This window comes from Caretta caretta, chromosome 4, assembly GCF_965140235.1.
Source record: "Caretta caretta isolate rCarCar2 chromosome 4, rCarCar1.hap1, whole genome shotgun sequence".
In the NCBI taxonomy this organism is placed as follows: domain Eukaryota; kingdom Metazoa; phylum Chordata; order Testudines; family Cheloniidae; genus Caretta; species Caretta caretta.
The window spans coordinates 109203012-109275100 of NC_134209.1; the positions used below are offsets into that span (position 1 = coordinate 109203012).

The 72089-nt window shown below is 41.8% G+C and overlaps 1 protein-coding gene and 1 long non-coding RNA gene across 5 annotated transcripts; both read right to left on the reverse strand.

The window, feature by feature from the left end:
- Positions 1-1010: 1010 nt before the first annotated feature.
- Positions 1011-34213, reverse strand: KLF3 (KLF transcription factor 3). 3 transcript variants are annotated; one of them, XM_075127973.1, is made up of 7 exons: positions 34051-34213; positions 28749-28802; positions 20107-20197; positions 12067-12562; positions 11294-11444; positions 7484-7644; positions 1011-5604 (listed from the first exon to the last, which is right to left on the reverse strand). In XM_075127973.1, the coding sequence occupies exons 3-7, from the start codon at positions 20161-20163 to the stop codon at positions 5423-5425; spliced, it is 1047 nt and encodes a 348-aa protein (XP_074984074.1). In that variant the 5' UTR covers positions 20164-20197; positions 28749-28802; positions 34051-34213; the 3' UTR covers positions 1011-5422. The 3 variants fall into 3 exon arrangements, with proteins under 3 accessions (XP_074984074.1, XP_048704548.1, XP_048704549.1); XM_048848591.2 differs by lacking the exon at positions 34051-34213 and adding an exon at positions 33648-34024; XM_048848592.2 differs by lacking the exons at positions 28749-28802; positions 34051-34213 and adding an exon at positions 33648-34024.
- Positions 34214-46277: 12064 nt separating this feature from the next.
- LOC142071931 (uncharacterized) lies at positions 46278-70862 on the reverse strand. Of its 2 annotated transcripts, XR_012668189.1 has the most exons (5): positions 70492-70862; positions 61499-61596; positions 61262-61382; positions 51654-51754; positions 46278-49172 (listed from the first exon to the last, which is right to left on the reverse strand). It is a non-coding gene; the product is annotated as an uncharacterized LOC142071931 (long non-coding RNA). The 2 variants fall into 2 exon arrangements; XR_012668188.1 differs by lacking the exon at positions 51654-51754.
- Positions 70863-72089: the final 1227 nt, after the last annotated feature.

Here is a 72089-nt window from a genome sequence, read left to right on the forward strand (position 1 = left end):
TGCAAACCATAGCCACTCAGAACTTCAAGCAAAGGGTAGGGATCCTACTCTTCAAGAGCACACATTGCCACCAGTTGAGTCCACAGCAAAATTTTTGGGGAAGAAAACAAATATAGGCCAGACCATGAAATGAGAGCAGGATTAGAATGGGAAAGGAACTCAGGGAGGAAAAGCTGGTTGCTTTTGCCATTTGGCATTGGGGCCACACAAAAAACCAGGGGCGGTTGTAAAGACAGAGTTGGCTTGAATGTTATAACTATGCCATATGAGAAAGGGATATCTGCTTTATGAGCTGTGCAAAATCTTTCATCAAGACTTGGTTGTGAAACTAGAATTTGGGGTTAATTGTTTTTACCAATTTATCTGAGCTTGGATTTCTCACAAACAGTTCAGAGCAATTATTGAGTCAGTGATTCAGTAACTGGAATTCATACATCCCAATGTCATATAGTCTTGTTTCTGTTCCGTGATTGGATGACCTATACCTTATAATAAACATCTGCCTCAAACATTATTTATTCATTCATTCAACTAATCTTGACTGTGAAATTGAAATTAACTTTTTGAAAATGTTAGTATAAAAAAGTTTGGTTGCTAGGGAACAGCAAATAATAAAGAGGTAAGAGTAGATAGAATCAAAATCCAGTGAACTGTTTGCACTACGTTTTTTTGTTTTGCTTTACCCTCTTTATTCAGATGTATCCATAAGAAATGTGGTGCATGGACTGTAGTGAATCTACCTTGACTCTCTATATAATTCATAGATCAGCATACTCTTTAATAGATATAAAAGTATTTTGCATTAAAATATGTGTGGTGCTTTAGATATTCCAGCAATCTGACTTCTGAATCCTAAAAAACCCTTCAGAAATGGGAAATTGAGCTTCTGGATTTTTTTGTTTTGCATTTTAACAAGTGCTGATTTTACATATTTTGAAAGATTCTTTTCTGAACTTCCTGGTTCATATGTAAGTATACTCTGTTGTATGGTATATAACTACATGATCACATTTAATATTCTGATGGTTTTATTAACAAGTATAATACATATTGTATACTGTATATAGTATGAGGACTGTACAGTACAAATTTATGTTCACAGTTTGACATGACAAAATGTCATTACTGAATTCCCATTGGACTACCAAAGTAGAAACAGTGAAAGTACATTAAACATTCACATCTTTAGTAAGAAAGATTACCAAAATGTTTCAGTATTTGCAAGTTATAGTAATGCATGCTAGAAACCTTTAATTACCCAGTCTTATTAGCTTATAAAATATATTACATTTTATTAAAAAAATTTCTGTATAGTTTATACAAGTATTAAAGTAAATGTAATATCCCTGCTACATTTGCAGGTAATGTTTTAAGAAATGCTAAGCAGAAAGATTATTTTGACCCTCTAACATTTAAAGTACATAAATAGCAGAAAAGTGCTAATATCTGTAAGACAATGAACATTTTTGTAACCCTCTTAATACATGTAAAATGTTTTTTGTTTTGTTTAAGAAACGATTTGCACTCATTTACAGTTTGCTAACCTTGACAGAGACAAAACACAGACAACATATTCAGACAAGCTTGTGGCGTTAGATCACTACAGAACTACAGTGTATATTTAAATAAAACCATATTACTGTCATACCTGTTTAACTCCGAAGGATTGTCTCGGAAATATGTAATCCATTTTAATGTTGAATGGTACATACAGGTACAATATCAGTATAATGGTATTCCAAGTTACATACTGTACAGTGCAATACTGCTAGTGCACAGGTTTTTCTTTTAAATACACAAAGCAAATCCTGCAGCAGAGTTGTGTGTGTGTCTTTAGACCCAGTCCTGCTTCCATTCAGGTCAACAAGAGGAGGAGTGAGCTCTCTAGACTGGAGCTGATACTTGTTTAGTATTTCCTTAGTTATATATTTTTTTTTGGATGCACTCCCCAAACTAAAGTTAGAGTTAATGCCCCATTTAAAATGCAGATTCACATTTTAAACTAAAAAGATAAAATTTACTTTGTAATCACTTTTCTGACTTCCCAGAAGATATGACGCCACATATATAAAGTGAAAAATCCTATAACAAAATATTTACATGAAACTATCTTATTTAGTTACCAGTAATTAAGATTCTATTTAATGTTTAAATTTAAACCTGCTGTCAATGTCCTATATCATAAAGCATATGGCCAAGGGCATTTTATAATTATATTGCATCTTAACAGTATTTCTCCCTACAACTCATTATAAATATCTTTAACAGAGGCAAACAGGTTAACAGCTGATTTAATAGCCTACATGTCAGGGATTTAATGCTCTGCTGGAGTAATTTCATTAACTTCAGTGGAGTTATGCCAGAAGACCACGCAGCCCCAGATTATAGTGAGCAAAAGATGCAAACACTTAAAACTGTTTTATGGAAGACCAAAAAAAAAAAAAAAAAAATTAGCAGCACAGGAAATTTAATGTCACAAAAAATACCAAATTTGATGTGAATAAATTAGTTAAAAATAGAAATGGAATTAGAATGTCTGACACCTGCCTTTCTTTATAGGATCCTATCTGCTTGTTTCCAGGTTTTAATTGAGTTGTTTTCATCCACAGCATGCCAAACACCTATCCTCCTGTGATATGTTTAAAAGTTCAAATTCAGGAATTGAGCCTGTGGCAGCTCATTGTGTGGAGCCCCTATTAAAGTCAATAGAGTTCTTCAGGTATGGAACAGCTAGCTGTAAATAACTACAGCTTAATTTTGATATCAATTTTGATTCTGTGATGTTACAGGCACTTGGAAAAAAAAATTGGTCTAGTCTACGCTAGTTCTCTTTCCAGGAAGTTTTTTCGTACGTGACAGAGCCACGTATCAACAGAAGGCTGAGAGAATTTACCTGGTAATTACATTTCTATCCAGTTACACAACTATAAATCTGGCATAGCTTCAATTCCAGGATTCCATAGATTCCAGGAAAGTTACTCCAGACTTACAGTGGTGCAGGAGAGCAGAATGTGGCTCAGATCCCTTACACCAGCATTCACACAAAACTTCCAAGTGCTGGGAGATATGGTATGAAAATTCTCATTCCTCACTGTATGTTTTGACTGTGTAACACCACAGCACTGCAAAAGGGTAAGAGATTCCTTAGATCAGAGGCTCTCAACTTCTTTCTTTCTGAGGCCCCACCAACACGCTATAAAAACTCCACAGCCCACCTGTGGCACAACAACTAGTTTTCTGCATATAAAAGCCAGGGCCTGCATTAGGGGGTAGCAAGCAGGGCAATTGCCTGGGACCTTTGGCTTCAGCCCTGGGTGGTGGGGCTCAAGGCCTCTGCCTTCAGCCCCATGTGGTGGGGCTTCAGCTTTCTGACTTGGGCCCCAGTGAGTCTAATGCCCTGCTTGGTGGAACCCCTGAAACCTGCTCACGGCCCCCCAGGGGGCCCCAGGCCCCTGGTTGAGAACTGCTGCCTTAGATAAATGGATGTCCAGTTCCATACTTTAGTATATGTTAATTTTAGAGCAGGGGAAATATTTCATATTTTACGTCAGAAGCACCCTTTGCACTTTTCTGTACAATAAGTGAAAATATCCCTAATTACTCTGACACTCAGCATTAAAGTTCAGATAGCTGTAAGGTATCATTTTATTCTTTACCCTCCCAAACATCTATACATTGGCCTATATTTATACTATTGGAGACGCGCACCTTCCTGCCAGTTTTGCTGACAGAGGGGAGCAGCTGTCGATGTCAGGTAAATGTGAACCACACTGCCAAGAGAGTAAACTGGCACAACTCTTGGATCTGCAGGATTTTCCAGGTGTCCACAGTGTTTAGGGTCATGAACACTTCCTGCGCCACCGGGTCTCAAATTCTTTCGCATAGAGGGCAGCATGCAGATATTTTCTTTTCCAGTGGGTTTTTCCACAAAGTGAAAATTTGACTGACATTCTCATATTGCAGGAACTACGCCTGATTTGCATAATGAACTGAACAAAAAACGTTGTGGTGCATAACAGTCTAGACAAATACATCTTGTTTCCATGCGGTGCCACAAAAGCAGCCAACTAATAAATGCAGGAACCTCCCTTTTAATGCAGTTAACATCTCCAAAGTTCTGGAACATATTTAGCACCAAACTTTAGGTTATTTATTTTATTTTGTTAACTGAAACTGGGAGTTGAACGTTTCTGACGCAATTTGTTAATACAACAAGCACATCCATGGGATCTCTTGGTCCACCTAGCATCAAGAAACCAACAGAGCCACAAATCAAATCACAGAGTCATTAAATGGCTTATCAAGCCTACTCTCGTCATTTGAGACATTTACACAACTCAATTTCTCACAGGAAGTGCTTCCTATTGGATGCCATTCAGCTTTTTGCCATCAAAAAAATCTTGTGAACTAAAATTTAAATACTGTAGTGTATCAAATTGGCACTCACTTCCACCAATGGTACAGTTTGGAGCATTCTGATATGACAGTTGCTGCTTTTGAGGTACGATGAAGTTTTTAAAAGAACAGGAAACACAGGGGAGTGATTATCAAGGGATACATCTTTACCCCTGAAATGAGGTATGGTAGGTCTCTATGAATGTCATTTCATGTCATGTCATAGGAGTACCGTGTGTGTTCCATCTATATGGCTGCACACAAAACAGAGATAGTGTCACACAGGAATCACACACTTAAGGAATCTACCAAAGCATCATGCAATAAACACAAGCTCACGTACTGCAGTATAATACAAAAGATAGGTGACGTTGGTTTAGAGGCACAATCATGTGTACACATCAATTTCTGCTGATGATTCTTCAAATAATATTATTAATTTAGCCCAAATCAGTTATCACTTAATTTTTCATGATGTAAAGAGAGTACTTTGCTTAGGTTAGCTATTACAGTGTCATTCACTGTCTTGGCAGAGGGGATTTCTACAGTGAGAAGTGTCTTTCTAAAAGTGTTGCTTTAAACACGCTGCTGTAACCAGCAATGTTGGAAAGTCCATTCATTGCACTGTTGAGCATAAAAGGAGAGTGTATCCTTTGCAGGGCTCATAAATAAAGTCTCTGGCAAGGACTGGATATTCAATAACATTTACTAGTTGATCAATATATGCTGGCTATATTATATGGCAAAACCAACAAAGTTGCTAGTTTACAAATTCCCTTATTCACAAAGGAATACATAACATATACTGTCTGCAGGAAGGGTTTGCTTAGCATCCCTCGGAAAAAAAAAATGTTCACATTCTTTAGGTCTGACCCGTGGCAAGGACATAGCAGGGTTAGATAACATCTATTACTGACCATATGGAAGCTTTTAATTGTGTAAGATCAGAGATTCAGACCAGCTGAATTCAAATTAAAATGCACATGTAAAAAAGAAAGTGTGATGGGAGTTGAGGGACAAGAGACATTCAGACTAGCATATGGCGTTTCCTGTGGAGAGCAAGATGGTCCGAGCGTGAGAAACTACGGTCACAGTCCGGGCACTGGAAAGGTTTGATTCCGGTATGTTTACGGAAATGTCGTGTTAGTTCATCAGAACGAGCAAACTTCCACGTGCATCCCTCCCAGGTGCACTTGTATGGCTTTTCACCTGGGAAAGGGAACAGAAAATGAGGGATTTAAAGTGGGGAAAAAAGGGTGGGGCTTCTCCAGGGTGTTTCTGAATGTTAACACACAAACATGTGAACTGCTTTATACCATATGATTCATCTTCTCTCTCCCAGCTAATTCTCTTCTACTCACCCAAACTGACCTATCTAGCTAGCATAGTTTGTGAAGTTCTTGGTTTGCTTATGAATTTCTAAATGTGCATGAAGTGACTAGGTCAAGAAGGGTTGTGTGTTACATCTTGTTTGTATTGCTCTGTCAACACATCCCTTCCTTTCTTACCCCTACATGTTTGTACAGAATCTAACACTACAGGGTCCCAATTTGGTTGCAGTCGCTATGAGTTACTGTAATGTAAATAATGATGTTGTCATAAGAGGTATAGTTAAAGGTGGATCCGCTTAACTAATTTCCTTTCTATGAGCCTGATTCTCATTTCCACTAAGCTCCATTACATTGCTGGGGAGTAAATGGCCATAGTGTAACTAGGAATCAGGCCTTGTATCTTCTCTGAACAGGTCTTACTGTCACAAGCTTCCAGTGTATGTCCAAACAATGTGTCAAGGCATGCCTGGAACATGATGATTGAGAATAGGTATGGGGACATCTTTATTTGAAAGGAGCTCTTAGAAAAGAGCATTCAGAAGGAACCTGACCAGTATTTAAGAGTGGCTGGATGCAATGCCTTAACCTTAACAGACACTTTACATTTGGCACCCAGTTCAGGCCTGTGTAAATGAGTGCTACTCCTATGGAATTCTCAAAGCCAAATGTAGCAGTGATGTAAGTTGTGAGGTAGTGCAGTGATTGGCATTTGGTGGGTGTGCAAATGAGTACCTTGCATGCCATGTGGGCAGAAGTGGGTATAGCAGAAAGAAAAGAAAAAAGCAACTGACATGAGCATATAAGAGATACTAGGAGGAGCTTACTTTGACTTACAACCTCCTGCTAGCTGCTTTTCCTGCTCCATCCCCCTTCTACTCCATTGCCTGTAAGGGCATATTTAAGCTTGGAGTGAGGGGGGTTATTCCCAGCTCAAGGAGATATACACTAGCTCTGACTGACCTAGAGTGCTAAGAACAGATTGTTGCCGGAGCAGCACAGCAGGCAGGAGGGGATGCCTAGAGTACGTACCCAACTGAGACCACAGGCAGGCACGCGGGGTGGCTACACTGCTCATGTCATTGTGGCTACACTCTGTTTGCAGTGTGCTAGTTCAATCAGAGCTAGTGTGAATATTTCTCCTTGAGCTTTCACACCCCTAGCTCCAATTGTAGACATACCCCACGTTACACACATTTTAACATAAGAACGGCCATGCCGGGTCAGACCAAAGGTCCATCTAGCCCAGTATCCTGTCTTCCGACAGTGGCCAATGCCAGGTGCCCCAGAGGGAATGAACAGATAATCATCAAGTGATCCATTCCCTGTCGCTCATTTTGCAAACCCAAATGAATGTCAAACCTGTCTAGCCTGCCTGACTTCACCATTTATACCTGACATGTAACCTACCATTACCACTGAATTTTAATCTTGGGTTTCCATAGCCAACCCGGACTAAAGGGAAGATTTTACCACTACACAATGGGACTTCCTGGGACATGTGACTAGGACTCAGTGAGCTGGCAGAAGGAGATACGGTTAGATTGATTTACCCCTTCTTTCTTTAAAATGTTGTCTTGGTGGTCTGTACTTTAAACAGAACTCAGATAAATTTATGTTAGCCCATATATTTCCTTTAGTTTGAAAAAGCCTGAAGCACCTGTTAGATATCTAGAGCTGGTCTTCTGCAGAAACCAGAAGTCTGGCCTGGACTGATCCAGACCAATATGGATGAAAGGAAAGTGTACCAAGACTCATACCTGTATGCGTTCTTCTGTGAGCTTTTAGGTGGGAGCTTTTAGTATAGACCTTATTGCAACCTTCATAATCACATCTGTGTATTCTGCGTTTCCTTTGTGTGTCTGGAGATTCCACAGGTAAAGGTCTCTTTCCTGGCTGAACTATAACTGAAGGGTGATTCCTATGAAAGTGAAGATATAGGTTATGACTGATGAAAAGTATTTGACAAAGTAAACCTCATTCAGTGATCCACAATAAAGCCCCTTTATTCACTACCACTCTGTCTCTTGGCAGTGTGAACTACATTACATGTACGTAAAAGAATTTAAGACGACTTAGCAAATTTCATAGATTTTTAGCAATAATATTTTGATTCTTTCCTCTTTTGAGTTTATTCACTTTGTGGCATGAGCAAAACCAAAGATATTCTTTTCAGCATGCTTGGATTTTAATTTATTTTTACTTATAAAGAAATGAAAGTCAGACTCTTGTTTCTCAGGCAAGTATGCTCAGGATTTCCAAACTCTCTCACTGAGTTTCCAGTTAACTTTCATTGCTTTTGTTTACATTTTTTATTCTTCCTTAGAAGACAGATAATTTGTTTTTAATTTAAAACAGCTTTTCCATATTATTAAAGACATCATATCTTTAGTCTTAAAGCAGAACTCAGAGTTTTTATTGTTCCAGCCACTCCTTTAGAGAGTAATTAAGAATTTCCTGTTTGGTGCTGGCAGAAGGGTGCGGCCTCCCTTTACGACTGACGTCAATTCCTAAAAGTAGAGTTTAGACTGCATGTCACACCCACAGGATGTCTGAAATTGGCACTCCACCTTCATAAACATGATTTTCTTGCCTTTAACCCCACAGGTACTATTCAGGTAAGACATATACATATTTATATATATATATATATACACACACACACACACACACACACAATTATGTGTATATTGAATAAACACACCTTTCTAAGGATATTATCAGCTGCATATATAAAATCACTGGGACAGTCATGAACCTGCCTTCTATGCCAATGTTAGAGGAAGGAAAAGAGCAAAATATATATTTTTAAACAGATAGGCCTTTTAAATCACACAGCTTCACTGGACATATTTTTCGACTGATTAATGAATACATATTACAGAGTCTTATATATTTTCTAGCTTTTAAGTGAAACTTAATATGCCACTTTCCACAGCTCACATTGGCCAGGAACAGCAAACCGCAGCCACTGGGAGCTGGGGGCGGCCGTGCCTGAGGACAGTCAGCGTAAACAAACTGTCTCGCGGCCCGCCAGCAGATTACCCTGATGGGCCACATGCGGCCCGCAGGTTGCTCACCACAGCTATGAGTCCTGAGTCACTTGGTGACTTCTTTGTGAGCCTAAGGTGCCATGAGTAACTCAAAAAAGCATATCCAGCGATGGAAAGATTTGTTGTTCAACATCATATTAATTGTAGTTAAAATATTATGATGGGCTCACCAGATAATGCTTTTATACAGTCCTACATGTTCTAGAAGAAATGTTCTATTATTGTTAGTTTTGTTTTGCAGTAGTCCTTTGACAGATGTTGTGGCAGACAGAAGAGAGTAAATTCTCTGCTTTATTCTCTGTATTTGGAGGCAATTCCTTAGACACCAGCTTCTTGAGAAGTAGGCATTGGTGTGCAAGCTGACATTGGTGGAAGAGGAGGTTGCCTGCATGCAGTTTGTGATGGCCTTTGTTCCAGACTGGTATAGGTGTGTAAATAAAGCAAGTTACACTTAGAGTACACGCAGACTCTCTTTTTCTTATTTCTCTTCCATTGGGAAGCCAACCTGCAATACTACAAAATTCTGCAAGTGATTTCCAGAGTGGGACACTGGTTTAAGAAATGAGACAATGGTATCGGAAGAAGGGCCAACATTATTAAATAACTGCTGAAATAAAAGATCATCTGTAATTCCATAAGGTCTTGTCTCTGCTTACACAAGCATATCTGAATTCATTTGAGCCTTGCGCATGTGGGTGTTTTTCTCAAACAGCTAACAATGTCTTCCAAAAATCATGTTATGACCGTTTATTTAAGCACGGCCTTGTCCCCACACCCACAGCCCACGTGATGAGGGTAGCATGAGTCAAACTTTGATTTCACACAAACAAGAAAACACAAAATTAAGGCTTCATATTACGTTTCATCCATGTCTGTGTATGGCAATAGTCTGAGAACAATACATGAACTTTGATTTAAAGGGAGAACTCGGATATTTCTTTAATTCCTACACAACAGATATTGACTTTGGGTTAAGATAGCTAGATTGTACAACCCACCAATGCTCATTGTAAGACGTCAATGGCTTTTATATATTTTACATACAACCCCCCTCCCCTTTCAATATTTAGATAGCAAATTCAAGCACTCAAGAGTTAGAAAATGCCAGATTTATGGTTGCTTGTGCCACCTTCATTCAGTCCCCTTATATGTACATCCCATGCACTGAAAAGGCAAGGGTCCTGTAGAAAAATAGCATGTTATTATATAAATATAATAATGCTCGTTCAGAAGCGGACCAAATTAAGGTTGCATGCGAAACTCAAAATCTGACTCTACCTTTCAAGTGCTTGATTTTGTGACTAAAATAATGTTAGTTTAGTGCAATATTTTGTATATGATGTCCTAGGGTTTTTTGAAAGGACAAAGTTAAAAACTATTATGTACAAATGACCTCCCTATCATGCATCAATAGTAGGATCTGAACCATGAGCCTTCAGCACTACAGCTCAGATTGCAACCATTACAGGACTAACAACACTACATGGCAGTAGGAGAAGGCTGACATGCCAGAGTGGAGGAAGGGCTGCTGGTGCCCTATGCTGGGTCCAGGGGGTGATCCAGGGGAGTCCAGCCCAGCTCATTCTCTCTGCTCCACCCTAGGCTACTAGATCCAGGGGTTTATTGCTTGGCTTTCTCTCCCTGCACCCCTGGGAGGTAGGGGACTCCTGTCCCATATGATGCTTCTGGTAGGGATGAGACTTTGGGGCCATGTGCCAGGCTGTCGAGGATGGAGGGATTATTGGCGGAAGCCCAGCCCAGCTCTCCCCAACTACTGCTATAACTGATCTGGCATTCCCAGGCATTCCCAGCATAGTGTCGTCTGCTTTGGCAGAAGCATGGGCCAGGCTCTCTAGAATGTTCAGTGACTGTGGCGGCTGCCAGAATTTCCCTGAGGAAATGGTGATTTTTAACACTACAACTGAGGTAGATCTGAATGGAGTTACATGGGACAAAAATGGTATTTCTGTAGCCTGAGGAGTTTCTCCCTGGAAATATCAAAGGCCTGCTACCACCAGGACGTGTTGCTGCCTCTCTAAGAAAAGGTCACAAAAATTCACCCCACCCCCAATGTAACATTTTTCCAGGTTACCACAATTTAATAGCTGTTTAAATATGGGCCTGATTCTGCGAGACTATTACAGGAAGAACTACTATTGACTGTACTGGAAGCTCCATTTGTAGTGGTTTGCAGGACTGGGCCTTATATCACTTTAGGAACACATTATACAATTATAGAAGATCTATGCAGTTCACATGTACATAGCATGCATACTAACCATTACACTGCTGAAAACAAAGTTGAGGCTGAAGGGAAGAGGAGGAAAAAACTAGGCACAAACTCCAATTCATTTACAGTCTGCAACCCTTATTTATGATATTTTACTACATGCTTCAAAGCACAGTAGCTTTCCCCTCAAAGAACTTTTGTTGCCCCCGTATATGGAACCCAATGTATAGCAGGCAGTATGCTTCATTGTTCAACTGAAGATAGATACTTTAGGACTAATTACTTACTCTTGCAACATTACTTGCTGAGGAGACAAGGAGGTCATCATTGGAGGAGACATTTGTTCAGGATAGAACTCGGTTCTTGGTGGTTCGATTCCTGGTTCTACTTTGATCGTTTTCTTTAATGTGGGCTTCTCATAAGATTCAATTACAGGCACTAGAGGAAAAAAAATCATATATATATATATATATATATATATATATATAAAAGAATCAAATATATAAAGAGTTATAAAGAGTTATGTGAGTTATTGATATCAATAGATTTATATGGGTATCAATAGAGCAGAATTTGATTGAGTAAAACTAGGGGAAAATATTCACACAGTAAAGTCTAGGTATTGTATGTTTTAGAAGAAAACAAAAGAATATTTGTCTCTCTTTTTCATTTCCCTTCAAAATATTCTGACTTACCCTAAAAAACTCAGGGATACACAGTTATTTTTCCAGATTTGACTAGCAAAAAAGGAGTAGTGGCATTAATTGTTTTGCTGGCCAGGGAAGAAAATGTGTCATGCCCCTTTTCCACAGCAACAGAGCAAAACAAAAAAACCAAACCACACCAAAGCAAACTAAAAAAACAAAACTCCTCCTCCCCTTATAGCCAGCTGAATGGAGTGGAGGAACACCTCCTCTCCTCCCCAAAATAAAAACAACCCCAAACCATTGAATGGCACAGCAGTACAGCAAGCCCCTGGAAGTTGGTGCCCAGGGCAACTGTGCTGCGTAAAAGAGCACTGGTCCCGCATAAAAGAGAAACGTAGCACAACAGCACCCACCTGGCATGCTACTTGGATTTTCCAACTCTTCTGCAAGAACAGTGGACACCATTATAGGTTGATGGAGATGTGGAGCATACATAAAAGGAACAGGCTGGACCACAAGTGGCTGTATAACTGGAAGTATTCCAGGGCTCCTAAGTCCAGGGCGTGAAAGAGCAGCCATTACTGGAGGGATTGTTAATGGCATGGAAAAAGGCTGAACTCCTGGGGGAGGTGGTGGGGTGAATTTTTTCATAGGCGGGCTGGGAGAGGACAAAGTTAATCCAGGTGAGGCTCTTCTATGTACAGTCTGAAATTTCAGAGGAGAAGGAGAACTTCCAGCTGAACATGGTGAGCTTCGTTTATTCACTGTAAGGTCAACTGGCTCCATTTGGATTCCATTAGCTAGTCCTTCTGGGGTTGGATAGAATTTATTGTGCAACATATTTGGGGTAGGATAAATGACACTATATTTGTTTGGCTTCATTTGGTCCATGTAATTGGACTGGTATGACTGTGAGAGGGAAAAAAAAAAAAAGAAGATGAGAATTGATACAGAAGCCATAACAGGGGAAAAAATAAAAATCTAGTGCTAAGTTACTAATGACTGATCAAGTGAAGGAAAACAAAAAAGATGCAGACATGACATTTTCATGTACTCCTTTCTCTGAGAGAATGTACAAGATTTCTCACAGGGGAAATTATTTAATTCCTGATTCACTAATCATTTGGAAGCAATACACAATACATGATGAAACAGAGAAAATAACCAGACAACTCAAGACATATTCAAAGTGCTTTACAAACATTTATTAAGCTTCATGTCCATCCTTCATGGTAGGCACATTAGGTACTATCCCCATTTAGAGATGGATAAACTCAGGCACTATGGAGACTAAGCAAGACAGTGGTGAAGCTGGAAATAGAACCCAGGCATCCTAAATCCCCCGACTGTTCTAATAACTGGAAAACACTGTGCCTCAATCTTCATTAAAACAGAAATCTAAACACAAACCCCCCCTCCCAAACCAAAACGTATGCAACTGAGCTCTGCAAACAGTATCACAGACAGTAAATATGAAAAAGCAAATTGGGAAATGAGTACATTCTAAACCATTTTTTCAGTGGTTTTTTTTGGAAGGGGGTTGGGGAGAATGCAGCTAACTTAGCTGTTTTAAACTTGGAAAACAGCTATCCGGAAGGGGGGGCCAAGTCTGATTATCTGAGGTGCGGAGTCAGAATTTCCTGTAAGTCAAGGAAAGCAAGTTGATGATGCTTATGCCCATTCAAGATTAGGCCCATAACTGACCCTTTCATACCTAAGCAATAACATTTTCCAGTAAAACACTGAGAATCACCATAGCATTGCATAATATGTATCACCACTGAGATACTCTACTGAACAGTTTCTCGTATTAAAAGTGTTTAAAACAATGTTATTTTTAATGAAGATAACTAGTTATATGAACTGATGAGATGTGCCAAAATATGAACTATACAAAGTGTAGACTATCCATTCTACTAATTTTTGATATCAGCAGTTTTATTAACTGAATTTCCACTTGTGGTTCTTGGATAAGTCAATCCTCACTCTGTAGCTATGCTGTTTCCTGACAGGAATAAAACACAGTTTAGATTTTTGGAAGCACATTGGACCAGAAAGGGTGTGTGCGGTAAATTTTTAAAAATGGTAAGGATAGAGATAATTTATGAGCATAAAGCTAATGGACTCCAGTATACAATCACTCCCACAGTATTTTTAAATGCATTTTGTTAGGGCTAAAAATTCTAGCTAGGTCTTGCCTTGCTCTTACATCTGTATTCTCCTCCTCCTCCCAGGTATATTTTAACTGTTATTCATTTGAAGCTTAGCCAAAAACATTACTGTAAAATGTTTTGGAGTTATTGCCTTTGTTTTGATTATTGCAAGAAACAATTCTATGACACTTTAGAAAATGGGAAGTTCTTCTGCAGCACTCCTAAGATTGTAGGTAGATACAGCAACAAAGCTGAGTAGCTTATTCTGTACTCTATGCATACACATAACTAGCATTAACTTTTTTAAAAAAGTTACATACACATAGGGAAATTAGAAGAGAACTGCCACCTATGTGGTTGATAACAACATTTTTCATTTCTAGAACTTACTTAAAATTATATAATGGATTAAATGTAAGAATCTTTGTAGCAATTATATTCAATTGATCTTAAAGGATTTTTTTCATATAAAATAGAACTTATGCTTATACCTATAGTAAATTAATAATTTAGCTAACATATTAGTATCTGTTTTTGATAATAAAGTTCACAGGAATTAATGTTTTAAATCTTAACTATTTTAGCATGTGTGCATCTCAGAGCAAGATATATACAGAACTCACAGAGCACTGTTAGATAAGGAAATAATTATATTTATTAGAATTCTGAGTGATCAAGGCCACAGACTACTGATGGAGTTTAATATTTAACAGTATTTAGCATCTGCTGAATCTGATTAAGGCGTGGATGTAGATAGAAATTCAAACACTTAATATGTAAGCTGTATTAAGTGCTTGTGTTAAAACTTATGTTATTGGCCTACAGTACAAAGTCCACTTGACTTCACTATGCTGTAGAAACATTTAGTGGTACAGCTAGACATCAGTGGAACCCTGGAAGAATTATCACAACATCACTATGTGTACATTAATTTTTTGAACTGCGTTCCAACATCAGTGAACAATAGTAGAATTCCTAGAATATTTTTCATTCAAGTAAAGTAATCTTATATTCAGCCAATATAAGGTCTTGAACCTACAGACATTTGTGTATGTGACTGCCTTCATACACAAGAGTAGGCCCATTGTGTCACAGTCTGCAAAAGTTTCTGCAGAACTGGGGCCTAACAAGTCTTTCTGTTTTTAAAACCATGCTGTATTGAGAAGGCCTAGGAGGATTGTAACAGAGTACTGGAAAGGCAAAATGAAGAAAGACTATCCAATTCAAATCTTAGTTTAGAGGAGAGAATTTTTTCAGTCAAGTAGGAATCTGCAGAAGAATGAAACACCTTTGGGCTATAACCTAGTTCATTAAAACATTTTTCTTTCTTTCAAGACTCCAGGTCAAATGAAACACATTGGAAAAATGCCAATCTATTAAAACAGTAGTGCAGAAAAATACTGCAGTGATTCTGAGCTGTTTGGGGAACTTCTTAGTATTAGTTTGGAAAAGTTAGAGCTTAAATTCAAAGTAATAAAGACTTCAAAAATTATCATGATGACAATTATATTTTTAAAACACTTGATTTGTTGGGGATTCAAACCTGCTCTTGAATTGCTTTGAATGAAAGGTTTTCATTGTTGTAACTAAACTGGCACAGATTTGACTTAAGTCAGCTATTCTTTTGTGCCAGACTGGAGAGGTTGTCTCATTTTTCTAAGCTTTCCTTCACTCTGAGATTTTACTTGCCATGTTCCTATTTGAACTGCAGAAAACGTTAGTGATAAAAAAAAGTAGGAGACAATGTTTTTCCTTACAGAATTTTTTCCTACTTAGTTTTGTAATCTTAAAAAGTAAAAGAAGAAATGCTAGGTATAGAAAACCTTAGAAGTCAATGCAGGTATAAAGAAAACAGAAAAAAGTTTAACAAACTTCTCAGTTCAGATTATACATATAAAAATCATCCAAAACGTAGTTGACCATTTTCTACATTATATTAAGCACATAAAAAACTGAAACAAAAGGGCAGGCTATGACATTACAGATCAATGTAAAGTAAGAGTATTCTGTTAATCAAACAGACTCAAATAGCATATCTGAGCAGTAAAGAAGAATCTCTTACTACAAGAACTCCCAACAGTAATCAAGAGAAGTGGTCTGTGATCTTGCTCCCCACTAGGAGTGACTACCTGGCCTTCCAGAACCTCCAGTCACAGCAGCCAGTGTCCCTGAAGCCTGCAGTTTCAGGGGGTGAAGAAAGGTCTCCCATAAGAGATCTTTTCCTACTGGTAGATCCCGTTCTTCTACGTAGGAACTCAGTTAACAGTGATGGTTTGTGTGAAAGATGTACCTAAAGATGGCTCCAAATCAGCAAACAACTTAATAACGTGGTGAGCCTTCCACTGAAGCCAATAGCACTACTCACATGCTCAGAGTTAAGCATGGGGTTAAGATCTGTACTGAACTGAGGGTTGTTAAAGAATCCCACCATTGTCCTGTGACTGCAGGGGTGGTAATGGGCCACTATACCCTGATTGGTCCCTTACACTATCTGCTAACTATTTATGCTAAAAAATGCGTTCCACCTTGCATTTAGCTGTGATACTAGGAGTACCTTTCTTAGACCTGAAGAAGAGCTCTGTGTGGCTGAAATCCTGTCTCTTTCACCAACAGAAGTTGGTCCAACAAAATATATTACCTCACCCACCTTGTCTCTCTAATGTCCTTGGACTGACACGGCTACAACAATACTGCATACCCATCAAACACACACCCCTTAACTTTACAGTGACAATATAAAAATGTTTTCTGTTTTGTAATGCTAAAAATAGAGGATCTCCTGCCAATATGCAAGGAACATTTTACAAGTAAGAGAATAACGCAAAATACCTCAGAATATAATTAACTCAAATTTAGAGTCAATTGTAGATTGCTGAAATACTACAGGATACTATATCACCACAGAAGATTAAATATTAATTGCTACATTTCATAAAAAAAGTTTGTGGTGAAACAACTCGACTACTTGACAGGCTTAGTTGTCCAGTTGAAGTCACATGAGAAGGGTGACCAGGATTTAACCTGAAATACTATATAATTTCCCCCAAAACATTTTTATTATTCATGCTTACAAGATGAGATTTATTTACAAGTGCACTAATTACAAAATACCTCAAGGTATCATGCAGCTAGGGCACTTTATCTTAAAAAGTTGCAAACCAAATAGTTTTGGAGACTGCTTTGGGACACAAAGGTTGTTCACTTCAATTCCAGAAGAAAGTAGGCACCGCAGAAAAAAAAGCAACTTGGCAAGTAAATTGTCACTGTCTTTGCCCAAGCATTTAACAAATGCTTGTAACAAATATTCACTTTATTTTAGGTGGAACTGAGATAACACTGTAACTAGATCTATTATATACCATCATTTAAATGTTTTCTTCATATAATAAAATGTGCACAATAATTCAATGCCACTGAGCGTATGGGCCAATAGTAGGATGACAAAATACTTTGGGTGCGTGCTTTAACCATCTGAGAAGTGTAGCTAATTCTTTAAACCACATACCTTGAAACAAGCTTTGGTGTTAAAACTTTGTAATTTGTTTCCTTCCCCCACCCCAAACTTGTCATAATGTCATAAGCTAGCGGTGTTTTTGACATAATTTTGCATATACAATACATGGTGCATTCTGACATATTTTAATCTGGTTTTGCTATTAAAATAACTGATGATTTTTAATAGTTTCATTTTGTTTGATTTCTTACAATGCTATCAAAGCAGCAGATACAACACATATAAGGCCTGATTTTAAAGGCTCTGAGCACTATTGGCTCCCAGTGAAGTTAATGGAATGCTCATCTCCTCTGAGAATATGGACAATAGCTCTTCCGCTACCAATCCCATGGGAGATGGTTAAGAAAGTTAGCTTGCTTAGGCCTGGTCTACACTTAAAAATTAGATCAACCTAGCTACAGGGCTAGGCCCTGAGTGCAGTAGTTAAACTTGACCTAACCCCTGTTGTAGATATAGCTAGGTCAATGAAAGAATTCTTCCATCAATCTAGCTACTGTCTCTTGGAGAGGTGGATGAACTACATAGATGGAAAACCCTCTTCTGTTGATGTAGGAAGCATCTATGCTACAGCAACACAGCTGGAGGATAGACAGTCCCTTAGCCACTATGCTACTTTTCTTGCCATGCTCTCTTCACATTGAGATCCCCACGCTCTTTAAAGGGGGCTACAAGCCAGCTGTCTGTTAAGGCCATGTCTACACTTCAGCATAGTTATGGAACTGTAGCTATGCTGCTGTAACCCTGCAGTGTAGATGCAGACTACAGAGATGGAAAGGGTTTTTCCGTCACTGAGCAATTGTTGCATTATTCCATCAACCTAGCTATGTCGACTCTGGAGGCTAGGTTAGCATAGTGATGGTACTCAGGGATATGGATTTTTAACATCCCCAAGCACTGCAGCTATGTTGACCTATATTTTAAGTGTAGGCCAGGCCTAAGTAGTTCCTGATGGCCTAGCTCCACGGGAGCTGCACTACCAGGGACAGCTGGGAAGACCAGGCTCTCAAGGGTTTGGGGGACTAAATTGCCAGTTTGCCCATAGAGGTAGACTCAAAAATTTCTACTCTCCTGAGGAGGAACTGAGGAATCTCTGAGAGGGGAACTTCACTGAATTTTCATTCCTCCTTTGTACCTTCTTATGAGAGAACCTACAATCAGGCCCAACATTATTTCCTTTTCCTAGCTACACTCATTTAATGCAGTAAGTAAAAGGACAACATGCATATTTAATAAAATAGCTCTATGATGGGTGGCCAGAATGGTGGCAGAAAGTAATCTGCAGGACAGTTTGAAGTCCCAGCACAGGGAAAGTACAATTTATCTTCAAATGGCACATGGAAGAGCAACATCCCACTCTTGGGCTGGATTACTTAACTAAAGAAACACTCAAAGGGTATGTCTACACTAGAAATGTATGTGGACCTATTAGATTGACTTACAGCCACTGTGGTGGTGCATGTCCACACCACCCTCATTGGGTCAGTGGTACGCGCCCTCACCAGGAGTGCTTCCACCAACCTAAGAAAGGCAGTTTGGGGAGCTGAGAACCCAGTCTCCCCTCTTCCCCCACCACCATCCCCACACCGGGAGCCAGGCAGCCATGTCAATTTCAGGCTCAGGCCACCAGGGCTTCTCCCCCTGGCTCCCAGCCAGGAGTGGGGTCCATTCTCCACCCCAACCCAGAAGCGGGTGGCAGATGGGCTCTATCTGCCTGGCAGGAACGCAGTGTCTACATAGACACTGCGTTGCCCTAATGACACCAACATAAGCCTTACATCTCTTGTGGAGGTGAAGTTATTATGTTGGTGTAGTAGGGTACTTGCATCGGCGGGAGGAAGGCTGTAGTGTTGACATGGACATAATTAGGGAAACATAAGCTTCCTTGACCTAACTGTGTAGTGTAGACCAGCCCATAGTATTTGTCTGTTGACTAACTCCCTATTCCTCACTGTTCGAACAGGCATTTCCCTGCCTCTGCTCAGAAGACTGCAATGTAAACAACACAGCAAAAAAGTAAATTGTGTTTCTAAAATTCAAGTAGTTTAAATAATCTAAAGGTATTTTAGGAACCAACATAAATAAATGTATTTAAAATTGGATTTAAATTGATAGTGTCCCTTTTACATTTTTTAATTGGTAAAGGCAGCAAACTTTTCGCTGAAAGCTGCTTTTCAAAGGCTTTCTACCAAATATTACAAACAACAATATCCATGACAACTTTGTTTCTAGGGCCTCAAACTGACCCTTAAGTCTTGTATAACCACTGTTGGCAGGAACAGCAACAGCCAAAACAGAGATGATCTAATTTTATAAGCTTCTCATTACCAGCTTTCACATAAAATACACAGTCCAAATTTTTCCCTTTGCAACTATTTTCCAAGTACACGGAAGCAGAGGCCTATGGCACCAGACTCACCCAAAACAGCCTAGCCGAACCTTAGTTCCTTGCCTAGGGCCCAGATGTCCCTGCAAGGTGTTTATTCTTTTCCCCTCCCTCCCTCTGCATAGCTCTCATGATAAGTCTCAAATATCGCCATGAAAAGTAAACATGGCATTGGCATCCTGACCAATGTAAGCAACACTAATGGCACTGTCTCCAGAAAGAGAAAATAATGCTACTAATGTGCAAATTTAGCTATTGCTGTTACTCAGGTATTCCATTTCACAGCAGTTCTCCGAGGAGGCCATGGCTCTGTGAAGTTCACAGGAGTTTTGCTACTGATTTCATTGGCAGCAGAAGCAATCCCTACATGGCAATCAGGGTGATAACATGTTTGAAGACTTACCACTGAAATAGGTTCCATGGCTTCTTGCTTGATAGGGACTGGGTCAAACATTAACATCTTTTCAGTGAAATCTTCTGATGTCTGTGTAGTCCTGCGTTACAGGGAGGGGAAAAAAACCCACCAAGTTAAATTGTAGGAATGGCTAGAATCAAGTTTCTGAAATTTTTTTTAACTCATTAGTCCATAAGATTAGATGTATTTGATTTAGTTCTTCCAAATCTAGAGATAAGCTTTATGTTTTCAAATATTCTATTACAATAAAACTGTTTTGTGGTAGCATATAAAAGTTACTTTGTAATTTCAGTAAAACCCTGTGATCAGAATATATTTAGACATAGTCCAGTGGATGATCGATCAAAAAGTATCAAACAGGGGTTGGGCTGAGGACTACGGCTGGGGGTGCAGGACTACGGCTGGGGGTGCAGGCTCTGGGGTGGGGCTAGAGATGAGGGGGCTCGAGGATGGGGCAGGGGGGTTCAGGTGTTGAAGGTGGTGTGGGCTCTGGGAGGGGACTCTAGGCTGGAGCAGGGGGTTGGGGTGCAGGGGGGGTATGGGGTCCCAGTGATGCTTACCACAGCTCCCGGGAAGCAGCCACCGGGTCCCTACAGCCCCTAGTCACATGGGTGGCCAGGGAGGCTCTGTGCACTGCCCTTACACCCACAGAGACTTCCCCAGCAGCTCCCATTAGTCGCGGTTCCCAGCCAATTGGAGCTGCGGAGCCGCCCCACAGGGCAGGGGCAGTGCGTGAAACCTCCATGGCCACCCATGTGTCTAAGGGCTGCAGGAACCTGGTGACCACTTCTTGGAGCCACGCCGAGCTAGGGCAGGCAGGGAGCCTACCTTAGCCATGGGCCCCTGTTGCACTGCCAACTGGACTTTTAACAGCCCGGTCGGCAGTGCCAACTGGAGCCGCCAGGGTCCCTTTTCAACTGGGGCGTTCCAGTCAAAAACCGGACACCTGGCAAACCTAGATTAATTTTTTGTTTAGCCGAAGAGACAGTGAACACGAACGGATCTGAATCGGATTCAGGAAGGATGGCAGCCCAATACTTGCTAGTCTCCAGTCAGTAAGCCTGATGACAATATTGGTAACACTCTGGTGCTTTGACACCTACTTCCACACAAGGAAGAAATTAAAAACAAAGCTAATTTGGAGAGGTACAATAGACAGACTCCCAATCAGACATCACAACTGATAATTCGACTATTTCACCAAAAGGAACTATGACAACTCAACCACTATTTTGAAACAACTGTACATTTCCAAAAGTTTCCTTATTAAAAACAAGATTTCAGAATTTAGATTGTGTTCTGTGTATCCCAGATTGCTTTAAAAAGGGAGCCATCTACTTTGTTAGCTTGTTCAAGCCTATTTTCAAGTCTATCTCATTTATAGTAACTTAACTATCGCAGGTAATAACCATATTTACACATTTACCAAGGATGACAATTGTGGAGGAAGGATGGGAAGATTTCAGGGAGGACCAGGAGCCTTTGGAGCAAGACAGAGAAATACTAGAGAGGATACACGGTAAAGCCAAATATTTTAGACACGTGAAGGAAGTTAATACTCAAAGATATTAAAAAGTTCCAGTTGACAAGTTTTTATAAAAAACATTTAATATCATTTTTGAGAATGCACATATCCTATATGAGAAGGCAGAGCAACTTCCAGAGTACAGCCTGGAGGACTGACAGAGTATTCCAGTTAACAAGGAGAGTATGGGATACAATTGGTCTGGGATGGTGAAGTTGTATGTCCTGTACAGTATATGCAGTTTTCAGAGTAGCAGCCGTGTTAGTCTGTATCCGCAAAAAGAAAAGGAGTACTTGTGGCACCTTAGAAACTAACAAATTTATCTGAGCATAAGCTTTAGTGAGCTACAGCTCACTTCATCGGATACATGCAGTGGAAAATACAGTGGGGCGATTTTATATACACAGAGAACATGAAACAATGGGTGTTACCATACACACTGTAACAAGAGTGATCAAGTAAGCTGAGCTATTACCAGCAGGAGAGAAACAAACAAATAAACAAAAAAAACAACCCTTTTGTAGTGATAATAGTATATGCAGTGTTGTAGCTGTATTGGTCCCACAATAAAAAAAAAAGAGAGGCAAGGTGGGTGAGGTAATATCTTTTATTGGACCAACTTCTGTTGGTGAGAGAGACAAGCTTTCAAGCTCTTCAAGAGCTCTGTGTAAGCTCAAAAGTGTCCCTCTCACCAACAGAAGGTGGTCCAATAAAAGATATTACCTCACTCACCTTGTCTCTGCACCGTATATATAAAGACTGATGTTAAGTACTAAACAAATTCAACTGCATCCAGTAGGTGGCACTAGAAATCTGTAACAAATAAAATGCTACTCTCCTCCATCAAGACAATTCCACTGGGTATAAGCTTACTAATATATTAAAAGGTTTAATTGTGTCTGGAATTTTTTTCTTATGAATCAAACAGTTTAAATGGGACACAAGAATATATATGCCCCAAATTAGACCAATTCCAACAGTTCTACATTAATGAGCAATCATGCAATAGTCAGCGTGTACGCATTGGAGAAAACAATCTGAGATACGTGAGAGAAAGAAAGAGAATGAATTGTTTCAAGCCTACCAGGGATTTATTTTATAAATCAAGGGCAAAGCTTAGCAATTTATGGAAAATACTACAACAGTATACTTTCTAAGTACTTGAAATGAACAAAGCTTGATTTCTAAAGAACAAACTAAAGCATCACTGAAAATAAACATGAATATAATCATCCTGATAAATGGGAAGGGCCTGATTAAACCAAGTTGAGAAAAAGAGAAACAGATACAGTAGTTCAAAGAAACTGCCAATTGTGTCTAAATTAGAAGTAATAGCTTTGAAAGATAGGAAATTTTATAATTTGGATGTGTCTATGTACATTTGTCAATAATGCCTGTGAGAAAGTTGAAAAAACAATTATGCAATGTTTCCTGCAACTTCAGGGAATTACTTAAATTAGATATTTTTCTGATTTTAAGCATTTCATATAATTTTCTGACAATTTACATTTTCCTAGTCACTTTCATGTGAAGAAACATTGTCTATACATGACTTCCCAAAGACACAGATATATGCATTTAACAATACATGAATGGATAAAGGATATCCCACAATGCAAAAACAACCGAAGCCTACACTGCATTCCAGTCTTTATATGTAAGAGAATTAGTAAATATTGACTTTCAGGTTTCCATTTTTTAATTTAAATGTGTTTTGGTGAAGTGACACCATCAACTTGTAATCTAGTCACTTGAAGGGGAAAAAAAGCTTAGTAGTCTCAGATAAATACACCTTCCCTTGCCCCCCAACCTGTTCCCTCTGCCATTTTTTGTAGTTTTGAAAATCACATTTTTCTATTTTTAAGGTTTGTTTTTTTCTCTACTGCTGCTATATGAGAGACCCACACAGAAAATCACAGAAAGTGACTAAGACCCATATCCTGTAAACACTTAGCATACGCCTAAATTTACATATGTAAAAGTTACATACATGTATTTGCAGAATTAGGGGCTAACTGACTGTACAAAGGTTACAATGAAAGTGACAATAGAAAGTGTCTTGCAGAGAGTAAAAGTAAAAAATTCTTTGTCTTTCATAGTCATCTAAAGTAGTAGTTAAAATTTTTACTTTTATTGCTGTATCATAGTATATAAGTTGAGTGTCCCTTTAATGTGTTATACTGTTCTTTTACTGTACTATTTCTACCTAAATAGTAAGAGAGGCTGATTTTGGACAGAGGGCAATACATTATGCATGATCTTTTGGTCCTGCAAGGCTGCGTTATATGTCTGTATTTTCAGCTGGTGTAATATGGTGTAGCTCCACTGGAATCAGTTTACTCCAGCTGAAGGTCTGACACTTATGAAATTGTCATTCTGGGATAAACTCTAAGGGTGAAAATAAACGCATGGAACAATGGTCTTTGTATTTAAAAGAACAATGCTTGAATGGAAGAAAGACACACTGGTTGCGAAGCCTGAATTTATTTCAAGTAAACAAAAAAATTGGATTTTGTTATTTATGATAATATTTTATAGTAAAGTTTTTGTAGTATACTTGTAAAAATCATACATATGTAGGTATATGAGATCTCACTATACTCCCCTGCTATTAAATGTTTGAGAAGCAGTGGGAGACTGCCTTATTTGTTTCAAACATAAGGTGTGAAGAATAGTAGGGATCTGCCTACACACTGATTTCATAACATACTTGTTTCACAGCCCACAGCTTGTTTAGTAAATAAGAATAATTTATAGAAAACTAAAGTATCCTCTCAAGTACCTGCGGCACCCTCCAGACAGCAAAGCAAGGAGAAAGCATAAAATTCACACAAACCATATTAAAAATAAATAAATAAATAAAAATCAGAAGAGTAGTCTTTATCTTTCTCAAATTAGATGAGCTATTTTGCATTGAAGTGCTTTTATGTGGGTAAAAGAATTTATGCTGTATGCAATCTGAAACTAAATAATTAACTGCAATGCAGTAGGCAAACATTCCACCCTCTCTCTCTCTCTTTGCTAACAAGCCACCCAGTTTTACTTTCCTGCCTCCTCCCATTCACTCCACCCTATGGATCTTTGCCAAGGCAGTCCAACTTGTCCAAACAGGACATGGCTTTTGATAAGATTCTGCTCACACCCTGTATTTCTAAAAGACAAGCCAAGCAATTCATTTTTGTATGTAAATAAGGACAGGTGCAAAGATAAAGTCCAAGCAAAGTCCCTCAACAATTTCACAGCTAAAGCCAAGCGAAAAGACAGCAGGTAAGAAAAAGACAACCCCCTGCCCTTTGCTAAAGGAAAACACTATGTTTAAATCCTATCCAATATTCAGTGCTCCATCTCTTCTGAAAGAAATTTTTATGATCAAAATAGTTAATTTTCTTGTCAACATCAGAGACTTCTCCGTTTTAACTTCTTGACATGTATGGTTTAATGCGAATAAGAGTACTTAACATGTGTTCCAGCAATAAGGATTTGCAATAAGGATTTACTCTGGATGAGATTCGCCCATGGGCATAGCAGCCACAGCATTATACCACTTGAACACAAGTGGAGGTGGAGGGCAGCCACAAAACACAGAGGGGCTCTGCATACCCACACACTGGTCCACAAGCACCATATAGCTTTCTGTGAGGGGAGGTGGTTTTGGGTTGGGGGCTGGTCTTAGCCACACAGATCCAGCAGTTACAAACCCCCAAGAGAGATGCACAAGGGCTTTGGCCCATGTTCTAGTTAAATATCTGGAATAGTGGTGATCAATGATCTGATCCGCACAATGGCTAGGGGTGGTGAGAACAGATTCTGCCCCTCCCATCCTCTGCACAGTACCCCGCACAAAGCTTGTTTTTTCAGTTTTTGTGTCAGGGGGCAACAGTAGATGCCATCCTATTGCTGTGTGAGGATCAATAATTGTTTAGAAACTGCTAAGTATTATTGGTATAATTACAAAGTAACTTAATGATTGCCACGAAATCAACACTGCATTAGTGCCCACCACTGCAGCTTTTGCAGTAATGTATCTACAAGGCAACTTGAATCAAGTGCCCACGGTTTTGCAGTCATGGCTCTTTAGAACCAATTCTCATGATCTGAAACTCTCTCTTCTTTCATGAATCTCACGCTAAACTTCCCCTCCAATATTAAGGAGAAGTGATAATATTGAAAGAACTATACTGATGATATCCAAAGGCCAGGGAAGCTTTCTGAGACCGAATGAGAAATAATCTTCAATGGAGCCTTAAAAGATAGCAGAAACTGGTTCTCCTCTGTTGAACTTACAGGATTTCTTGGAAGGGGTAAAGGAAATCCCCTCCACAGCTGGCACCAAGATTTCTTTGTACTCATAGTAGTAGTAGTTGCTCCTCAAGGCCTTGGATCAGCAAAATACACAAGAACGTACTCGGACATCCATGGGAAGTAAGCATGTGCTTTAAATGCTTTCCCTCATCAAGCTCCAAAATAGCACCAGCCACAGAAAATCTCAAATTTAGATTAGCCATTAGACTCAGTCAGAGAGAATAAGAGTGAGAAGAGTGAAAATCCAGGGTGTGTCTGCACTACAGAGGCTATACTGGCGTAGCTACATGTCCATAGCTATGCCTGTGTAAACCCGTAGCATAGATACAGCCTACACGGATGGAAGGGGTTTTTCAGCCAGTGTGGGAACATCATCCCCACCCCCAACGATGGTGGCTACATCAATGGAAGCATTCTTCCATCAACACAGCTGTGTCTACAATGGGGTTTAAGTCAGCATACCTATGTCGGTCATGGGTGTGGTTTTTTCACATCCCTGACTTATGTAGCTATGTCAACCAAACTTTTAAGTGGAGACTGAGATCCAGAGACAGCACTGCTGGGGAAAGGATTAAAGGAGTTTGGCCCACAAAGAGCCATGCTGGGGAAAGTTATAAGGAATTGGCTGTGCAACAAGAGAATTTCTGCTAATGGGTAGCGTTTTTTTAAAAAAAAATAAAAAACCCAGTGGATTTCTAATGGGAATTGGAATAACTCCTGAAACATGCTAGTACAGTACTGAGATACAGAAAATGCACAACACAACCTTCTCATTATTAGAAATCACTTTGTTTGATCTAGAACTACTTTAACATATTAATTTGTCAGAAGCTATGTAGCTAGGGTGACCAGACAGCAAGTGTGAAAAATCGGGACAGGAGGTGGAGGGTAATAGGAGCCGATTTAAGAAAAAGACCCAAAAATCAGGACTGTCCCTATAAAATTGGGACATCTGGTCACTCCACATGTAGCAGACTAGTCCGTATTTCACTGAAATATACAGCTATGCTGTTATGCACACTCCACAGCAGTATGGGTGAAAAACACATTTTCCCCATATTAAAAAAAAATCTTAGAAAACAGTTTCTAAGGGTATTCATAAAAGGTATTTGTTTTTTGAGTTTGAAGTTTCCACTGAGGAAAACAAACTTTGCATCCATACAACCTTATGCAATTCCTATTTTATATCTATTGGCCCTAAAGAAGAAAGATGCAGAAAAGATCTTTAGCCACCACCTTAGACAATACTGCATACAATACTCTCCCTTATCAGGGCAGACTGCTGTCTGGTTTCCTGTCTCAAGCTACTGCTTACAAGGAGAAATAGTTTAGTAAAGAGAACAGATCAGGCCTCTGAAAACAAGTGAAGTATGCAGAATGGTATGACAATCTTTCCCTTCCAAACTGAACCTTTTTTAAAAAATAAAAATAAAAAGTTAATTTTAAAGAGAATTTGAAAGGAAGACTAAAAGTAGCCTTTGTTCTATTCGGGAAGACTGGCTGGGAAAGAGAGAGACAGAAAGAGCGTGACAGACCTCAAAGCTTATTTTACATGCATAGAAATCAGGACCTGAAAATCAGGCTGAGTGTCTAAAAAAAAAAATAAAGTCAACATCAGGATACAAAATATCATCCTCTAATATTAAGGTACAAGTCTGCTCTGTTACTTTCTCAAACATATTCCAGACAGATTTTTACACCTTTGACCACATGGGGCAGAGCTAAAAATCTCTAACTATTAAGTGATGAAAAGTACATTAACAAATAATAGTTTATACTCTTAATTTCAATGAAGATTTGAAAATAGGAAAGAAATGTCCATGAGCGTGTGTGTGTGTGTATCTAGGGAAATGAAGAGAGAGAAAGTGGATGGTGGCAATGGAAGAATGATTAAATAAACTTGCAAAAAGAACAGGAGTACTTGTGGCACCTTAGAGACTAACAAATTTATTTGAGCATAAGCTTTCGTGAGCTACAGCTCACTTCATCGGACGCATGTGTTAATCTCTAAGGTGCCACAAGTACTCCTTTTCTTTTTGCGAATACAGACTAACACGGCTGCTACTCTGAAACCTAAATAAACTTGGACTCTAAGTGTGGAGGTTTTGTCAGTCTTTCGTGTACCAAAGTTTGTTAGCAACCTCTCCACCCCCCCCCCCATCTCTTTCCGTGATGGCTTACTTTAGTATTTTAAATCTGTTAGAGCTTTATCTTTCTATTTAGCTAACACACACTTATACTAGTTTCCCTTGGGACAGATCAACAATGGCTATTAAATCCCTAAAAGGAAACCTTGGCATTAGATAAAACGTTAAAAGTGAAGGGTTAAATCTGTTCCTAAACTAGCTCTGCCAAACTTCACGTTGTGGATTGGAAGCAACTAGCCTTGGAATGAAAACACAAAGCTTCAATACTGGCTGCATAGAAGAGTTTTATTTTTGAAAGGACCTCCTGCTAGCTATGTCAGTTAATTTAAAAAACTTGTTCTACAAAATGCAGAATTTTGTTGTAATATGAAGCTCAGTTTCAGATTTTATAGAAACTTGACTACAGAAAGTTGTGACTAGCAAAATTTACTATACTTACACACTGGTTCCCAGTACTAAACTACTAGTTCAACACCTTTTGCTGATCCAGGGAGAAAAGATGAAATATGACAGAGGCTCAAATCCTGTAGCAGCTAAATTACAATATTTATTCACTGTGCAATGACAACATACTGTACATAATTTTCTAATAGCAGTAAAAGAACAAAAGTAAAAATCCCTGAAATAGAGGAAATAAAATTAAAAATACAACTTACCAAAATTATTAGCTTATGTGTTCACCTGAAATACTTTTCTTACAATTTGTATTTCTGAAGAGACAAAAAGCAAAATAATGTAAGTATCCATATATAGTATATGTGCATTTCAGCGTGTTGCTACTTATAATTTAGATATAGTTAAAATTTAGTTATCCGTGTTCACTGCAAGTGTCTCTAAGGCCTATTATGCTTTTTGAAAAAAATATTGCAAGTGTGTTCAATATAAACTTCCCCCCTTTTAAAGTTTAACATCTAAAAGCCAGCAGCAGCAGAAGAAAAATTTGAAAAACAAATTAAATAAAAAGGACATATTTAAAGATGGAAACATTTCTGTGTGCGTGCAAGAAAACGTGTATTTTTTCAAACATAAGTGAGAGAGAAAGACAGTCCATCTCCTATTTTCATGTAATTTCTCATTCATTTAGGGCCTGATCCAAAGCCCTTTGAAGTCAATGGGAATCTTTCTATCAATTTCAATGAGCTTTGGCTCAGGTCCTTAGTTCTTCTACAGTCAGATGGAGAGTAACAGAAAGATTTCTTATGTCCTCTTTTTGAATTTCCTCTTGATGTTTCTCTCTGTCGGTCCACAGCAGACAAAAGAAAAAAAAATCTGATATCAAAGTAGAAAAAAAACCATGTACTTTACTCCTTCAAAAAGTGCTCAGAGTTTAGCAAAATATAGGACTGCCATACCCATTTAATCCAAAGAAAGTTGTTAGTGTCTCATTTTCCTGCATTAAATCTGGAAGAGTATGGATCCTTGAATTCAGGTAATAGTACGATATTTCCTCCCTTCAGGAAAATGGTACAATTCTAATCTTGATCAAAACTGGAACAGAAAATGATCACGGTGGTATCTTCAGAACAGATATGGAAAGAAGCCAATAGGTTTTCACAGAAATTAATATATAGGGCTGGATTCTCTTCTCACTTGCAGTGGTATTATACCACTGCAACTCCATTGAGTTTAATGGAATTATTCCAGACTTACATTGGCACAGGTGAGAGGAGAAATCAGACTCAATTTTTTGAGAGTCAAACATAGGTTTTTAGAAAAGGGAATGAAACTCATTATTCACCCATGTAAATATACTGGAGTAGAGGGTGTGTGTTAAAAGGTTAACTCAGACTTCTCATGCTGACATAACACAGGCATCTTAAGCAATCACGAGTGTGTAGAGACATGATAACTCACTGGGTGGGGACTGGGAGTTGCAGGGCAGTGACAAGGGGCCTGGACCGGGCTACTGGTCTACTAAAAAAACAGCCTGCAACAGGAAAGAGCACACATATGCCACTTGGAATGTATGACGCAAACCCCAGCCTTGAAACAAAGAACAGGAAACAGCTCTGCTGGCTGTGCTGGAGAGAAATCACAGAGAAACATTTAGACGGCCCTCTCTGACCCTATATTCATGAGCAGCTGGAGTTTTTTAAACAACAACAGTGGGTGGAGGTGTTTGTTCATTGGGTGTGAATATAAACACTGTCTTTATACAGGAGACCTGCCCTACAAACAAGCAAATATCTACACTTAACGGAGGAAGACATGTGATTTTAGACACCACAGGTCATGATAATTAACCTCAGCCTTCCCTTGGATTTCTTTTTGCCTCTAAACTGCTAATATTTAACTACAGGCTGAATTTTATATAACACCATACAGCTAACTCTTAGCCTAAAATTATCTTCTTCAAAGAGAAAAACTGAGTGATCGAGTCGTTACAAGAATTAATTTTTGAAGTACAGCCTATTTTAAAAATTAGCTATTTTCCCACTGCAAAAATTCAGGATGGTTTGACAGCTGAAGACTGACATAATTTAATGCATGCAGTGTTGCTGTATCTGTTGGTCCCAGGATATTAGAGAGACAAAATGTGTGAGGTACTATCTTTTATTGGACCAACTTCTGTTGGTGAGATAGACAAGCTTTCAAGTGTACACAGAGCTCTTCTTAGTGCACTGATGACAGAACTTAAATTTCAAGAGTTATTAAAGACTCACTCTACTAAAACACATACTAATAACAAACCACACTAATTTTCACTTTTCTGTACTTTGGCTTTGGTTACACTTATAGAATGAGATTTTAACTGTAGAACCAGTTAACCACAATTTTTTTTTTATTTTTGACAAATCACTAATACACATCACACTAAAACCATCAAGCTGTTTAAAGAAGAAAACATACTGAGAATGAGCTATGCAGGTGAGAAAGCATACCTCATCTACATGAAATGTATCAGAATAAGTTTATACTTGGTTTCATTCAAAACAACTACTTCACTATTCTTCCTTTTACAACATGCTTTGAACTAGTTCCGCACGGTGGGTCGGACAGCTGCTGTACCAGATATTATCAGACATGGGAATGTGTTACTGCAAGTTATGTGGATTAGCATCCTAGTAATGACAGCAACCACTGTACATTTCATTTTAGTAACTGCAGTTTCAGAAGTACATGAGATTACAACTAGTTACAGAAGAATCTACACAACAGTGTATGGTTGTACATTCTATAGTTATATTACCAGTTTCTTACTTTTTATACTTACTTTTCCAAATGTTAAGTATGAAGAAAATATCTAGGTACTTGCTTAGCCCCTCATCACTGTAGTATCTGAGCACTTTCAACTGACTTAATTCACTTTTACAACTTTACTTACCTGAACACTTTTGTTTTGTAGTGCTGTAGTCATGTTGGTCCCAGGATATTAGAGAGGCAAGGTGGGTAATATGGTTCTCACCCACCTTGTCTCACTTGTGGTTTTGACTGATACTATAACTGTTGTGTAGGTGTAGTGTATTTTCTTAATATTGAAGGGCACTCTCATAACTGTTATATCCTGACAACATTTCAGTTTCCTCATAAAAGGAAAGGACCATTTTATATCTTCTTTCTCCACCCACCTCCCAACTCCAGGCTTTACCTACTATTATACATTAACCACTGTAGGTAAAACATATTTACCTGCTTGGATAAAAGGAAAGTATGCCACTCAACTAAACTCTGCTGCAGACTCTTGTATTTGAAAATATTAGTGCTATCAAACTAAATCATACATTTTAAAGCACAAGGGATAAAGTTAGTTTGAAGTAAGTGTCCCCAGGGTCAGACAGGATTATCAAATCCAGATGTGGTTCCTCTCATAAAAGAAGTTCCTTATACAACAACCAAGAGAGCACATCTTAAAACTATTCTATGGAAAAAATACATGCGTGAGCAGCAACTGTATTCTTTGTTTTCAATACAGATTAAAGAACATTTATGGACATAAATTTCAATAAAACCAAAACCACAAAGTCCCTCATTCAAAGATGAGCCCTGTGAATTGTGACACTTCCTGAGTTTTCAAAGGGCCACTATATAGAGGCAGAGCACAAGCAAACAATGCAGGTACAGTAAAACTGAATCAGGATGGATAAAGAAATTGATTTCATCAAAGAATTTCTTAGTTAAAAAGAATGACAACTTGAACAATTCTAAACTGGTTATTACAGTACTGATTTTGTGCTACTTTTGTAGGATTTCAACATGGGGTCTTAAAGAACTTCTTTCTCTAGTCCATCCCCTTGCCTTCCCCTCCTCTTCACTCTCCCACCCGCTATAACACTTCTGTTTGAAATCTTACATCTGACAAAGATTGAAGATAAATATTCCTATTCCCATTTAAGTGTAGTAAAAACAACATTCATATAGGCAGGGAGTCAATTATGGATGTCAATCCCAATTCCCTATAAAAGTTACTTTATATTTTAAGTGTCAGAGCTATCATAAATATTAGAGATTTTAACTCTTTCCTAGAAAAGTGTTAAATAAGACTAGATATGTTAATTTTTTTTAAAAAACATTTGAGGACTAATTTTATCCCTGGTGTAACTCCACCACAATCAGTCGAGTTATACCAGGGTTAAATTTGGCCATTAAACTATTCCACAGTGCTGTGACCCTAACCATAATGTACTAGTGATAGCGTACTATTTAAAAAACCCAAACAAAAAACCCCAAACCTCTTCACTGTTTTTACTCCCAACAGAAGACAAACGTTTATAATCCAACAGAAGTGAATGAACCCATTACACTGTCCAACTCAATTTCGTACTTTAATAGCATTAGCAAGCTCTGCTGACATTTTAAATTGTAGACTTGTCTATTGTACTGCAGTCCCCCATCTGCCAAAAGATGCTCTGCGGGTGAAACAACTGCTACTGAGTAGTAGGAGCCCAAGAGAACTTCTCATATTGCCCCAGTCAAGAGCCGGAAAGAAAGGGACTCCCTTTCCTATTGAGACAATGGAGCAAACATACACGCCTTGGGATCAGCACCAGAGAGCCGAGCCAAGGCCACACCAGGTGTGTGATTTTTCTTACCCAATCTCTGTAAAAGCCAGTAAGACAGAGGAAAGCACACACACCAGAGCAGACCCCTCTATTTTGTCCCACCCTCTCTTGCAAGCTTTGCAGCAATCACAGAAGCTGGGGATGGAAACATCTGCAGAAAACAACCCTACTCGCCCCCCTGCACACACACACGTGACCTTCTGTCCCCTCTTCCCAGAAAGAGACAAAGTATCATCGGAGTTGGTAACCCCTCCTTCCGCCCTGTGCAGAAACGCATAATAAAGCACCACAGGAGTTGGAGATAGAAACATACGTTCTCCCCCGAACAACTTTCGCAGAAGTTAGGGCGCATCAGGCCGCCGGGACAGTCCGCGGGCGCAGCCCTGGCCCCCAGAGCAGCCCGCTCCCTCCGGAGCCTCAGCGGGCTCGCAGCTTTGCATGCCCCCAGGTCACCCCAACGCTGAATCCCCCCCCCGGACTTCTTCCAGCAGCTGGAAACTTTGGCACGTTGCAGTCAGACGCGAGGAATAACCCCACTCCGCTCCCCGCGCTCACCCTCAGCAAGCAGGGGGCCTCCGCCGCCGCCCGAAGCCCTGCGATGGGGGCTGTGAAACAGAGCAAAGCACCCGGCCCGCCTCCCGGCTCCCTGCGGCTGAGGCTGTGCGCTCCGCGGTGGCCGTGCGTCTCTGGGCGAGGGGAGGGCGCTCGCTCGCTCGGCTCGCCCGGGCTCCTGGCACTAGTCTCCGCTGTCACATGACGCCGGCGCCGCTCGCTCTGCCAGGCTCCCTTGGCCGGCGGGGTAAGGGGAGGGTCAGGGAGGGGAGCGCGGCCAGGGCGGCTCCCAGCCCGCTGGGTGGAGGCTGCGCTGGAGGGGCCGGGACGAGTCACCGGCTCGCACACACCCAGCCAGGCACGCACTGCCTCCCCCGCCCTGCCCCCCGGAGGCAGACAGACTCACAGACACTAATTATCCCCAGCACCACCGCGGAGCCGCCGCCCGACCGGCCCTTCCAGCTGCTCCTCCGCCTCTCCCTCGCTGCGTGTCAGGCAGAGGCGTGCGCCTGGCACCCGGCGCCAACTACACCCCCTGGCCGCCCGAGCAGCAAAGCTGCGGCAGCAGCCAAACAACCGCGCGGCGCAGCGCCCCCAGGGCAGCAGGAAGGGAGGCGCTCAGGGGCGGGCTGCCGCGGAGCTGGCTTCACAAACACGGGCTGGGCAAAGGGACCGGCACCCAGCCGCCCACGGACCCCGACTCTGCCGCCCTTTGCAAGGCGCCTGGCGCTGCGGCGGGGCACGGGACCGCTCGGCTGGGGCACGGGTGGCGGAGCTGCAGCCGGCGTGGGGCAGGGCGGGCAGGGCTCCTCTGGCCGGGCTGCTTGTGCTGCTGCCTGGGGGCGGACCCTTCCCTTAGCTGCCATTGGCTTGGGGACTCATATTCCATGTAACGTGGGTGCAGCCACAGGCCCTGTGTGGGGCTGTTTTTAGGACTGTTCCTCTGTGGCTCCGAGTTAGAGGACAGGGGCATCGCATGCATGAAACAGACACGAAGTGTAGACTCATTGCTATTAAATAAAAAGGGGAAACAAAACAGTTCCTTCAAATACCATTGGGGCTGAGTTCTGCTCTCTGATACACCAGTGTTATGTGCTCAACAACTGAGCCAACTTCTTATAAGTGTCTAACTTTAGGTACTTAATGGGTTTGGTCAAAGTGACCAGGTCAAGGCAACACAAGAAGTCCTGAATTATGCTCTTGGGCACACCAATGTAAATCTTAAAGTCAAAGGAGTGACTCTGGATTTAGACTGCTGTCAGCATATACTCTGACCCTTAAGTGGGAAACAGTGTAAGAAATAAAACTCACATCTCCTGACTTCTAGTACCCTCCTTTAACAACAAGACTGTTATTGTTATTTATTTAGGGCCAAGTTCTGAAACTCTTACGCCACAAACAGTCCCATTAAGGTCAGTGGAACAATGTGTGGCCTCACATGCTACCCAGCCTTAATAAGGGTGTCAGAATCTGGCCCTTAGTAACACTGGTGGGCTCAGCACAGTTCAGACGATAGAAGAGGATACTGTCCTTGCCCCAAGGAGATTACAATCAAATACAGTACAATCCAAAAGTGATATACAAGTTGAAGGTCCAAGGATATTCAAATTTTAGAGTAACATAAATAATGGGACAAATTTTGCTCTCTCACACACGCAACCACAGCGTGAAAGTGGTATTTGCCCCATGTCTTAAATTTATCTGCATTTACTTAGGACAGAAGTCTCAGTGGAATCTGCTGAGTGCTCAGGACTTTTGAAAATCAGGTCACTTGTTTAGATGCCCAAATATGGATTTTAGAGCCTAACTTTAGGAGCCCCTTTTCGAAAATATTGGACTAAAGTTCCCAGCTTCATGGTTTAGATTATGATTCTGCCATTGAGTTGACACATTATGGCTAGGAATTGTAACTCTTTCAGTATGGTGTGTGAAATCATGCATTCCCCTGAGACACCTATAATACCTAAAAATAAGACCAGGCAAGAGACAAATCCTGCCTTTACAAAGGCTCTGATGCTGCAGAAAGAGCTGTGTGGACAGATGAGCATTGGAGCATTCTGTGAATACAGTGGTTCTATGTGTAGTTTTCTTATTGCAAGATCGGGGCCTTATTTTGTAAGTCAATGAGAGTTGCTGGGTACTCAGTACTTTTGAAAATCAGACCATGTATTTCAGTACCTAAATAAGGACTTTAGGCATCTGTTTTTCAGAAGGTTGATTGTAATGTATTCCATTCCCTTTGATTTTTTATAATAATATTATAAAAGCAACACAAAGACCTAAAGGCAAAAAAGCCTAGTTGTTTAAGCAATCTACTGTTTGCTTTGTTTACAGACACATTACAATCTATGCTTTTTAAGTTCAAGGATATTTTAATGTATTCTTTGGCTCATCTTAGCACATTCTCTAGGCAAATATGATATTTTAAAAACTGAACTAGGCACCAGTCTGAAACCCTGAAGAATATTACACTGACACAACAATAAATTGAAATCTCTCCTGCTGAGTGATTATGATACATCATGTCACTATGCAGTATTGTTGAAATATTATCATGCAACTCTTAAAATGTGGAATTTTATGTTGTATAAAATATATAAAAAATAAACACACACTTATTGTGTCAGTACACACCAAATGGTCACAGTGCATCTCAGTGTAATGAAGAGGAGCTGCTGCAATGCTCCTACATGCTCAAGTATAAGGTAAGAGAAAAGTAATACTACTAATTATGTCCCAATTCTACCTTAATTTATTCAGCAAAATAGAACAGGAGTACTTGTTGCACCTTAGAGACTAACAAATTTATTTGAGCATAAGCTTTTGTAGGCTGCAGCCCACTTCATCAGATGCATAGAATGGAACATATAGTAAGAAGATATATATATATACAAACAGAGAACATGAAAAGATGGAAGTTGCCATACCAACTCTAAGAGGTTAATTAATTAAGATGAGCTATTATCAGCAGGAGAAAAAAAACTTTTGTAGTGATAATCAAGATGGCCAATTTCAGACAGTTGACAAGAAGGTATGAGGATACTTAACATGGGGAAATTTATTCGTCCCTAAGGTGCCACAAGTACTCCTGTTCTTTTTGCGAATATAGACTAACATGGCTGCTACTCTGAAACCTGTAATTTATTCAGGTGGAGTTACATTGGCTGCATCGGTAATTAAATGTGTGAAATCTAGAATAGAATTGACTCAATCACAGTGTAAATTGTTGGAAGTATCAAAACATCTAACATATATCCACTGGGTCCCTCTGCTGTCCTCCACCCTGATTCAAAGGGAGTTTTGCCTGTTATAGTCTGATTCTGTTCCACCAGTGTAACTCTGTTGACTTCAGTGGAACTACTCTGGATTTACAGCAACGCAAGTGAGAGGCAAATCAGAACTGTGAGTCATTTTTGGCTGAGTGAAGGATGGCCCTACACTCGACTCGATGACATTTATCTGTTTGTAATGCAGTAACTTTTGAATGCTGCAACCTATCAATTTCAAAATTTCACAGCGTGTTCTAGGCATCAATGGGCACAACCTTATGGATTTGGGTGAAAATGGAAAAACTGGAAAGGGGAAATGAAAGACATGCAAAGCCCTTGGCACCTGGTTAGCACACACATTAGCTTCAACCAGATCTGAATCTGTCTCTAGATCAAATAACTGGTCGATAGCAGTCATTAATACTCTCTATCTCTGTCCATCCTTCTAATAGAGTTTAAAATGTAGGGGAGAATGGAGGACCATACTGTGGGGGAGGGGAAATAGGTTCACACAAAGGAGAAAATGGGTGACACACAGAACCTCTGGCATAGGAGAGGAGAACATATGGGACTCTGACATAGGGGGAGGTGGAATGAGGGGCATCACTGGGTGGGAAGGTGCGAGAGTTGCAAGAAGTCACTGAAATAGAGAGGTGAGGAAGGGAGCTAGTGACAGAAGGGGTGCATAGAAGGATTCAAGGAGCTCCTGTGGTGCGCAATGAGCTCAGACTACAGCAGCAATGAAGTGGACCCCTAGTTAAAATGCTTAATGGGCCAGTCCAAATTCATGGTAGAGGACCTAATTCTCCCTGGTGAAATTTATCCCTGCGGAAGTCAGTTGAATTACAAGGATGAATTTGGCCCAAAGTACCTATAAAATTATGTGTATTAAAAGTAAGCTACTTTTTTAATTTTGCTTCTAAGACAAAATTAATTTAAATGAAAAGTCATAGAATCCAGAGCTGAGAACTCTGCTGCCACAAGCTTTAGAGGCTGCTATAATATTTTTAATCATTTCACTAATCTTTTGGTGCCCTGCCGCCTACTGGAATTCACAGCCCCAAGTTAGGTTACCAGGCTGCCTATATGAGGAATGGGGAGAGTTAGACATCTAAAAAAGGAATTCACAAAATGCTGAGGCAAGGGGTGAGGCCTCAGCCCTGTCCCTTAAAAGGATTTGGCTGTCTAACTTGGGGCTGGAAGGAAGCATCTGTCTCTACTGAGGATTCACAGCCATTGGAGATAAGCTCTCAAGCCAGGTTAGTTGTCTTTCACAAAAACCCAAGGAGAAGCCTGTGATAGCCTGGTGGTCAGAGCACTCAAGCAGGAAGTAGCAGACCCAGGTTCAAAATTCCGCTTCTACCTCATATAAAGCAGAGCCTGGCATGTAGGTCTTGCACCTCCCAGGTGACTGCCCTGTTTGACTCAGCCCTATTGTTCCACAATCATTTCTCACTCAGTTCTGGATGCTGGCTGGGGCTGGAATCAATTTGCTGCTTGCAGTGAAAGCCTCTTGTATGGCCTGTTGTAGAAGCTCTACAGTCAGGAAACACTTTATTAATAACAAATGAAAACTTCCCCTATTAAAAAGTCAAGCCCTGATCCTGCAAACGCACACGAGTAACTTTATGCATATGAGTGGTCCTGTTTAAGTCAACCTGCATAATTGTTTGCATAATTGGGCCCCTATTGTTTAGGTGGAGGAAGGGTGGGGGTGAGAAGAAGCAAGGTAGAGCTCCAGACTGTCTGTGTCTGTAGTGCAGGTGCAAGGGGGAGGAAACAATTACAGACATTTAGGTAGGAGCAGATTTCAACCAACACAACGTGGGGTTGTCACCATTGCAATTAGTCAGTATGGTGCTGGCTGGCTGCTCTTTGTCAGCCCAAGCCTTAAACCTGCTATCACCATCATTACTTTCCTAGCACTTTATTAATTAATTTATTATTATTTGTTATTTATCATTATTTTTATTATTATTATTATTATTTATTATAAGAAATCTAACTCACAGCAGCAGCAGAAATCAAAAATATATTGAAAAGGCTCAGGCCAGAGCTTAGCGTCTGTGTATGCCTGTGTCTGTGCGCTTTTGGGAGCCAACATGTTTCTGCTGCACTTGTAATTGGTACTGCCTGCTGGGCTTGAATTTCATTACTGAAGGTCCACAGGGACCATTGTTATTATTTATAACATAGATTTGATCCAGGGACACCTAAAATTTTCATATTCTAAAGTGCAGCACCAATCTCAATAGCAAATAGTAGAGATTCATGTGTAACTACTCTAGACACCAGAGTCCTGATTCTGATCTCAGTTACAGTGGTGTAAATCCAGAGTAATTCCATCTATATTGACATAACTAAGATCTCCATCCGGCCATGTGTTCTTTTGAGAGCCAGTGTGCAGCTGCTTGATTTCTTACTTCTGCTGGCTGGCCTTGAATTTCATTACTTGAGGTCCACAGCAACTACTTTAGATTTTGGTACACAGTGGTGCTGAAATTCCTACCCATTGGGCAAAATGAGGCACAGAAAGATGATGTGAGTTATATAAATAGGCATATGGACTCAGAGTTGGGAAATAGAGTCCTGTTGACTACAGATCCCTGATCTCTATCTACTATACCACTCCCAGAGAAGCTGACTGGAAGCAAAGTGGATAAGCAGTTCAGAAGAGGTGGAACACTCCTTTGAGCTCAGATTTTTTGTAGCATAGTTATGTAAACCAGTCTTCTGAAATCTTCTTTATGTTGCTGATGACTCCTACTGAATAAATGCTGGGTCCTTCTTTGTCCTGCTCCCTGAAATGAGCTACAAAAGTCCTGAATGAATGATACTGTGCTCATTGATGTGACATATGCTGCATTCAAAGAAACCTCACTATCTCTGCTGCTACCCTCACAAATTCTTCCTTCAAGATCCAGTTCTACCAACTATGGTCTAAATATCTTTCTGTGTTATGGTCCATTTAGACATAAAGGGCTAGAATCTCAGAAGTTGTAATTTGGCATAGCTACATTGACTTCAATGAAGCTATGCCAATTTACAACTGCTGAGGATCTGCTCCATCCCATAGAGGCTGCTTTGATTTTGCTCAGTCAAGCAGTTCAATGCTTGCAATGCTGAGTTCCTTCTTACAGGCAATGATATCCTGGATCTAGCTTCTGGTAATTAGCCTAAACTACTGTATTTGCAGTGCTAGCTGGTAGTTATTTGTCTTGACTTAGTGCTAAAATACTTAGGTTAGGCTCAAATCAAGATCTTTTTGTTTCTTTTTAAGATCTGCTTTGGGTTGATTTTTTTCCCATTTCCAGAGCTTTAGGCATTTTTATTGGCACATGGCTTCTGTTTATCATAATTTTCTTTTGAACTATATAGATGTGAGCACCACAGAAACCTTGGGCGTGGGGCATCCAAAAATTACAATCTGTTATATTTAGTATGTATCCTAGTACCAGGAGGGCATAGTGTGTTGGGGGCAGGGAAGGGATTTGGGTTTTCTGTTCTTGGGGGAGCATTTTTGGGTATAGTTTGGGTGACTTTTTTTTCTGTTCCTAGTCTGTATTTTTATTGGAGGAAATTACTTTTTGCACATAATTAATATTTTTATATATAGGGTGAGTTTACTTCTATGTATAGATTAGAAGGGGCCATCAGAAACTCAGTCAAATTCAGGCCTGACATAACTCTATTGATTTTAGTGGAATTTCCACATTGATGAATGACTCATAATGCCCAATATTCAAAAAGAGCATCTAAAGGCATTCAATTTGAAGTGACAACGTTGTGTGTATCCCAAAATCTGGATTTTCATGAAAATCTGTAAATACAATGTGAAAAGCTGCAGCTGTTGTAAGACCATAAGTTTGATTCTATTTCATTTTAATATCATTGAATATTTATTAAAAGTGAGCAAATTGCTCAGCTACTTTGTGAAGTCCTAAATAACAAATTTCATTTCAGACAGAATCAATTCTTCCATATCAGCAGGTGTTATGAACTCAGCATGATACAGGTCAATGTCTTCTTTCTGTTTGAAATAACCATGCAGAATCTGTTTAACTTCTGACTGGAATTAACCGTTGGTACATTCAAACCACCATCTCATTCCAGTTCCTCCTGTGTTTCGGTAACTAATTTTCAGGAGAGACTATGACATCTGAAAGCACATTGGCAAAATAATCTGATCCATAGCAGTACATTAAGAGCCCGTTTAAAGAGGGCGATAAATGTATCCGGTTCAAAACAGGCCTGGCCTTGGAAGGCTCCATTTCTAATTTTAAATTAGTATAGTTATCCAAGATGGAACATAAATAAAAACAAATCTGAACACGAAACTCATATTTACAGTCACCTTAACTTCACATAATAATCGAAACAGTAAAGTAATAACCACCGGTTCCTTTTATCTCTCCTACCATTATGTAGTATTGTATGCATTACCAAGAGTTATTCAGTTCTACATTTTCACCAGCAGGTATTGCCAGCAATTTTTATATCACTACAATGCTGAACTATAAATGGAGTAGTCAGGGTCTATTTTAAGAGACGTGTTTTAGCTAGATTCAAACACATCTGATTTTTTAAATTCTTACCAGAAAAGTTTTCTGAATAGGACTTATTGCCTTTAATTTTGTGAGGGTCTTACATGAAAGATTTTTATAAGTGATATAAAATCACAATTCAAATACCCATCTATTCCTAAACGCCTACCAGCCCTCTCCCCTGCAACTTACCCTGAACACAGTTTTGACCCTGAAAAGGAAGATCCAGAGACTCCGTGAAGTCTGCTAGGGACTTTGCTATAACTAGTGCTTTTATCAAAAACAACGAGGAGTCCTTGTGGCACCTTAGAGACTAACACATTTATTTGGGCATAAGCTTTCATGGGCTAAAACCCACTTCATCAGATGCATGCAGTGAAAAATACAGTAAGCAGTATATATATCACAGCACATGAAAAGATGGGAGTTGCCTTACCAAGTGGGGGATCAGTGCCAACGAGGCCAATTCAATTAAGGTGGAAGTGGCCTATTCTCAACAGTTGACAAGGTGTGAGTATCAGCAGAGGGAAAATTACTTTTTGTAGTGACCCATCCACTCCCAGTCTTTATTCAGGCCGAATTTGATGGTGTCTAGTTTGCAAATTAATTCCAGTTCTGCAGTTTCTCGTTGAAGTCTGTTTTTGAAGCTTTTTTTGTTGAAGAATTGCCACTTTGAAGTCTGTTATTGAGTGAAGTTCAGGGAGATTGAAGTGCTCTCCTACTGGTTTTTGAATGTTACAATTCTTGATGTCTGGTTTATGTCCATTAATTCTTTTGAGTAGAGACTGTCCAGTTTGGCCAATGTACATGGCAGAGGGGCATTGCTGGTACATGATGGCATACATCATATTGGTAGATGTGCAGGTGCACCATCAGAGCCCCTGATGGTGTGACTGATGTGGTTAGGTCCTTTGATGGTGTCCCTTGAATAGATATGTGGACAGAGTTGGCAACGGGGTTTGTTGCAGGGATTGGTTCCTGGGTTAGTGATTTTGTTGTGTGGTGTGTAGTTGCTGGTGAGTATTTGCTTCAGGTTGGGAGGCTGTCTGTAAGCAAGGACTGGCCTGTCTCCCAAGGTTTGTGGGAGTGTGGGATCGTCCTTCAGGATAGATTGTAGATCCTTGACAATGCGCCGGAGAGGTTTTAGTTGGGGGCGGTAGGTGACGGCTAGTGGCGTTCTGTTACTTTCTTTTTTGGGCCTGTCCTGTAGTAGGTGACTTCTGGGTACCCTTCTGGCTCTGTCAATCTGTTCCTTCACTTCACCAGGTGGGTACTGTAGTTTTAAGAATGCTTGATAGAGATCCTGTAGGTGTTTGTCTCTGTCTGAGGGATTGGAACAAATGCAGTTGTATCTTAGAGCTTGGTTGTAGACAATGGATTGTGTGATGTGGTCTGGATGAAAGCTGGAGGCATGTAGGTAGGAACAGTGGTCAGTAGGTTTCTGGTGCTTTTATGTGGACAGTTTTATGTGGACGGTTCTCAGATATTATAGTGATGGGCAGCAGTATAAAGCCCTAAAATAGATTAATATGTTATAAACATGCCTTTATGAGTATCTAGCTGTGCTGGGTACTTATAAGCCCTCCCTCCCCACCATTGCCATAATACTGTATATGAGAATCTCACAATCTTTATTGTATTTACCCTCACAATACCCCTGTGTGGTAGAGCTATTAGTTGCATTATATAGATGGGGAACTGAGGCACAGCGAGACTAACTGACTTGCCCAAGGTCACAGAAAGGTCTGTGGCACACCAGGGAACTGAATGAGCATCTGCCCAGTTCTATACTTGTCTACATCAGCAGCAGTGTCTGTGTAGGATACAAACACTACACATGAAGCTGCAAGCTGCAGTGAAAAGCAGGCTGCATCCATACTGTATAGCTCCTCGCAGCAGTGAAAGGATGTGGCGGTGGGTCTGACTCCCCCTGCCAGAGCCTTTCCCTGCTGCCAAAGTCTTTTGGGGACGCAAGGAAAGGCTCCACCAGTGGGGAGGCAGTGGGACATTACACTGCTAAAAATAGCAGTGTAGATGGGAGAGGCATTGCTTGGGCTTGTAAAGAGCTGTGTAAGAGAGCTCTAAAAGTTTGGCATGTCTTTACTTGCCTAAGCAGTGCCTCACCATAGCACTGCTATTACCTGTGCTAGGGGAGTGTGCATTGTATGTACCCTACACACCACAATAAGGAGTATGCAGTGTAGACATACCCTTGGTTAGCACCCTACCCACTGGACAGTCCTTCCCCTCTACGTAGAGTAGCCCTATTTATTTTTTTAAATACTTTTTTTTCTCATCTGGTGGAGTTCCTTATTGAAAATTCAAAATTGTATGATGTAAAAATACATTGGGGAAATAGTTATAGCTGCACATTGTTTCATAAATATTTTTCTTATAAAAGATCAATGTCTCATTTCTCATTTTTTGTTTCCATTTTCATGTTTCCAGATAGTTTTTAAAAATACTGTCTCTTCTTTTATTTTGAACCGTGCAAGGTGTGAATACACAGGCTTGTTCCACTTGTGATATTAATCATCATGGAAAATGCAGTCTGCTTAGTTGATGTTTCGCTCTCCCATTTGTGCACACACACAGTGACAGCAATATTGACGTTCTCTCATATGTGCATGAAAACCTTACTAATGAAATAAACGGTAGGATGAAATAATCATCAATAAAATCTGTTCAGAGGAGTACACATCTTTATGTCTGCAGGTCTGGGTCCCAGAATCACAGAATCAGAGAGGGAATATACCTATTAGATTATCATTAGCTTGAGTACCTCACCCTCACATTTGCAGCTGTAGTACAAAGCATATATATAATTTCATTATTAGAATATGAGCAAATACTTAAAGACTCTACAGCCAGCGGAAACATGAGATGAGGATTATCTTGTAGGTCTGGTTTTTCATCCTAGCAGGGTGTGGTGTTACTTTAATAAATCAGCTGAATAATTATCTATTTACAGATTCAGCAAGCAGTAAGATCGCACTAGCATTTCTTTATATAGGTTATCTTGGTTCGGAACCGTATTGAAGACGTAAGATTAGTTAAACTGTCTTGACATTCTCCTGTGGGGTTGTTTCTAACAGACAGGGGACACTGACCTGTATCATACCAAGGGTATGTCTACACTGCAGAATGTACCTGAGTCTGGGCTTCTGTTCATACTAATTCATGCTTGCCTAGCCTGCCTGCAAGTGTCCACACAGCAGAATCACACATACCCCCTATCTGGCACTGCATTGGCACATGTTTGGGACTAGGATTTCTGGGGTTGAATTCATAGATTCCAAAGCCAGAAGGGACCATTGTGATCCTGTAATTTAACTTCTTGTATAACACAGGCCATAGAACTTTCCACAAATAATTCCAAGAGCATATCCAATCGATTTATAAATTGCAAGTGATGGACTATCCACCATGACCCTGGGTAAATTGTTCCAATGATTAATTACCCTCACTGTTAAAAATGTATGTTGTATTTCCAGTTGAATATATCTTTGGAGCTATCCAGGTCCTGTATCCCAGGGTTCTTAGTATCTTGCTACCTGAAGCTACTCTAGGATTTGGTTCATGCTGTATAGTGGGAGAACTTGTCTGTCATTCCCAAGCCCCTCTGTGGAAGTTTTCTTGGCCCACCAACACATCTAGCCATGGCATGTGAAGCTCTGCACGTTGCTTGCTTTTGTCCATTCCAGCCAGAGCTAAGCCCTGGATCCAGAACTGATGGAAGAGCTTTTCCTGCTCACAGCTGCACTGTTATTGCCGGACACAGATGGAGAGTCTGTGAGACAGTGGTGAACATTTCAGCAGCAGTTTTTGCCCATTTGAAATCAGTGGCAGAGGCTCTCAGGGAAAGGGGGTGGTTTACAGCCAAGGCTGCCACCTGTGGCCTGCTCAGAAGCTCCTGCTATCAATGATGCCAGTCCACAGACACAATGTATAAGAATTACATATTAAATTCATTAAAAAACAAAATTGGGGCCTGGTTTGGGAGGATTGGAAGGACATCTCAATAAGGTTCACGGTACCCATGTTGGTTTTAACATTATTTCAGGTCAGGAAAATCTTGGAAGATGTTAATCTCTTAGAAATACCAGAGTGGAAAGGAGAACTATGTTTCCAGGTCTGTAGAGGTATTCCATCTATCTGTGTGAAGGAGATTTTTTGGCATCTGATGCATGAATGGAGAGTAGAGTTTCTCCTGCATGAAAAATTTTCAAGCATCACCAGCCAGAAGTGAGGGAAAATTCAGGCACACATTCGCAAAATGTTGAGCTAGGATGCAGAGGCTTGCTAGTAGCAAAACTACCCTCCCGCTCCACCTTTGATCCCTCTCTCCAGTCCAGACAACATGCTATGAATGAACAGGGGGGCCACCATCCCCAAATACCTGTCCCCAGTGAGCCTTTGCTGCTTGCTACAGCCACTGGGACTTATACTCCAGACAGTCTTGGACACTGCTGCCATGCTAGCAGTGGTCTAACTCTCTAACAGTTTATCAATGGAACAGAATTACAAAGAGAGGCGTATATGCCCAAATATCCCACCGCTCCCACCATGTCAGGGTTCCTTCCCCACTCTGAACTCTAGGGTACAGATGTGGGGACCTGCATGAAAGACCCCCTAAGCTAATTTCTACCAGCTTAGGTTAAAACTTCCCCAAGGCACAAAGTCTTTGCCCTTGGATTAAGTAAACACTGCCACCACCAAGTGATTTAATAAACAATCAGGGAAAGGACCACTTGGAGTTCCTATTTCCCCAAAATATCCCCCCAAGCGCTTACACCCCCTTTCCTGGGGAGGCTTGAGAATAAACAAGATGAGCACAAACCAGCCTTGGATTTTTAAGACCCCAAAAAACCCCAATCAGATCCTTAAAAAACAGAACTTTATTAGAAGAGCAAAAAAAAAAAAAAAAAAAAAAAGAGAACAACTCTGTAAGATCAGAATGGAAGATAACCTTACAGGCAGTCAGATTCAAAACACAGAGAATCCCTCTAGGCAAAACCTTAAGTTACAAAAAGACACAAAAACAGGAATACACATTTCCTCCAGCACAGCAAATTTCACAAGCCAAAACAAAGAAAATTTAACGCATTTTCTAGCTAGATTATTTAATAACTTTATAGGAGTTGGAGGGTTTGCATCCTTGATCTGTTCCCAGCAAAGGTATCACACAGAAAGACAAAAGCCTTTTCCCCCGCTCCAGATTTAAAAGTATCTTGTCCCCTCATTGGTCATTTTGGGTCAGGTGCCAGCCAGGTTACTTGAGCTTCTTAACCCTTTACAGGTAAAAGGACTTTGCCTCTGGCCAGGAGGTATTTTATAGCACTGTATACAGAAAGGTGGTTACCCTTCCCTTTATATTTATGACATGCATGCTAAGCCTATAACCCAGATTCTTTTTTCTGAGCATATAAATTACTAAAAAAATAACTGCTTGATCTTTGTTAGAATAGCTAGTGGGGATTGAGGGGGAGTGAAGGGGGTGCCAGGGAAATGGGATGGCTTTCACAGAAATGTAGGGCTGGAAGGGACCTAGAGAAGTCATAAGTCAAGTTCCCTGTGCTGAGGTAGGACCAAGTAAACCTAGACCATCCCTGACAGATATTTGTCTGTTCTTAAAAACTTCCAGTGATGTGATTCCACAACTTTCCTTGGAAGCCTATTCCAGAACTTAACCACCCTTATAATTAGAAATTTTTTCCTACTATCTAACCTAAATCTTCCTTGCTGCAGATTAAGCTCATTACTTTTTGTCCTGCCTTCAGAGGACATGGAGAACAGTTGATGACATTCTCTTTATAACAGCCCATAACATACAGTATTTAAAGACTGTTATCGGCTCCCTATTAGGTCTTCTTTTCTCAAGACTAAACTTGTTCAATTATTTTGTTAACCTTTTCTCATAGATGAGGTTTTCTAAACCTTTTATGATTTTTGTTGCTCTCCAATTTATCCACGTCTATCCTAAAGTGTGGTGCTCAGAACTGGACACAGTACTCCAGCTGAGGCCTCATGCATGGGTGGCGGGTATCATAAGCTGGGGGGTAGGGTTGCCAATTTTGGTTGGACATATTCCTGGAGGTTTCATCATATGACATAGTCTTTACTTAAAGATTCATCTTTAATTTCTGGAGATTTCAGGACACTCTGGCTGGCAATCCTAACTGGGGGAGGTTGTGCCCCCCCAAACAGTCAAGTGTGACCCCACCTACACTCTGCCCCAAGTTCTGCTTCCCGCTCAGCATAGTTCCACTAGTCTCTGTGGCCCCCACTTGTGCCGTGCCTGTGCCACCCGCCCTCCCGGTGCTCCAGGGATGGGGAGGCTAGGGCCACACCACCCACGCTCCCATCGCTCCAGAGCTGGCGGGGGGCTGCGGCCATGCTGCCCGCCCTCCCATTGCTCTGGGGGGAAGGGGTGTTGGTCACCTTCCCGGCGGTCTGGGGGGTGTACTTTGGGGGGTGGTGAGGCTGGGGTGCTCCGGGGCTAGGGGTACTAGCCTGGGGCAGGGGCCAGAGGCTGCGATGTGGGGGCTTTTGGACTCCAGCAGGGGGTGTGAATGGGGCGGGGCCTTAGGCAAAAGGGGCGGGGTTGGGGGCTAGCCTCCCCCAGCTGGCAGTTCACACACCACCCATGGCCTTATGGGTGCTTAACAGAACAGGACAATTAGCTCCTTTGTCTTACATATGACACTCCTATTAACACATCCTAGAATGATATTATCCTTTTCACAACTGCATCACACAGTGGACTCAGATTCAACTGGTGATTCATTCTAACCCTCAGATCCTTTTCAGCAGTACTACCTCCTAGACAGTTATTCCCCATTTTGTAGTTGTGCATTTGATTTTTTTCTCCCTAAGTGAAGTACCTGGCACTTGTCTTTCTGGAATTTTGTTGTGTTGATTTCAGATCAATTTACCTATTTGTCAAGGCTGTTTTGAATTCTGCCCTCAACAGAAGCTAAATCTAACCCCCTGCATGTAATTCCTCCATATCAACTCCGCCTACTTATGCAGCAATTCTCAATGTAATAAAGGTGGCTGACACTAATTACCAGTCTCTGGCTTCAGGTCCTGCCCTGGTGCTACTTCTTCTTCAGACTCCTCCCCAGGCCCATCCCCAAAACAGATCTTTGGAATATGGCACCAAGATGTTCCCTAGCCCATCCTGCTGTGTAGCCTGATCCAAGGCCAGTTCCAGCACTGTGGTTTGTTCCAGGGTCTGCTCCTCTGACTCTTCCACCAGGCTCACCTGTAGTGCTGTCCCTGACCCCTCTGCCTCTACTCTGAAAAGCATACCTTCCCCACTTGGGAGATAGTCATAGAGGACTGTGAGTTCTGTGCCAGGGGTGGTGGCGAACACCTGGTTGAAGAAGTCTTCATAGCGGTGGCAGGTAGCCAGAGAGATGCTGGACTTGCCATTTTCATTCTTTGCCTTGCAGTAAGCAGACTGGAGGTCTTTAATATGCTCCCTGCAGTGGACAGCAGTCCAGTTGATCCCCACTGCTCCCAGGCTCTTGGAGAGCTTTTCATGTAAATTCACATTTCTGATGCTTCTTCCAAAATCATAGTCCCTACAGTTCTTACACCAGAGATTAACCAGAACCTTGGGGCACTCCTCTGGCCAGCTAGCAGCATGCTGAAGGGGCATCTTCTGTCTGTCTGAACTGATGAGATGAGGTGTTGTTTCTGTGCCCTGTCTGAAATGCAAGTTGTTAATTTACGACTCCTCAGATTATCTGAGAAATGTGCTAACTTTTAACAAATATTCAGTGCTCTTAAAATGAAATAGAAACAAAGACGTTTTATGGTCTCACAATATCTGCATCTTTTCTAATTGTATTACCATTTTTTTTCAATACAATATGAAATGTGTTTGTACAGTACACGTCATACAAATATCACAGGGCATTTACATAATAAAACAAAATTAAAAGCAACATCAAATGAAATAGTTTTCTAGCTAAACTTAAAAACATAAACATGATTCAGCATTTTAGTCCTTCTTGGTCTTGCCCATCCATCCTACAACAGCTAGCTCTGGCCTAAATTTTCATAAAGAACTAGTGATTTATGATCCCTCAAATTTTGGGTGCTTAGCTTGAGACATCTTAAAGAGGTCTCATTTTCAGCAAGTGGGTGTTCAGTATGTTCTAGAAATTAGGCCCCTTCAATGTATCTCAAGTTGGGCACCCAAAAATTCACTAGTCACTTTTCAAATCCTCATTCCTGGTGACTGAAGAAAGAGGAGTGGGAGGAAAAGAGAAGATGTGTGTATGTGTAAATATCTATGCACTGCCAGCACTCCAGCCACCTCTCCACATAGTTGGACAATCAGTTTGGGTCATTTCTTCTTTTATTTTAATTTTTAGTATGTAAGTTTAATTGGCTTGCTTCTGATCAGACTACACTGGTATAAATCAGGAGTAAATCCATTAACTTAAATGAAGTTATTGTACACTGAGATAAAATCTGTTCAGTCAGATCAAAATTGGGCCCCTTTTCAATCCTGCATTTCAAAGACAGTACAATAAATGTTGATTACCAGTATGTGACTATTGAAAAATGTTCAAATATTCCACTGTTTGATGGATGAAACTGCACAGAGATGGATTAACCTCCCCTTGCAAATATCTCAGTATAATTGATGTTTGAAGAGGTGTGATCAAATAAAATTGTCAGAGGAGGCACATAGTTTGGAAAAAACTGAGGTCAACCATCAGGCAGCCTCTGGTTTGCGGAAAGGCTGTTCTGCTTGACTGCCAGCAGTCACAAGATAAGGAGTATTAGTCTGGGTTGGAATCTGGATGGGATACCTCCATGAATTTCCTGGTACTACAGGAGGTAGTATTGGTGAATCAGTCTGTGGCACTCTTTGTTGTGTCTGCACAGAATACCATGCCCAGCATGGTCCTAAGGTACATAATCCTGTCTTTCAGATAAAATTGTCAGTAAATATCCAATGGTGCTTTTCAAATGAATGTTAGCTGCAGTGTCCTAACCAAATTCCATTTGATGTAATTAATTGTGCTCTGCCTATGTACGTTCCCTTGAAATTTTAATTGAGTGTTATTCACTTCCTGTTCTAAGTGGCTTCATGCTTTCCTATGCCCTGTTAAACACTTGCCTTGTTTTACTGAAGAAGGGGAAGTATTTTTAGTGGTGGGTTGCAGTCTAAAGTCTGTAATGGCACTATGGATCTGATCCACCAGTCATTACAGAGACAAAACTCCCACGGACCCTAGTTTAATCAGCATAGCATCTGGCTCTTTATATATTTGGCCTGTGGCAAAATTACAATTTGTACATCTCTCTATATGACCTCTATCTGTACACCTCACAGTCAGTAGGGGATTTTGTCCTCATAATACCCCTATGAGGTAGGAAAGTATTTTCACCATTTTAAACATGGAAAACTGAGGCAGAGTGTAGAGATTATGTGTAAAACTTTCAAAAGCACCTAAATGACCTATCAGTCTAAATCCCATTTTCAAAATGAACTTTATGCACTTAGGAGCCCAAGTTTCATATAAAGTCATTGGGACACTGTGACACTTCCTCAGGGGTACCCAGGGTTGTGAGGGACCTTGCTACCACCTGCCCTTTGCGTGAAGAAGCCTAGTCTGTGCCTGCCAGAGGTCAGTTTCCTGATTTCAAGAGACACAGGCAACCCAAGTACTCTCCTCTCAGCCTACTCAGGCTCTGCCATCCCTTTGCAGGTTAGTGATAGTTACGTTCCAACCCCCAAGTCCTTTGAGCATCCCCCTGGAGTGTCCAGCCCCTGTTCCCAAAGGAATAGTGCACACCAGCTTATTAGTTTTACCTCAGGATTACTGCTCTGTTTAACACACAGCACTGAGATATGTTTATAGTGAGAACAAGAATAAGTTTATTTAACAGAGTAGAGATTTGCAAATAAGCAGGTACGATTAACGGAAACAAAAGGTTTCATATAAAATAAAATCATAACACGCATTCCAGAGCCTAAACATAACTAACATGATGCCCTTTTGTCTAATAAGGTACTGTTTACCCAAAGTCCTTCTCATAACATTTTTCAGCCTGGATAGCTGATACCCTCCTTTATTAAGTCCAAGCCCACTGACTTGTCTACCCAGATGAAGGATGTCAGGGCGTCTCTCTGCACCCCTAGATATATTAGACAAGACCTTTGTTTTTACCTGTAAGCAGGGTCCTTCTGCAGTTCATCTCTTCCTGTTAATTTCTTCTCCTGAAGTCCCTGCAATCTCTTCATTAGCATTTGATTCAGAATGCCAATAGACTTCCATTGTAAGATACACAATACACAATGGTCAGCCAGGGAGATAAGTATATTCTACCGCCTGTTTTGTGGAACCTGTCTTAAGGCATTTTACCTCTGGGTGACCTGTCTTTAACTTCAAGACTTTAAGAACATAGTTTTCAATATATATACATACCTCCTGTCATAAATATAAAGGGAAGGGTAAACCCCTTTGAAATCCCTCCTGGCCAGGGGAAAGCTCCTCTCACCTGTAAAGGGTTAAGAAGCTAAAGGTAACCTCGCTGGCACCTGACCAAAATGACCAATGAGGAGACAAGATACTTTCAAAAGCTGGGAGGAGGGAGAGAAACAAAGGGTCTGTGTCTGTCTGTATGCTGCTCTTGCCAGGGACAGAACAGGAATGGAGTCTTAGAACTTTTAGTAAGTAATCTAGCTAGGCATGTGTTAGATTATGATTTCTTTAAATGGCTGAGAAAAGAATTGTGCTGAATAGAATAACTATTTCTGTCTATGTATCTTTTTTGTAACTTAAGGTTTTGCCTAGAGGGGTTCTCTATGTTTTTGAATCTAATTACCCTGTAAGATATCTACCATCCTGATTTTACAAGGGGGATTTCTTTATTTCTATTTACTTCTATTTTTTATTAAAAGTCTTCTTGTAAAAAACTGAATGCTTTTTCATTGTTCTCAGATCCAAGGGTTTGGGTCTGTGGTCACCTATGCAAATTGGTGAGGCTTTTTATCCAACATTTCCCAGGAAAGGGGGGGTGCAAGTGTTGGGAGGATTGTTCATTGTTCTTAAGATCCAAGGGTCTGGGTCTGTAGTCACCTAGGCAAATTGGTGAGGCTTTTTACCAAACCTTGTCCAGGAAGTGGGGTGCAAGGTTTTGGGAAGTATTTTGGGGGGAAGGACGCGTCCAAACAGCTCTTCCCCAGTAACCAGTATTAGTTTGGTGGTGGTAGCGGCCAGTCCAAGGATAACGGGTGTAATATTTTGTACTTTGGGGAAGTTTTGACCTAAGCTGGTAAAGATAAGCTTAGGAGGTTTTTCATGCAGGTCCCCACATCTGTACCCTAGAGTTCAGAGTGGGGGAGGAACCTTGACATGGTGGCATAGTGGTGGGATTAACCTGAAATCATTTTGAGATCCAGTTGAGATTTTTTGAACTAGAAATACAGATTTTAAAAAGGAAATTTTTTTTTCCTTTGGAAAGGAAGTCCAGAAAGCAGTTGAAACTGAAAGCTGAAACTGTGGCCAAGCAGAGACAAAAGGGATTATCTTGTGAATTGCAGGTTTTCTTTGCCTGGAGGCAGGGTACTTAACTCCTGCAGGGAAATTCACAGTCTTCCAACCCAGAGTTTTTTTTTTCTTTTCTTCCTAAAAGTAAATAGGGGGTGTGTGTTCTACCCATTTGCTTTTTCTTTGGGCTGGGTAAGCAGGTTTCCAAGTAGTTGGAGGTTTTTTGCTTTAATTTGGGCCCAGAGCAGAGACAAGGGAATTGTCTTTTTCTGTAGGCTGACAGTCACTATCAGAGAATAGGTATTCTATTCCAGCACAGCAAAATTTTACAGCCACGTTTTGTTTATTTATTTCTAAACCTCGGGTGTAAAGTTAGTTAAAAACAGAGAGGTTAGAATGACCAAATCCTCAGCTCGACTACAGCTGGAATTAGCCAAATTTCAGGCTGAGGAAAAACAAAGGGAACATGAAAGACAGATAGAACTCATGCGGCTGGAGAAGGAGGTACAGGAGGCTGCCCACAAGAGGGAAATGGAGGCAAGGAAGCATGTGGAGGAGGAGAAGGAAAAAGAGAGGAAGCATGTGGAGGAGGTGGAGAGGATAAAGGCCCAGCAGAATATACCAACAAACCCTAGCAATCCTTCTCCAGGTACCACTTCCCATCCCAGAAAGTTCCCCACCTACAAGGCAGGTGATGATACTGAGGCCTTCTTAGAAAACTTCGAAAGGGCCTGCCTTGGGTACAACATCTCTACTGACCAATACATGGTAGAGCTGAGGCCGCAGCTCAGTGGACCCTTAGCTGAGGTGGCAGCTGAAATGCCTAAAGAACACATGAACAAGTATGAACTGTTTAAATCCAAGGTGAGAGTCAGAATGGGGATAACACCCGAGCAGTCTCGTCGGAGGTTCAGAGCCCTAAGGTGGAAACCAGACATGTCATTTACCCAACATGCCTACCACATTGTGAAACATTGGGATGCCTGGATATCAGGAGCAAGTGTTGAATCTCCAGTAAATTTGCCCTTCCTAATGCAAATGGAACAATTCTTGGAGGGTGTTCCTGAGGAAATAGAAAGATACATCCTAGATGGGAAACCCAAAACTGTAATTGAGGCAGGAGAGATTGGAGCCAGATGGGTGGAGGTGGCAGAGAAGAAGAAAATTGGTCGCAGTTGGAGTGGAGACCAGAAGAGACCACCCCAGACCACACCCTATTACCGGGGGCCGCCCAAAGCCCCACCTACCTCCCAAAGAACCCTCCAGACCCCTTATCGTCCCACCACCCCGTTCTCCAGCAACCCTCCTCGCCCCAGTGACCCGTCAGCTGGACGATGTTTTAAATGTAACGAGCTGGGGCATGTAAAGGCCAACTGCTCCAAGAACCCCAACAGATTACAGTTCATTGCACCGGAATCACACCAGAGGTCCACAGGCCCAGATACCTCCCAGATACCCTTGGAGCGGAGGGAAACTGTGAGTGTGGGCGGGAAGAAGGTCACCGCGTGGAGGGACACCGGAGCACAAGTGTCAGCTATCCATGCTTCCTTAGTGGACTCCAATTTAATCAACCCAGAGATCCAAGTGACGATTCAACCCTTCAAGTCCAACTCTTTCAATTTGCCTACAGCCAAGTTGCCTGTCCAGTACAAGGGCTGGTCAGGAATGTGGACTTTTGCAGTCTATGATGATTATCCCATCCCCATGCTGTTGGGGGAAGACTTGGCCAATCATGTGAAGCAGGCCAAGAGGGTGGGAACGGTCACCCGCAGCCAGGCTAAACAAGCCGTGAGGCCTAGCTCTGTTCCGGAAACTTCTATCAGGACCCAGTCAGAGGTGATGGACCCGGACCCCAGGCCAATGTCTGCAACAGCAGTAGTGGATCCAGTCCCAGAGACCCAGACGGAACCAGTCCCAGAACCGGAACCAGCCAAACAACCAACACCAGACCCCGTGTCAGCACTGAATCCAGTACTTGCAACCTCAACACCAGAGGGCCCCACTGAACCTGAACTGGCAGCAGCCGATAACCCTACACAAGAGGCTCAGCCGGAGCCTGAATCCCAACATAGTGCACCAGCGGAGAGCGGTTCACAGTCAACAGAAACAGCTCCATCCCCTATATCGCTTCCAGAGGGACCAAGCCTAGGTCCACAATCCAATGAGGAACTGATGTCTCCAGCATCAAGGGAACAGTTCCAGACCGAACAGGAAGCAGATGAAAGCCTCCAGAGAGCTTGGACGGCGGCACGGAGCAACCCACCACCTCTCAGCTCTTCTAATCGATCCAGGTTTGTTATAGAAAGAGGACTTTTATACAAGGAAACTCTTTCTGGTGGACACCAGGAAGACTGGCATCCTCAGAGACAGTTGGTAGTTCCAACTAAATACCGGGCCAAGCTCTTGAGCTTAGCCCACGATCACCCTAGTGGCCATGCTGGGGTGAACAGGACCAAAGACCGTTTGGGGGGGTCATTCCACTGGGAGGGAATGGGCAAGGATGTTTCTACCTATGTCCAGTCTTGTGAGGTGTGCCAAAGAGTGGGAAAACCCCAAGACCAGGTCAAAGCCCCTCTCCAGCCACTCCCCATCATTGAAGTTCCATTTCAGCGAGTAGCTGTGGATATTCTGGGTCCTTTTCCGAAAAAGACACCCAGAGGAAAGCAGTACATACTGACTTTCATGGATTTTGCCACCCGATGGCCAGAAGCAGTAGCTCTAAGCAACACCAGGGCTAAAAGTGTGTGCCAGGCACTAGCAGACATTTTTGCCAGGGTAGGTTGGCCCTCCGACATCCTCACAGATGCAGGGACTAATTTCCTGGCAGGAACTATGAAAAACCTTTGGGAAGCTCATGGGGTAAATCACTTGGTTGCCACTCCTTACCACCATCAAACAAATGGCATGGTGGAGAAGTTTAATGGAACTTTGGGGGCCATGATACGTAAATTTGTAAATGAGCACTCCAATGATTGGGACCTAATGTTGCAGCAGTTGCTCTTTGCCTACAGAGCTGTACCACATCCCAGTTTAGGGTTTTCCCCATTTGAACTTGTATATGGCCGTGAGGTTAAGGGGCCATTGCAGTTGGTGAAGCAGCAATGGGAGGGATTTACACCGTCTCCAGGAACTAACATTCTGGACTTTGTAACCAACCTACAAAACACCCTCCGAACCTCTTTAGCCCTTGCTAGAGAAAACTTACAGGATGCTCAAAAAGAGCAAAAAGCCTGGTATGATAAACATGCCAGAGAGCGTTCCTTCAAAGTAGGAGACCAGGTCATGGTCTTAAAGGTGCTCCAGGCCCATAAAATGGAAGCATCGTGGGAAGGGCCATTCATGGTCCAGGAGCGCCTGGGAGCTGTTAATTATCTCATAGCATTCCCCACCTCCAACCGAAAGCCTAAGGTGTACCATATTAATTCTCTAAAGCCCTTTTATTCCAGAGAATTAAAGGTTTGTCAGTTTACAGCCCAGGGAGGAGACGACGCTGAGTGGCCTGAAGGTGTTTACTACGAAGGGAAATGTGCTGGTGGTGTGGAAGAGGTGAACCTCTCCATGACCCTTGGGCGTATGCAGCGACAGCAGATCCAGGAGCTGTGCACTAGCTACGCGCCAACGTTCTCAGCCACCCCAGGACTGACTGAACGGGCATACCACTCCATTGACACAGGTAATGCTCACCCAATTAGGGTCCAACCTTACCGGGTGTCTCCTCAAGCTAAAACTGCTATAGAACGGGAGATCCAGGATATGTTACAGATGGGGGTAATCCGCCCCTCTGAAAGTGCATGGGCATCTCCAGTGGTTCTAGTTCCCAAACCAGATGGGGAAATACGTTTTTGCGTGGACTACCGTAAGCTAAATGCTGTAACTCGCCCAGACAACTATCCAATGCCACGCACAGATGAACTATTAGAGAAACTGGGACGGGCCCAGTTCATCTCTACCTTGGACTTAACCAAGAGGTACTGGCAGGTACCGCTAGATGAATCTGCCAAGGAAAGGTCAGCCTTCATCACACATCTCGGGCTGTATGAATTTAATGTACTCCCTTTCGGGCTGCGAAATGCACCCGCCACTTTCCAAAGACTTGTAGATGGTCTCCTAGCGGGATTAGGAGAATATGCAGTCGCCTACCTTGACGATGTGGCCATATTTTCGGATTCCTGGGCAGACCACCTGGAACATCTACAAAAAGTCCTTGAGCGCATAAGGGAGGCAGGACTAACTGTTAAGGCTAAGAAGTGTCAAATAGGCCTAAACAGAGTGACTTACCTTGGACACCAGGTGGGTCAAGGAACTATCAGCCCCCTACAGGCCAAAGTGGATGCTATCCAAAAGTGGCCTGTCCCAAAGTCAAAGAAACAGGTTCAATCCTTCTTAGGCTTGGCTGGTTATTACAGACGATTTGTACCGCACTACAGCCAAATCGCTGCCCCACTGACAGACCTAACCAAAAAGAAACAGCCAAATGCTGTTCAGTGGACCGGAAAGTGTCAGAAGGCCTTTAACAAGCTTAAAGCGACACTCATGTCTGACCCTGTACTAAGGGCCCCAGACTTTGACAAACCGTTCCTAGTAACCACAGATGCGTCCGAGCGTGGTGTGGGAGCAGTTTTAATGCAGAAAGGACCTGATCAAGAATTCCACCCTGTAGTGTTTCTCAGCAAAAAACTGTCTGAGAGGGAAAGCAACTGGTCAGTCACTGAAAAAGAATGTTACGCCATTGTCTACGCTCTGGAAAAGCTACGCCCATATGTTTGGGGACGGCGTTTCCACCTGCAAACCGACCATGCTGCACTGAAGTGGCTTCACACCGTCAAGGAAACTAACAAAAAACTTCTTCGGTGGAGTTTAGCTCTCCAAGATTTTGATTTCGACATCCAACACATCTCAGGAGCTTCTAACAAAGTGGCTGATGCACTCTCCCGTGAAAGTTTCCCAGAATCAACTGGTTAAAATCATCCTTGAGATGTGGAAAATATTGTTAGTCTTTATGTACTTGGTAGTATATTTAGAGATGCATGTGTCTTATTAACTCTGTTTTCCTAGAGCTCCAGGAAGAAATCCCAGCCAGTGTTTCACCCTAGCTGAGATTTGGGGGGCGTGTCATAAATATAAAGGGAAGGGTAAACCCCTTTGAAATCCCTCCTGGCCAGGGGAAAGCTCCTCTCACCTGTAAAGGGTTAAGAAGCTAAAGGTAACCTCGCTGGCACCTGACCAAAATGACCAATGAGGAGACAAGATACTTTCAAAAGCTGGGAGGAGGGAGAGAAACAAAGGGTCTGTGTCTGTCTGTATGCTGCTCTTGCCAGGGACAGAACAGGAATGGAGTCTTAGAACTTTTAGTAAGTAATCTAGCTAGGCATGTGTTAGATTATGATTTCTTTAAATGGCTGAGAAAAGAATTGTGCTGAATAGAATAACTATTTCTGTCTATGTATCTTTTTTGTAACTTAAGGTTTTGCCTAGAGGGGTTCTCTATGTTTTTGAATCTAATTACCCTGTAAGATATCTACCATCCTGATTTTACAAGGGGGATTTCTTTATTTCTATTTACTTCTATTTTTTATTAAAAGTCTTCTTGTAAAAAACTGAATGCTTTTTCATTGTTCTCAGATCCAAGGGTTTGGGTCTGTGGTCACCTATGCAAATTGGTGAGGCTTTTTATCCAACATTTCCCAGGAAAGGGGGGGTGCAAGTGTTGGGAGGATTGTTCATTGTTCTTAAGATCCAAGGGTCTGGGTCTGTAGTCACCTAGGCAAATTGGTGAGGCTTTTTACCAAACCTTGTCCAGGAAGTGGGGTGCAAGGTTTTGGGAAGTATTTTGGGGGGAAGGATGCGTCCAAACAGCTCTTCCCCAGTAACCAGTATTAGTTTGGTGGTGGTAGCGGCCAGTCCAAGGATAACGGGTGTAATATTTTGTACCTTGGGGAAGTTTTGACCTAAGCTGGTAAAGATAAGCTTAGGAGGTTTTTCATGCAGGTCCCCACATCTGTACCCTAGAGTTCAGAGTGGGGGAGGAACCTTGACACCTCCTTACATACTATCTGCACACACATTTCACAAAGGTTATGATGATCAGCGTGACACAAGGTTTCAGCTGAGTCCTCACATGACACTCTTTGGTGAACTAGTATGTAAATACCAGACCCAGGGAATCCCTATAACACCTATGCACCCCTGTGTCCTCTGCTAATTGGCACCAAGAGCTCCTTGGGTCACAGACATAGAGTCCTAAGTCACATATGTGCTTCTGAAAGTTTTACTCCATATCTGCTGCACCAGTGCCAATAAACCTGTGTTCACCATCAGCCTTCTCTGAGAATGCCCGAAGTCTGTTTGTGCCGTTTGCCATCTCACAATACCTCCTACTCTTAAAGGTTTTACTAAATGTCCTATGACAAGTTTACAGAAGCTTTTCGCACAGTCATTCTCAGATGCTTCAGACATGTTGAATCCTCTTATCCCTTATGGGGTTGAGGGAAGCAATGTAGAATACCCCAGCCTGGAGAGGGGCTGAGGTACATCTCTTTCTGCACATGCCATCATGAATCTGCTGGGTGCATGTGTCATTTTAGCAGTAGTGTCACTATCCTTGCCTCTATCTATGCAAGTTTCGGTTATATAACTTCATGCAGGTGAATTCCACAATCTGTGATAGTTACATTTAGACAGAAATAAAACAGAATTCCAAAACCAGGAAAAAGTAACTGAAAACTGTTCAGAAATCAGTTTACCTCTCCTCTGCCAGAGAGACAGGAAAGTCATGTCTTGTAGGACACTTTTGGACCATGGGTGAAGTCCTCACCCCTGTTCCATCCCCTTTACAATACGTAAAAGGGCTAGAACAGCACAGAGGGAATACAGAAGTTCAGTTCTGGCTAGGGGAGGATTCTCCTGCACAGATACTGTGGAAGACAGCTGTAAAGCTGCCTTCTAAGGATCTCCTTGCAAGCCCTGGCAAAGGGGTTTGGTGCGGGTGGGGCTTGGAGAAAGAGGGGGCATGTTAGGGGCATGGCTGCAATATGCAGTGCTTTGGTGATTCTGAGACGTGCTGCCAGCAATAAGGCAGCCCAGGTAGGTTGTCAGGGGTGTCTAAATTAAGTTGGAGACCCTCCAGATATCAAGGCAGCCCAGGATCAAGAGGGTGCAAAGGTGGCTTTAAGCCAGCATAGTCCCCTTAGCGTTCTGTGCTGAATCTCAGAGGCGCAGATCAGAATCTCACCCACAAATCACTCTGCAAACCCAGACAGCCCCAACTCAACCCCTGAAAATAACATCTCCTGCTACAAGGAATTCTCATCTTATTTCACAGAGATGATCATCTCTGCATCTGTGGTAACCTCATAGGACACCAAGAATAGGAAGTTGTCATAAATATAAAGGGAAGGGTAAACCCCTTTAAAATCCCTCCTGGCCAGAGGAAAAATCCTCTCACCTGTAAAGGGTTAAGAAGCTAGGATAACCTCGTTGGCACCTGACCAAAATGACCAATGAGGAGACAAGATACTTTCAAAAGCTGGGAGGAGGAAAAAACAAAGGGTCTGTCTGTGTGATGCTTTTGCCGGGGACAGAACAGGAATGGAGTCTTAGAATTTAGTAAGTAATCTAGCTAGATATGCGTTAGATTATGATTTCTTTAAATGGCTGAGAAATTAAGTTGTGCTGAATAGAATGAATATTCCTGTCTGTGTGTCTTTTTGTAATTTAAGGTTTTGCCTAGAGGGCTTCTCTATGTTTTGAATCTAATTACCCTGTAAGGTATTTACCATCCTGATTTTACAGAGGTGATTCTTTTTACTGTTTCTTCTATTAAAATGTTTCTTTTCAAGAACTGAATGCTTTTTTTCATTGTTCTAAGATCCAAGGGTTTGGGTCTGTGGTCACCTATGCAAATTGGTGAGGATTTTTACCAAACCTTCCCCATGAAGTGGGGTGCAAGGGTTGGGAGGATTTTGGGGGGGAAAGACGTTTCCAAACAACGTTTTCCCAATAAACCCAGATAAACGTTTGGTGGTGGCAGTGGAAGTCCAAGGGCAAAGGGTAAAATAGTTTGTACCTTGGGGAAGTTTTAACCTAAGCTGGTAAAAGGAGGTTTTCATGCAGGTTCCCACATCTGTACCCTTTCAGAGGTGGTTCAGAGTGGGGAAGGAACCTTGACAGAAGTCTAGAGCAGAGCTAGAAGCACACCACCATCCTCCCAAGTATTTGCCCTGTTCACCCATGAAGATGTTATAGAACTATTGATGGCAACCAGGGCCACTATTTGCAATTCTCACCTCTGTCGTTCCAGGGTGGTGAAAGAGAGCAGAGGATTCCTTGGACCCGTACTACCAGAGATCATCAATTCTTCCTTTGATGAAGGCAGTCTTCCACTCTCCCTAAAGCACCATCTGGTCACTACAAAATAAACAATTGCTTGAAGTTAGAGACCTCATAAACTACAGCCCAGTCTGTAAACTCCCCTTTCTAAACAAACTAATTGAGAAGTTAGGGAAAGAAATCTCCAGTACTACCTGTTGCTCACTAATACAGTGAATTCTTCTAGGTCACACTTGAGGCCAGGATTTAATGCAGACAGTACCTGTTGATCTTGTTGGTGACTTCTCTCTGTCTATAGAAAAAGGAAATGTATCCACACTCATTCTGCTGGACTTCTCTGTGGCATTTGATACTACAGATCCCCAAATTGTTCCTGTCCCATCTTGAAGAAGCTTCATGGGTGACCAGAAATACCTAGAAATGGCCTGTGTTCCTTCCTCTTGTATTGGATGGGCAACTGATCCACCACTTCCAAAGTCCTCCTCTGCAGAGTCCCACAAGCTCTATCTTCACCACTATATTATTTAACTTCTACATGAAGCCATGGGGAGAACTGATGTGACAACACAGACTGACATCCCAGCAGTACACAAATGACACCCAGCACTATATCTTCTCTACAGCATTACTCCTAGCTCTCTCAGGGTGAAACTCACCCCTCTGCAGAAGATAAGCACATGGCCGACACACCAGCTGAATACTGCTTATGTCTTCCTTGTTCATATTAAACCTGCTGCCTGTTCATTTCATTGCATGACCCCTGATTTTTGTATTGTGAAAGGGTAAATAACACTGCTCTATTCACTTTTTCCATACCGTTCATGATTTTATGGACTGCTATCATATCCTCCCTTAGCTGACCTTTTTCTAATCTGAACAGCCCTAATCTTTTTAGTCTTTCCTCATATGGAAGCCATTCCATAACCTTGATCATCTTTGTTGTCCCCTTCTCTGAACCTTTTCCAGTCAACTATATCTTTTTGAGGTAGGGAGACTTAACTGGACACAGTATTCAAGGTATTGGTGCACCATAGATTTATATTATGGCATTATGATATTTTCTGCCTTATTTTCTATCCCTTTTCCTAACAGTTCCTAACATGCTCTTAGCCATTTTGACCTGTGTTGCACATTGAGCAGAAGTTTTCATAGAACTATCCATGGTGACTCCAAGATCCCTTTCTTGGGTGGTAACAGCTGATTTATAACTCATTATTGTATATGTATCATTGGGATTATTTTTTCCAATGTGCATTCCTTTGGATTGATCAACAGTGAATTTCTTCTGCCATTTTGTTGCTCAATCACCTGGTTTTGTGAGATCCCTTTGTAACTCATTGCAATCTGCTTTGGACTTAACTGTCTTGAGTAAATTTGTATAGTTTGCAAACTTTTCCACTTTGCTGTTCACCCCCTTTTCCAGATCATTAATGAATCTCTTGTAGCACAGGTCCCAATACCGATCCTTGGGGCACCTCTCTCCATTGTGAAAAATGACCATTTATTCCTACTCTTTCAAGCAGGTACTGATCCATGAAGGCCCTTCTCTCTTATCCTATGGTTACTTAGTTTCCTTAAGAGCCTTTGATGAGGGACCTTGTCAAAGGCTTTCTGAAAATTCGAGTGCACTATATTGACTGAATCACCCTTATCAACATGCTTGTTGTCTCCCTCAAAGAATTCTAATAGATTGGTGAGGCATGAATTCCTTTTACAAAAGCCATGTTGACTCTTCCTGAACAAATTGTGTTTGTGTCTGATAATTCTGTTCTTTCCTATAGTTTCTACCAGTTTGCCCATTTCTGAAGTTAGGCTTTACCGGCCTGAAATTACCAGGCTCTCCTCTGGAGCCCTTTCAAAAGTCAGCATTATATTAGCCACCTCCCAGTCATCTGGTATAAAGGTTGATTTCAGTCTATTCAACTATTGTGGAATTTGTATTGCTCCAGTGGTTTAATGGTGCTGCTATTCTGTAATAGTCATTCTTGGAGGACCCTTAATGTGCTGTCTCTCTGGGGCTGATAGTTATAGATTTAATTTCTTTTTCAGTGTCAAACCATCTGTTTAGGTAATCATGTGACCTGAATCACTGTAGTATCTATGCACTTCAGAAACATTAATGGTTTTATCTTCAGCACAGCCATGTGAATTAGATTTTACACATGAGTAACTGAGGAAAACTGTGGACCAGCCAAGGTCTGAGCCAGGAGCAGCCAAGTCTTAGTCCAGAGTTTTAACCAAAAGACCATTCTTTTCAGATGCTATACCTTACTCACAAAGCAGGTGGCATATCAAATACTGCAGCTCATGAGGCTGTCGTCCAGCATCTAACATTTGATCGACTGCTCCTGTGGAAATCAACCCATACTAATAAAGACAATGAGTGCATTGACCTTTGCATACTGGTTCAAGAGGTCTTTTAAATGGCTGACAAACTCCCTCCCCACTCCTTGTGAGTGTATAAAGCAAGCCCTTGCTACAAAATAATTGTTGGCTGGAATTTACAGTTTTTTACCTTTAGTGACCAACTGCTTGCCTCTTTTCTCTTTGGATATTATAATCCAGCACGAGTGCAGGGAAGTGTGGCTGTTATGCACTCACTTTCCCCATTGCTTCCCTTTTTGGCCCCCCACCACCTCCAGTTTCTTGCCCAGTATCACAAATCAACCCCCATCCATTTTATTGTGCAGCTTTTGTTTTCCATTCAGTGCCTCCTTTCAAACACTATTGGTGATAAATGCATATGTAATCTATGCATTTGCTGACGTGTTCAACAATAAATACTTTATCTCAATACTCATAAATACCTGTCAATATGCATATGAAATACATGTTCCTTATATTGTACTATTTTATACATGCCTTTATCAATGGCAAAGCTGTCCCCATTCTGCTCACCTACTGGAGAAACTCCCTTTTCAGAATCTCTGGGTGGGTGGGAATTTCAGTAGTGCTCAGCATTGGCCTAATTCTGCTACTACTGAAATTGGAGCAGAGTTGGGCCAGCAATGAGCATATTTGAAAATCCCATCCTTTGTAAACAGTTTAGATACTCACATTGAAAATCCACTATAGCAATAGCAAGATCCACTTTAGCATATTTGCAAATGTGCCATTATTCACTCCTGAGGATCAAGATGGGTCTTTTTTGCATTTCTTCATACTACACCTCATGCATGTACTTTAAAGGGGCATTTGTGCTACTTTTCCATCTGTAGGCTTCCCATCTGCACTGTCATCTCATCAGTATATTGATATTGAAATTGTTCCAATATCCTTCACAATGTCAGAATTGCTGCCTGCCTCAAAGATCTATAAGATAATGGACAACACTCAGATCCCCACTCCAAACACATCGTCAAACTCATCCATTTCATCCTCACCCATAAGAATTTTACATTCAACAACAAACACTTTGTCTAAACCATGGGAACAGCCATGGGTACTAGGATGGCTCCCCAATATGCCAACTTCTTCACAGGCAAACTTGAGGAAGTATTTCTAGACAAATACACTATGAAACCAGTGATATACCTGAGATAAATTGATGATATTGTCATCCTTTGGACAGATGACTTAAACTCCTTCATAAATTTCCACCACAACTTCAACAACCACCACCCAGCCATCAAACTCTCTCTAGAAAACTCTTGCACCAACATCAACTTTGTGGACACCATGATCAGCTTCAGCAATCGAACGCTACTGACAACTATCTACAAGAAACCCACAGTTCACCACACGTACCTTCACAGATCCCCAGACATACCCAGAAATCTGTTATCTATAGCCATGCACTCAGATACCACGGAATATACTCTGAGGAGAAAGTCCAGAATGTACACCATAGCACACTTAAAAGTCACCTTTGCCAAACAAGGACACTCCATCAGAGAAACAGATCACATTATGGAACAGGTCACCCGAATATCCTGAGAGAACTACTTCAATATGGAAAAAAACCCCAGCTTTCTGATCACACACCCCTAGTTATCACCTACCACCCCACACTGAACCCATACAGGGTATCATTAAGCAATTACAGCAATTACATACTCAGTGGGGACCACATTCTGAAAGAAATCTTTCCCAAATCCCCTCTTTTGGCCTTCAAAACAAACCCACCGTCCCACCACACCAAGCTCATCATCAGAAGCAAGCTGTCCACAGACCAGGACCCACCAACTCAAAGTGGCACCAAATCCTGCCATAACAAGAGACAAAACCTGCAGCAATGATCTGCTGCAATTATCAATACCCCTCACAACACACCTTTCAAGACTTATGGGTCCTACACATGCCTATCACAACATGTGATATAGCTCATCCAGTGCATTAACTGCCTCAGTAACAACTATGTGGGTGAAACCAGACAAATACTATGCTCTCAAATGAACTCACACAGAAAAATGATGAGACAAAAATACCAGATCACTTGTAGGTGGACACTTTTCACAAAACGATCACTCTGTATCTGACCTCTCATCCCTGGTCCTCCAACAGAAACCTGCAAAACGTCTTCAAAAGACCAGCCAGTGAGCTTAAATTCATAGCTTTGTTACACACTAAAAATCATGGTTTTAATAAAGACATTGGATGTATGGTTTATTACAACAATCTGTAATCTACTAACCAGGGCCGGCTACAGGCACGAGCGTTCCAAGCAGGTACTTGGGATGGCAATCTGCAAGGGGCGGCAGCCCGTGTGCCGTTAGGGTGTTTCCGCGGCGGCAGCAATTCAGCGGCAGCCTCTATCTTCAGTCGCCCATGGCGGCAAATCAGCGGCAGTGTCTATCTTCAGCCACCCATGGCGGCGGCAATTTGGCGACAGCTCCCATCTCTCCAGCTGCTTGCGGAGGCGGCAATTCAGCGGCAGCTTCTATCTCTTCAGCTGCTCGCGGTGGTGGCAATTTGGCACGCTGCTTGGGGCGGCAAAGACGGTAACCACTGCCACTAAAACCCCCCACCCCCTTTTTGTCCTATTACTGCAGAGATGTTAACAGGCCACTTCACCTTACAATATGAATATGTGTTAACTACTTACGCTAAACAATCTGTTCCACCTTATATTTAGCTGTGACACTCTGAGTACGTTACCCAGTGCTGAAGAAGAGCTCTGTGTAGTTCAAAAGCTTGTCTCTTTTACTAACAGAGGTTGGTCCAATAAATGATATTAACCTGTCCACCCTGTTCCTCTGGCCATGGTCCATCTTGTGCCCATTACAATCTTTCCCTGTTATCAACAGCTCAACAAAGAAAATCAAGGAGGGACACAAATATTAGGTATACTTCTAACTAAATGACTATACCAGTAGAAGACATACGGTTCAAATAATAAAAAGAAAAGGAGTACTTGTGGCACCTTAGAGACTAACAAATTTATTTGAGCATAAGCTTTCGTGAGCTACAGCAATATACCGCATGTCAGTGAAAATGCAGAGTACTTGGGCTTTGAGCATGTCCAATCATTTTGTGGCATTATTTTCTTTGATGATGCCTAACATGGAATATCTGCGGTAGCAAAGTTCACACCTTTGGTGAAAATTAATGATTAAAAATAAAAGAAGAGAGACAGTAGTTCATATTGGGATTTATCTCATTATGTTTTGCTCTATTTGGGTATATTGTTTTGGAAATCATGATTCAGTTGGAAGGTTAGGGTCTGGTGCAAAATTAGTTGTCTCTTTTAAAATTTGATAGGCCTACAATATTCCAGGAAAGTAAATTCAAAGAAGGGCCAACCAATAATCAGATTTACTAATGGGATTTTACTGATTTATAATAAAAATGTATTTCAGCTATTTTTATTTAAGCTGTAAAATGCACAATAAAAGCTGGCTCAATGTAAGCAGAAAGTTTTAAGGAAATATTCATTTAGTCTTGGGAGACAGGCCAGTCCTTGCCTACAGACAGCCCCGCAACCTGAAGCAAATACTCACCAACAACCACATACCACACAACAGAACCACTAACCCAGGAACTTATCCTTGCAACAAAGCCCGTTGCCAATTGTGCCCACATATCTATTCAGGGGACACCATCACAGGGCCTAATAACATCAGCCACACTATCAGAGGCTCGTTCACCTGCACATCCACCAATGTGATATATGCCATCATGTGCCAGCAATGCCCCTCTGCCATGTACATTGGTCAAACTGGACAGTCTCTACGTAAAAGAATAAATGGACACAAATCAGATGTCAAGAATTATAACATTCATAAACCAGTCGGAGAACACTTCAATCTCTCTGGTCACGCAATCACAGACATGAAGGTCGCTATCTTAAAACAAAAAAACTTCAAATCCAGACTCCAGCGAGAAACTGCTGAATTGGAATTCATTTGCAAATTGGATACTATTAATTTAGGCTTAAATAGAGACTGGGAGTGGCTAAGTCATTATGCAAGGTAGCCTGTTTCCTCTTGTTTTTTCCTACCCCCCCCCCCGATGTTCTGGTTTAACTTGGATTTAAACTTGGAGAGTGGTCAGTTTAGATGAGCTATTACCAGCAGGAGAGTGAGTTTGTGTGTGTATGGGGGTGGGGGGGATGTGAGAAAACCTGGATCTATGCAGGAAATAGCCCGACTTGATTATGTAAAGAGTTGTCACTTTGGATGGGCTAGCACCAGCAGGAGAGTGAATTTGTGTGGGGGGGTGGAGGGTGAGAAAACCTGGATTTGTGCTGGAAATGGCCCACCTGTTGATCACTTTAGATAAGCTATTACCAGCAGGACAGTGGGGTGGGAGGAGGTATTGTTTCATATTCTCTGTGTGTATATAAAGTCTGCTGCATTTTCCACGGTATGCATCTGATGAAGTGAGCTGTAGCTCACGAAAGCTCATGCTCAAATAAATTGGTTAGTCTCTAAGGTGCCACAAGTACTCCTTTTCTTTTTGCGAATACAGACTAATACGGCTGTTCCTCTGAAACCTTTAAAAAAACTAATGAGATTCAGGTTAGATAGTTTATGTATTTAAAAACTATATGATTTTATCGCTTTGGGGAAAATAGTGAAATAATTTAAAAATGAAGAAGATTTTTCCTTACTACAGGCTGGGCATTTCCTATAGAATTTACTGTTGAGCATAAAGTCTTTAAACACTGCAAATCTTCCCAAAGAATATCACACACTGACCTTTGATACACAACCCTTGTAAGCCGGAAGTTCTCAGAAGGAATCACTTTTGGTTTGGAAAGAGGTTGGTGTTATTGTACTCACAGGAAGACCAAATATTTATAACATTCAAGGAGGCTAGAGTTACTTATATTTATACAGACACCCTCAACTTAGACATTTTCTCAGAGAAACATTTTATTTCCAGAACACTCCATGAAACAGGATTTAGTCAGTTAACAAATCAGCTCTTAGAAGTAGAAGCAGTTAATAAAAACATCACCAATCTGTATTCATTTCTTCTTAGCAAGCATGGAGGGTTGAACTGAAGAAAGTAAAGGCTAATTGGAAAAAGGATTTTAATGTAGAATATTCTGAGCACAAATGCAGCAAATTATGGTGACAAGTGCACAAAAGGCAAAATAAAGATTAGTGCTTTTGCTATGTACTAATGGACTGCTGGGAAGTTCAAAAATTGCAATAAGTGGAAAATCAACATACACGTGGAAACCCATTGGTTGAAATTCATCCCCATGCAAAGGGCGCACAAAAGGCCTGTGCTCCACTTAATTCCCACTAATTCCCAATAGTCATTATGCTGTTTCTCTTCAGAAGGCTGCATTTCACCTTTTGTGAATTAACAAGTATGGCTTCGATCCTGCAAAGACTAACCTATGTGTGAGATTTCCATCAGAAGTACCCCAAGACACCTTGTCTGTGTACGACTTGGCAACTGAAGGTATACAAAAAAAACCCCAAGAAGAGTGCATCACAAAACCTCCTTCCCCCCACCCGCCCGCCATGTATGCAACATCACTGCAGTACTTAGCACTTATATAGTCAAAGAAAGTCAAAGTAAAAACAATGAGCCTGATCCAACAAACCTTAGTAATGCAAATACTTTCAATGAAGTTAGGGGGGGCCGTGTGGAAGATTAAGGCCTTGTCTACACTACAACGTTTTGTCCGCAAAAGTTATGCCACTTTAATTAAAGTGCTTTAATTAAAACCACTGTTGCATGCTAGCTCCTTGTTTCTGCAAAGTGCATCCACACTAACAGCTCTTGCATGAACACTGAAAGCAGTGCACTGTGGTGGCTATCCCACTGTGCAATTGGCTGCACGGTGCTTTGGAAAGGGTTTGCAATGCCTCATGGGGCAGGCAGAGCATCACATGATACAGGTTTCTCAATCCCATCCTTTCAGAGGCATCCTAGTAGACTGTCAGTCATTTTTCAACTGAAGTGTGTAGGGAAGGGAGAGGAGAGTAGTGTGTCTGGGTTGGGGGAGACAGGAGGCTGACGGACCTATCCTGAAACAGGGGGAGGGGGACATCCCCCCTCCACATGTAACCCCATAGAATAGCACAGCAGTCTCTCCTGCAGCAGCCAGCTCTGCCTGCCTGCGAATGGTTCTGTGATTCCCTCTGACTGAGGGTTGCCAACTTTCTTCTCACACAAAATTGAACACCCTTGCCCTGCCTCCTGCCCCACCCCTCCTCTGAGGCCCCGCCCATGCCCCACCCACACTCACTCTATCCCCCCCTCCCTCTGTCGCTCGCTCTCCCCACCATCACTCACTTTTCACCGGACGGCTCAGGGGGCTGGGGTGCGGGAGGGGATGAGGGCTCCAGCTGAGGATACAGGCTCTGGAGTGGGGCCAGGGATGAGGGGTTTGGGGTGCAGGAGGGGGCTCTGGGTTGGGGGGTGTAATCGAGGGTTCGGAGTATGGGAAGGGGCTCCAGGCTGAGTCAGGGGGTTGGGGTGTGGGAGGAGGTACGGGCTCTGGGCTGGGGGTATGGGTTCCAGGGTGGGGGCAGAAATGAGGGGCTCAGGGTGTGGGAGGGGGTTCCAGACTGGGGTAGGGGTTTGGGGTCCCGGGGGGTTGTGGGCTCCAGCTGGGGGTGCAGGCTCTGATGTGGGGTTGGGGATGAGGAATTTGGGGTGCAGGAGGGTGCTCTGGGCTGGGATTGAGAGGTTCAGAGGGTGGGAGAGGGATCAGGGCTGGGGCTGGGGCAGGGGGTTGAGGCCCGGGAGGAGGTCAGGGGTGCAGGCTCTGGGTGGCGCTTACCTCAAGCAGCTCCCAGAAGCAGTGGCATGTCACCTCTCCAGCTCCTATGCGGAGGCTCGGCTAGGTGGTTCTGTGCGCTGTCCCATCCACAAGCCCAGCCCCTGCAGCTCCCATTGGCTGGGAGGAGCCAGAGGGGAGACATGCTGGCTGCTTCCCAGGAGCTGCGTGGCGCGGAGGCTAGCAGGGAGCCTGCCAGCCCTGCTGCATGGCGCCGCCAACTAGACAGTCAATGGCCCCATCAGCGTTGCTTACCGGAGCCACCAGGACATCTGCTCACCCTACCTCCAAGTTCTCCCACAGCCTCCTTTGCTGCCAGGAGCAGCATCCTGAACAGCTCTGTGAGCTCTCCGTGCTGAGGAATGTCAAAGGAGCACGTCAGTTCCCACCTCCCCCCCTTCCCCTGCAGCAGCAGTCTGCCTGCCGCTGTGTTCCTAATGCAGGGCAGAACAAGAGCATTCCATGCTAATGATTTGTTCTTTGTTCCCCAAAAGGAGCAGCAAGCTCAGCTGTCAGATACTTCCTGGAGCTTTGAAAGGGGAGAAGCGCATGCCTTCAGGGCAGCAGAGATCAAAACAGTGAGCAGAGTGGTCACGGCAGGCATTGTGGGATATGGTGGAAGCCAGTTATGTCGACAAAAGAAACAGCAGTGTTTACACTGACGCTTTGTCGCTTTCACTTTGCCACAAAAAGCTTTATGCCTCTCATGCAGGTGATTATGTTATATCAGCAAAACAGCACAGTTTTGCCACCAAAAGTAGCTTTGTAGTTTGTACACCTCCCCTGTTTTGCTGGCAAAAGGCAGCTTTTGCCAACAAAACTTTGTAGTGTAGACAAGGCCTGAGTGTTGCAGAATGAAGCCCATTTGTTAACTGTTCCACATGACAGACTTGTTGTCAGAGATTGGGATGTGAGCGGTCACGCCCAGTGATTGGAGCAGAAGCCAGGCCTAGTGGTTAGAGCAGGATTTGGTAGCCAGAATAGGAGCCCAGAGTTGGAGGCCAGATGCCAGAGCCAGGGGTCAGAGCCGGAGTCAAAAGTCAGGAATCAGAGCCGTGGGTCAGAGTTGGGTAAGCTGGAGTGAGGCAAGGCAGGGACCAAAGCAGGAGTGGGGCTGGGTCTGAGGCAAGAGTGGAGCTAGGAACAAGTAGGCACAAGAGCTATTGCAGCCATGGGCAAATGCTTTGAGCAATTGCCAAACTGCAGCTGGCTTAAGCACTGGTCTGCTGACTCTTCCCACCAGTCAGGCAGGGTAGCCAATCAGGCAGCCTACTACAGGCAGCTGCACTTGCTAGGTTGCCTGGAGACTCGCTTTGCTGCAGGCCCTAATTCCTAATACTTGTAAAGCAGGGATATATATATGTATAATTCTCATTTTACAGATGTGAAACTGAATGATGGGGGAAGTAAGCCAAAGGTTTTCTGCCTTTTTCTTTATAAAATGTGCATCATATTAGCTAAGTTAGAATACCAATACTACGTTAAAAGAAAAGGAGTACTTGTGGCACCTTAGAGACTAACAAATTTATTTGAGCATAAACTTTCGTGAGCTACAGCTCACTAACATGGCTGCTGGTCTGAAACCAATACTATGTTAGAAT

Excerpts from the sequence above, each read along its gene's own strand:
- KLF3 (XM_075127973.1), bottom strand. The coding sequence starts at position 20,163 with ATGTTAATGTTTGACCCAGTCCCTATCAAGCAAGAAGCCATGGAACCT. Across the intron at positions 11,445-12,066 it reads AAATCCAAGTAGCATGCCAG|TGCCTGTAATTGAATCTTAT; the intron begins GTGGGTGCTGTT and ends TTTTTCCTCTAG. Across the intron at positions 7,645-11,293 it reads CAGCAAGTAATGTTGCAAGA|GAATCACCCTTCAGTTATAG; the intron begins GTAAGTAATTAG and ends TCACTTTCATAG.